The sequence below is a fragment of the Hesperophylax consimilis genome, chromosome 26, assembly GCF_061612785.1.
Source record: "Hesperophylax consimilis isolate HC1 chromosome 26, BYU_Hcon_1.0, whole genome shotgun sequence".
Taxonomy (NCBI): domain Eukaryota; kingdom Metazoa; phylum Arthropoda; class Insecta; order Trichoptera; family Limnephilidae; genus Hesperophylax; species Hesperophylax consimilis.
This window is the reverse complement of record NC_142861.1, coordinates 199,315-271,403: the sequence shown is the minus strand read 5'-3', so window position 1 is coordinate 271,403 and position 72,089 is coordinate 199,315. Positions and strand designations below refer to the sequence as shown.

Here is a 72,089-nt window from a genome sequence, read left to right as displayed (position 1 = left end):
TAATCACTGCCAACAAAAATGTTCACTTCTGAAAATAGCGGATAAAATTACATATCTTGGAATAATCATAGATAAAAACCTAAAATGGAAAGATCACATCGACCATACAATAAAAAGAGTTAGGAAGTTAATTCATATATTCTTACGGATACGAAACTTTTTATCAACGAAAAACCTATACTCAATATACTACGCATTAGTACAGTCTATTCTTCAGTATGCCATTATCAGTTGGGGAGCAGCTTACAAAACTAATCTGACCCCCATAGAAATTGTTAAAAAACTAATAATAAAAATTATACTAAAAAAACCTCCAGACTTCCCAACTGACAGCATATTCGAAGAATTCAAAGTTCCAACATTTAAAAACTTATTTATAAAAAATTCAATTATACAAATTATAAAAGAAAAAGATAAATACGCATTTATAACTGAAAATCGTACTAGACTTAAACATGTATTTGTGTGCCCCAAATTAAACACTTCTTTTGCACAACACCATTATACTCACCAAGGAAAATTCTTTTTCAATAACCTACCAATAGAAATCAGAAGCATTAGGAACAAAATTCAATTGTTGAACTCCATCAAAAAGTATTTTAGAGAATGTCACACTAAAAATCTTACTTGTTTTTCTTCTTACTGAATACATATATGTTTACATATTTTAGTTAACGGGTCTGATTGCCATGTGTCTATATTACCTACACATACATATATATTGAAATACATGATTATAGTAAATAGTAATTATAATTATATGAAATGTATTAACTGTATTAACTGCATTGTATTAACTGTACACGTGACTTTATTTGTACATAATATGTGAAATGTTAACTCTTCTTCCATCCACAAGCTAAGGCTTTTAATGGAAGACCAGTAAAATTATAATATAAAAAATGTAACTAACTAAAAAAAAAATAAAAAAAAAAAAAAAAAATATCTCTATATCAATATAATACATGGAAAATGGCAATTACGCAGTTTCTTAAATAAACATAAAATATAACATCCGAATATAGGCTAACAAATTATATAATTATTAAGTGCAGATGTGACATTGGCTGGTGTATTAAATGGAAAACAAAAGTAAAGTCCCTTACCGTCAACGGTCATATAATAGGTCTCGGCGTAGAGGTCGTGCAGGCCCAGCCACACATTGGCTGTGCTGCTACTCATCAAGGTCAGCTGAAACCTCATCTCGTCCTCCGAGGCCGGCACCGCGAGCGCCGCACCCTCGAGGGAGCACGCCATCACGGCATCTCTCCATCGCAGCAATTCCGTATGTTCCTTGTAAAACTTCTTCCAGGCTTTAGAGTAAGTGTAATCATTTCGGAAAACTGGGTTCGTCTCCTCCTTCGGTGGAACTAAAAAGTGGAGTGATTTTTAAATACCTACATCTATTTTAATGTCACTTTTGTTTCCGTGAATTAATGAAAATCTTGGATGTGGAAATTAACCAACTTTCTGACGATAAATGTTGGTTGCGATTACCCAATTGCGATTTGGCGAAGTTGTTAGCGCGGTTGACTCCAGTCCCTGGGAAGAAAGGTCAAACCAAAACCAGATCCGAAAGGATAAATACCCAGACAATCAAAGTAAAAACCACGTATTAAAAATTAAGCCCGTAAATATCTATTTACGGGCTCATTTTTTCCATGCACGTCCAAAAGCTCAAATCAGTTCTAATAATATTATGTGTACCATTAATTGTTTTAAATGTTCACAGCAATTGGAAGAAGATCGGGAAAAGAAGAGAATTCTGAGTATAATATTATGATCCCCGGTTATACCGATATTACGTGTACTATTAATTGTTTTAAATGTTCACAACAATTGGAAGAAGATCGGGAAAGCAGAAAGTACTTCATTACAATCCGAGGTTACACTGCTTCTACATTACATTCTACTGCTCTGCTTCAACGTTCTGTTAATAATTCATCATTTTCACGAGTTTATTGTGAGGCGTTTTTTTTTATAATCTATATAATACAATCTATCAAAACTTAGATACTGTTTTAATTTGTATCTCATTTGAAAGCATGGCATTTGAGTTCAGGGTCAAAAATAACCGCCATACAACACGACTAACGCCTGGCAAAGACGGTGTGGTTGAATTGTCCGAAGTCAGTCGTCATAGACAAAATAATAACTCTTCGTCTAGGAATACATAATTTTAGAAATCCTTCTTCACAATACTTTGTTGTTTTTGACGTATCGTGATAATACAACCAACTTTAGATTCCCGGATGATTTTGCCAGGTTCACTGATTACTAACGGCAGTTTAGTTACATCTAATTAATTCTCGTTTTACCATCATTGAGATTAATTTTGACTGCTTAGTGCCCACACTATTTTATAATAAGCTGTAAAATATATACTTTTGACTCTTACCTTGAACGGCGAAAGTTGTGACGCACACACAAATACACAAATATAATACGCTCCAAGACATGATGTTTGTTCTTCACGACAAACAATATATTTAATATTGTAATAAGATTGTCAGGAATGTTATGCGCATATAATAATGAAGCATCTCTCCAGTGGCGTCGAACCAAGAAACATTATGTAAATTATACATATTTATTTATTGATTTATTACACGCTCTAGGGTCTAAGGCCTTTACATTATATTTTACAAGTTGTTTGTATCACTATACTATTGTTAAAACTTAAATTTTTTTTTTAAGTACAATATAAACATAAATGAAAAAAGTTCCCAATAGTATTAATTCTGTTCTTATTTCAATAGATACTGTCCAGGAGGTAATTATAATCAATCTTTTGTATAGTAATATGCACTTTACCGCCGACCTATTTTGTGCGGACGTGAAGCAATGAAGCTGCAATATTTTAGGGAGTAATAAAGCTGCTCTTCAGATGGAAATGATCGATTTTAAAGAAAATGCAGTTTTAAAACACCAAAAACGGGAAGTTTCTTGTCAAGAGTTTTGGATAAAAAAAATTGTGGTAATAAATACTCAGAATTAAAAGAAATAGCCTTGAAACTTCTCACTGTTCCGGAACCCATTCGTTTCATTCGTTCATTGATATTGTATCTACACATATTTAAATAGTACACTTTATTATTTCAATTGCTATTGCAATTGTCGTAAACTGGCGGTGGTGGACGCGCAACGAGGAAAGCACACGAAATCACAACTCAATTCGATGGCGGGTGAAAAGTTATTCAACTTATCATTTAATTTAATGTAATAAGTACATATTAAAATATTATACAATTTCAATAAATAGGTAAACTGATTAGATATTAGAACCTTACGACTCCAGACTGGGCACAGGACCGTGTGAGGGCAGTTGAATCTGTGTAGGTGCTGAATAGGCGCTGAACTGCACTTTCGTTTGCTCGGTGTGCGAACTTTTGGCAATGATTTAAATATAACACAATTTTAGTTTAGTTTGTCGCACGCGCTTCAGTGGTATGATCCAATGTTTTGTTACACATTAATGCAGAATAAGTAAAACGGCTCAATTGAACGGTTACGCTTTTATTGTTAGGAGATATTTTATAAAAATAGCGCCATTAAAATTACCCAAGTATTAATTGTTACTATATACTCAGAGATATGAACGGAGTCTGATAGTTCGCCATCTGGACTTGGCCGTCTGTAACTACATCTACAAACTACCTAGAATCTTATTTATCTAGAGTTGTACGATCATGCATACGCTGGGAGCTGGGAGCAAGGAGCTGGGAGCCGTGTCGGGGAGTCTTGATGGGAGAGGCGTACCTGGTGCGAGCTCATTATTCTCATTGCGCATACGCTCTGAGCTTATGGCTCCCGTTTAAGTGAGCCGTTGTTCGATTGAGCTGTCGTTCAATTGAGTTGACTCTTTTGATCCGTACAAAAATATTGAGCTGGTACCATACGAGCTCTTCATAAAATGAGTCATGACAAATCACTGTTGTCCAGGGCTTTTTAGGTTCATGTAGAAAATGATATAATTGAGTCGTCATAGACAAAATAACAAATATATCCTGTAAATAATTGAGGCATCATGATGTTATCACAATAAAACATGAGTATTTGCTTGCAAGGTTAAAATTTATTTAACTCCGCCTTTTGAAGTGAAACTTCTTTACCCGCGTCATGCAATTTCGAGTACCGGAGTAAAACCAACTCATGACCGAAACGAAAATGCGGGACCGATTAAAGTTCATTTGATCTAGTCAAAGTTTTGAAGTAAAATATAAATGCTTCTTAGCTCATCTCGACAACTGGCGTTGGTGGTGTAATGGTCAGCGTAGTTGCTTTCCAAGCAGTTGATCCGAGTTCGATTCTCGGCCATCGCACATTATTTTTTTGTTTTTAACGCCTTTTTTTTTTTCAATGGTTGACCATAATATCAATCCACTAAGTAATATTTTAGGCCTGTAGCATACTTGAAAAGTTAAAGAATGATATAAAATTTTTTATGATGTTAACGATAAAAAAATAAAAAAAAACATAAAATTACCATAAAAAATGGGCCAACGGCACGCGGTGTTCCCAAGCGGTCACCCATCCAAGTACTGACCGCGCCCAATGTTGCTTAACTTCGGTGATCGGACGAGAACCGGTGTGTTCAACATGGTATGGTCGTTGGCAAACGCTAAACAATATTAATTTCTATTCTACCTGCCAATAAATATATGAAAATTAGTATAAAAAAGCCCTAATAATACTGAAAACATTAGCAAGGTGTGTGCGACGTTGATAAAAATAATCATTACATACGCGCTTGAAAAAGATCGTAATTACATCCATAACTTTGCAGGAATTTTTTTTTTCAATGGTTGACCATAATATCAATCCACTAAGTAATATTTTAGGCCTGTAGCATACTTGAAAAGTTAAAGAATTTTATGATATTATTAATGATAGTAACGATAAAAAAATAAAAAAAAACATGAAATTACCATAAAAAATGGGCCAACGGCACGCGGTGTTCCCAAGCGGTCACCCATCCAAGTACTGACCGCGCCCAATGTTGCTTAACTTCGGTGATCGGACGAGAACCGGTGTGTTCAACATGGTATGGTCGTTGGCAAACGCTAAACAATATTAATTTCTATTCTACCTGCCAATAAATATATGAAAATTAGTATAAAAAAGCCCTAATAATACTGAAAACATTAGCAAGGTGTGTGCGACGTTGATAAAAATAATCATTACATACGCGCTTGAAAAAGATCGTAATTACATCCATAACTTTGCAGGAATTTTTTTTTTCAATGGTTGACCATAATATCAATCCACTAAGTAATATTTTAGGCCTGTAGCATACTTGAAAAGTTAAAGAATTTTATGATATTATTAATGATAGTAACGATAAAAAAATAAAAAAAAACATGAAATTACCATAAAAAATGGGCCAACGGCACGCGGTGTTCCCAAGCGGTCACCCATCCAAGTACTGACCGCGCCCAATGTTGCTTAACTTCGGTGATCGGACGAGAACCGGTGTGTTCAACATGGTATGGTCGTTGGCAAACGCTAAACAATATTAATTTCTACTCTACCTGCCAATAAATATATGAAAATTAGTATAAAAAAGCCCTAATAATACTGAAAACATTAGCAAGGTGTATGCGACGTTGATAAAAATAATCATTACATACGCGCTTGAAAAAGATCGTAATTACATCCATAACTTTGCAGGAATTTTTTGAAGTGAAACTTCTTTACGCGCGTCATGCAATTTCGAGGACCGGAGTAAAACCGACTCATGACCGTGACGAAAAAACGGGATCATTTCGCTATAGGAGCCTAGCTAATATTATATACCTAGTTTAACTCACTCTCCTAACTCATCTTCGCTGTCTACAGGCAGAGCGCACGACTGTGGTCGTGAAGAACCGAGGTTCGATCCCCGCTTTAACTAATTTTTTTTTTCTTTTTTTATAACTTTTAATTTTTTTTATCACATGCTACTTATAAATATGTCAATAGACAGAAAAAAAGAGAGAATGAAATGAAAAGAGAGAGAGAGAAGAATACTAGAAGTTTCACTTCTGTCTTGCGTAGGCTTGACACACCCATTTTTTATTTTAATGATAAAAGTACAACATGTTGGTAATCGCTGCAAATATCGGCAAGCATGCTTATTTTAAGGCCCTAAGGTTATCTGTGGCCGATTATTTTTTCAATTCTGCTCATAACATTTTGAATTGTTGTTTATCGTTTCTTTACATGGTATCATTGTTTACATTTCAACTTTGAATCTCACTAGGTGGTGTTGAGGTTAATAATTCGATAAAATAATAAAACGAACACATAATAATATGTTGAAAGAACAATATTGTTATATTAATTTTATTACAAATAATGGTTAAGCTGAAGGAGCCAATTCATTATGGCCCGATATATCAGTCAGTCCGTATCCTCGCTATGCGACATACGAGTATCTTGGTAAGCCGCAGAGCAGTTCCCTCTTTTGACCCTGAGGCGCTTGCAGTAACAAATGTCAAATATTAAGTTAACGTACTCCAATCTCTGTCTGAGTTCTTAGATTAGCACCCTTGAGGTGATTTTCCCACGAAAACGGCGCTATACAAATAATCCAATCATTATTATGTCTCCTAATATTGATAAAATGACCATATCGATATGTTAACAAAGAATATCAGGAGACTTACATTTATTTTTAAATAACTTCGACAAATATTGGACAAAGAGAAATTAAAAACTGTCCATTTTGCCTTAGTCCAATCTCGACTTTCTTACAACATAGTATGCTGGGGATCATGTCTAAAGTCCAATTATATATTACTCAAAAATTGATCCTTAAAGTGATGTAAAAAAAATTTCTGTTATCCATCCAACCTACTTTATAAGGAATGTAATGTTATGTGTATAAAACAGCTATATATCACTCAAATACTTTTTCGATTTTTTATCAATATTAAATTTGCTGAAAGAACACAACAAATGCGGACAATTAGAATTAGCTCTACATTGTGGCGGTACATACTAAAACTTCTTTTGGTCAAATAGAATATTAAACATAAGGCACCAATTATGTTTAATATTCTTCCAAATCATATTAAGTCTACCAATTCCTTAGTTTAATTTAAAAATTTAATTAAGATTTTTGTATTGACAGTATTGTCTTAATATTTTTTCATCCTTGTCCTTTCTTAAATAATAAGATTTTATATAAGTTCCATTTGCTAAAAACTGAATCTCACCCTATCTGTCTTTATGATCTACTTTGCTTCTTCTTTTGAATAATGATTAGTTATGGTTCAAATAATGTTACAATATTCTATCAAATTACCTATTTGGTAACATATTTAACACTTATTTTTTCTTTAATTTTGAAATATTTTGTGTTTGTATGTAGAATTACTTTATGTTTGTGATAACTCTTATGTTTGCTTCACTCAAATGTAAATTGTTAACCTCGATACAGGCTTAGTCCTAGTGAGGTTGATTTTTATGTGAAAAAAAGTGTTTTATGTATAGTGAGATGCAATTCGACGGCCGGCATAGTCCAGTGGTAACGCATTGGACTGCCATTCCGAAGGTCGCGGGTTCGAACCCGGCGTGCGCAAATAAATTTTATTTGATTAATTTGTATTATTACACAATTAATTAATTAAAATAATATATAGTATATTTGCGGCACGTTCCAGAGTGGAAGATACTACCAGTATCGCCCTGGTGTAAGACCACCATTCAGAATTGAAACGTTGCTCCAAATGGCTTTAGCCGTGTTTAGTGACTAGATCTGAATAGCCAGGTACTTCCCCACCTTCCTCTTTCCCTTCCCCACTTACCTTCAGCCTCACAACATCCCCCAATTGGGGATGCCATAGTCTCACTGGCTCCAGACGGGAGCAGTTGGGACTCTTGTGAGGTATTCACTATAAAAAATAAAAAAAATTAAATAAATATTGTTTACCAACATATCTATTTTTACACCCATGTATTTGATGTTGTCTACATATTCAGGAGGCCCTGAGGAAAATAATTTCCCTGAAAGCCTATGTCATCTTCGGGGTTGCGGTGTGGAAGGTATTTTTAGGAAAGGGAGGAGAAGAAGTTCTGGGGGTGACGGATGTATGAAGCCATCCTTCGAGGGGATATTCTGAGAGTCCTCCCAATAAGGGAGAGGTCATAAGGCCTCCCTCAACTAGTCTCTCCCGACACGGCCTGCCATGCAGTTGGTGGGTAGACACATCTGTCACTAAGGAGAGGAAGTTCTGGGGGTGACGGATGTATGAAGCCATCCCTCGAGGGGATATAGAGTCCTCCCAATAAGGGAGAGGTCATAAGGTCTCCCTCAACTAGTCTCTCCCGACACGGCCTGCCATGCAGTTGGTGGGTAGACGCGTCTGTCGCCAAGGAGAGGAAGTTCTGGGGGTGACGGATGTATGAAGCCATCCCTCGAGGGGATATAGAGTCCTCCCAATAAGGGAGAGCTCATAAGGTCTCCCTCAACTAGTCTCTCCCGACACGGCCTGCCATGCAGTTGGTGGGTAGACGCGTCTGTCGCCAAGGAGAGGAAGTTCTGGGGGTGACGGATGTATGAAGCCATCCCTCGAGGGGATATAGAGTCCTCCCAATAAGGGAGAGCTCATAAGGTCTCCCTCAACTAGTCTCTCCCGACACGGCCTGCCATGCAGTTGGTGGGTAGACGCGTCTGTCGCCAAGGAGAGGAAGTTCTGGGGGTGACGGATGTATGAAGCCATCCCTCGAGGGGATATAGAGTCCTCCCAATAAGGGAGAGGTCATAAGGTCTCCCTCAACTAGTCTCTCCCGACACGGCCTACCATGCAGTTGGTGGGTAGACGCGTCTGTCGCCAAGGAGAGGAAGTTCTGGGGGTGACGGATGTATGAAGCCATCCCTCGAGGGGATATAGAGTCCTCCCAATAAGGGAGAGGTCATAAGGTCTCCCTCAACTAGTCTCTCCCGACACGGCCTGCCATGCAGTTGGTGGGTAGACACATCTAGTCACTAAGGAGAGGAAGTTCTGGGGGTGACGGATGTATGAAGCCATCCCTCGAGGGGATATAGAGTCCTCCCAATAAGGGAGAGGTCATAAGGTCTCCCTCAACTAGTCTCTCCCGACACGGCCTGCCATGCAGTTGGTGGGTAGACGCGTCTGTCGCCAAGGAGAGGAAGTTCTGGGGGTGACGGATGTATGAAGCCATCCCTCGAGGGGATATAGAGTCCTCCCAATAAGGGAGAGGTCATAAGATCTCCCTCAACTAGTCTCTCCCGACACGGCCTGCCATGCAGTTGGTGGGTAGACACATCTGTCACTAAGGAGAGGAAGTTCTGGGGGTGACGGGTGTATGAAGCCATCCCTCGAGGGGATATTCTGAGAGTACTCCCAATAAGGGAGAGGTCATATTGTCACGTCTGATGTCCCGTCTGATGTCCCGTCTGATGAGGATGGATCCTTGTCAATCACCAGGGCTATTATGGGGCTAAGGCAAGGAGACATAATGTATAAAAGCATTGAAGAACCTTGATCATGTTTGAAGGTGTTTGGAGAGTCCGCCAGCGGTGAGCAGGACAACAGGTCTCCACGAAATCCGTATGAGTTAGCTCCGGGTAGAGATTCGTGGGATGGAGTGCGCGAAGCCATCCTCAATTAATCAGCATCCATTGAACGTTTAAAGGTACAATGATGCTTCATATTTGCGTCACCTCTACAGCATGCTTGGTAATCCAGTATAGTCTCCAAGGAATTACCCTTCAAAACCACTCACAAATAAAACCATTTTTTAATCCAAATAACTGATTGTATATTTTAATCTCTTCAAACAACAACACTCGAACAAAGAACAGGCCGATCTCACACAGGAGTCAAAACGTTTGTTTTTATGTTTGGTTAGTCTACACGGAAAGGCTGTATCCTTCAAGATTTCCATCTCACCGTACAACCACACTCGAACTTTAAGAACCGGCTGATCTCGCGCAGGAGTCAAAACGTCTCTTTTGTGTTTTGTAAATTTACACTGAAAGTCTCCGAAGGATCGGTACATGGTATCCGCGTGATCTTTTTCATTATTTTGTAATCTCCATTTTTTCTCGCAAAACGCCACGCGCACCGCGGAATGGTCGTCTCTCGTATTGTTCCCGCTCTACCTACCCGCGTTATTTTTGCTCGCCCGTCCAACCGATCGCAAGGCAGCCAGCCGAAAAACTCTCAACAAAACAATAATCGGGCACTACCCTGGCAATCCAAACTTGCACAATTCTTTGACGTTACAACTTACATAAAAAGTATTTGCTTCAAAACTATCGCAACATTGTAATGTTAAAGTTACAAATGTTTCATGTTGATAAAAATAACTTTTAGTACTAAATTTCACTGTTTTCTTACGGAGCAAATTGATAGCTTTTTATCGCTGATGAATTTATTGATGTGCTTATTATACTTGTTACTAACGATATAATAAAAAATAAAACAAACACACAACATTATATATATTCTCTAAAAGTATTTTATATTATAAAATGAATGCCTCAGCACGGGTAAGCCACCCACAGGTGAGGCCAACATTACTGGATAACTATGAAATGTAAAATATTGTACCAAAATGAAAACACGCATTTTTTCAAATAGCCAGAAGTTTATTTATGCTTGTTTACACACAAGTTTTGTGGTTGAATATTAAACCAGAATTACGATGTAATAATATTTTCGACTTATTGAGAGAAAAACCTCAGACCATGTTGCTTTTGGTAGGGTCTTGTGTTTGAATAAAAAAAATTTAGGCTGATTGTATGATTGTAGGACTAAAATCTATGCCGTGCATATAACAAGACTCAATTCAGTGCCGTTTGATGTGCAATACAACAACACACGACCAGTGTATCGTACTAATTTACGCAGATTGTACGTGCACAAATTAACTTTTAACAACAGAAAAAAATTTTGTGTAGCGCGGCCGTGCACAATTTGAAGTCGGGAAAAACGCAGTAAAAGTGATGTAAATATTCCATTGTATGGATGATCAGCCTCAAATAGTTCAGGGCACGAAAACGAGTTGAAGTGTCAGCGCTGAAATGGAAAATAAGATTTAAATAAAAAGTACAACATCAAGCATTTTAGCAATTATATGTGAGGTTTAATAGTTGCGGGAAAAGTAGTAACAAAAGTCTAGGTTTTCGACGTTTTCTAGATTTGAATTTAGTTACACCTCTAAGATCGGTCTGCTGCATTGAAAAACCTTAGATTTGAACGCTCTAGAAGAAGGAGGGAAAATCTTTTAGAATCGCTGGCCACGATTAATACGAATATATTTTTGAAAATACCACTTCGGTTCAACTTAATTACTATAAAAGAAAACTATTTATGTCAGGGAGATGGAAATCTGCATAAGATATATTTCTAAAAAGTTCATGCGAGGATGCCACTCCTGTCGTGTTCATGATCATGCATCAAATACCTCAAATAAATCCGTACCTCCTCTGATGATCAAAAAAACTAGATAATAGACGTATCATGTATCACATTACATACAGAGTGGCGTATTGCACTCAGGGCTGGTACTGGGCAGGCGCAATTGGAGCAACCCGCTCCGCCAGGCGCCAAGGAACCATAGCGATAATAATACACAAAACCTAACACATCGCTCTTGAGGCTTTTAGGCGCCGTTTGGCTCAGAGCCGGTCCTGTACACTAATCTAGCGATAGTGATAAGCGCCCACAACATTTGTATAAAACGATACAAATGTGGTGGGTCCACAATAATGTGGATTTTTCAAATATTAAGGGCAATATTAGTCCTTACGTTAATATGTATTCCCAATGTTTAAGAATTTCCCGGAGAAGGTGGTTTCCCCGTCACGGACCAGTGAGAAGTAGAACGGATGGTCAGCTGTGAAGTGTAATTTCTCGAGTGATGAACCTGCACCAATGACACCTTCTAAAATAAATTTAAAATTAATGAATTAGTTGTCAACAAAGATTAGCAGCGAGTAGGCACTGGACAGTAAATCAGTAAGTACTTATTTAAAAGGAAACTTATGACACCATTTTACAAAAGGCATTTCGACTCCTATACCTGTACCTAGGGCTGCCACCTCTCCGGGTTTGACCCGGAGTCTACGGGTTTGCATGGTGCATGTCCGGGCTACGGGTTTATTTATTTATTTATTGTTTGTTTGTTAATATTACATAATACAATTAATGAACTTAAAATGTCCAACTAGGCGATTGCCCGTTTTAGGACATTCCAATATGATAATGTTTTTACATGTAAAATTATAGTAAATTATAGTGTTGACTATTCTGTTATAAAAAAAAAAATACATATGTATATTCATATTCTAGAATACTTTCAGTTATATCACGACATATTTTACTATTGTTTAGCTGACATAATAAACTAAAGAAATATTAATAGATAAAAACAAGAAAATGAATTTGAAAATGAAACTGAATTGAAGAAATTCTGTTGGTAAAGTAATACAAATGTATATTCATAATCTAGTATACTTTCAGTTATACCACGACATTATTTTTTTTTTTTTTTACTATTGTTTAGCTGATATAATAAACTAAAGAAATATTAAAAGATAAAACAAGGAAATGAAAAATAACAAAAAATAAAAAATTAAAGTAAAGAAGGAACTTTTCCTTTAAGGAAAAATATCACGAAGAATTGAACAATTTTCGAACTTTCTTTATGTAAAAATACAGTTCCTGTAATGCTAATATAATACCAATATAAGTTAAAATGTAAAGAAGAATGTAAAGAAAACAAAATTTACAATTTAATTACTGTTTTTTAGCATATTCTCGCATTCAGCTCTCCCCAAGACCAGAAGCCAATTGTTTACCTGCATACGCAGAATATTAGTACTCTTTGCCTTCCATGCATCAGGTATGAGATTGAGCAGTTAAGGGCCTAAGTATGAGAATTGTCTCTGTGCTAAAGATGAGGAAGTGGTGGGCGGAACTGTTGGGTTTTTTTTTGCATGTCTTGTATTATGACAGTGGTTTACGGAAGCTAAGTAGTGCCTCTGTTTTTGAGTATGTAATATGATTTTCCTCATATATAATTGTCTTACATCAAGAACACGAAACTCTGCGAACAATGAATCGCTGGGGTACCTGAAAGGTTTTTTCAGTATGACTCTTATAAGCGATTTCTGGGATTTAGCTAAGGGATCGAGTATGGTTTTAGCACAACCTCCCCAACCTAAGGAAGCATAGTCTAGTATGGAATTGCACATTGCAAAGTAAATTCGTTTCAAATCATTTAGACATAGAATATTTCTTATTGCTATAAACAGATGTGTAAGTTTCCTGACCTTTGTGGAAGTAAAGGCTATGTGTTTGTCCCATCTCAGAAATTTATCAATGATAATTCCTAGGTATCTTATATTGTCCACACATTCTAAGGTATTGCATTTACATGTAATAGTGTCGTAACAATGGTGTATTCTAATGTTAATAATTTCTTGTGGTTGACCCGCTTGAGTTGAACTGAAGCAGATGAATTTCGTTTTATCCGAGTTTAGAGTGAGGAGATTACTATCTAGCCACTGTTTAACTTTGTTTATGCCAAATTCAGCTTTAATGCAAGACTCATTCCAGGTTTTGCCTTCGAATAAAAGTACTGTATCGTCAGCAAATGTAATAATGTGGTCTGCAAATGAAGTATTACATAAGTCATTTATATAAACATTAAACAATATGGGACCTAGTGTACTTCCTTGCGGTACGCCATATTTAATATTGGCTGGATCACTTAGAGTACCGTTAATATCCACTCTTTGGCTCCTGTTTTCTAGGTAACTAACAAACCACTTGAAAATTTGACCCTGTATCCCAATTTGCTGTAGTTTATTCAGCAGAATTTTGTGCGAGATAGTGTCGAACGCTTTAGCTAGATCTAAAAAAAGTGCAATGCATTTATTACCTTTATCTAGATTATTAGAGATGATTTTTGTCAAATTAGCGATGGCGTTTTCAGTGCTTAAACCTTTGCGAAAGCCAAATTGTCTACTAGAAAGGATGTTGTTATTTTCGAGATAAAGGATGAGACGGTTCTTTACAATTTTCTCCATAATTTTAGAGACAGAGTTGAGCAAGGAAACAGGCCGGTAATTATGTATCAGTGATTTGTCCCCACTTTTATGCAGTAAAATGACGATTGACTGCTTTAAATGGTTAGGGAATTTCCCTGATTTAAAGCTTAGATTCGCAATGAACGCAATCGGTATGGCTATGTATACTTTAATGATTTTTAGAAGATTTGATGAAATCTTATCGGGACCACATGCTTTTGATGACTTAAGGTCGTCAATTATCTTCATGACTTCGTTAGTTGAAGTTGTGATTGAGTCTATTTTGTGACCGATCCTAGGGATAGTTAAATTGGCGAGAGCGGTTTCTGATTTCTTACACTTATCGAGAATTTTTTTCGCAAGTGTGTCACCCACAGATGAAAAGTAACTGTTTGCAAAGTTTGCCATATCTTTGGGGACTTCAGAGTTTGATGTGTTAATGTATAGCGATTTTATTTCAGAAGATTTATTGATTTTGGATTTGGTTATGTTGCGAAAGGTATCCCAAAAACGTTTTGGATTGCAGTTGTTTTCGTAAATGAGTTTTTTATAATAATTTTCTTTCGCCGATGTAATTAATTTCTTACACAAATTCCTATATTTTTTATAATAACATTGTAATATCAAATTCTCAGGATATGTTTTTGCCTTTTCATGAAGATGATTTCTTCTGTGAATCGATTTAACTAGCCCCAGGGTGATCCATGGTGTGAATTTAATTTGTTTATTAGATACGGTTATATTACTTGTGTGTTTTGATATATACTCGTGTAGTTTGATAATAAATTCTTTCATTGCTAAGTCAGTATCTGATTTATCTAGAACATTTAGCCAGTTTTCTGCGCTCAAGTCCTCAATTAACTTGTTGAAATTAGTTTTAGCAACGTATTTAATTTTCGAAGAAGTGGGAGGCTTGTTTTTAAGACAAAGAGATGTTGTATAGTGGTCTGAAATAGTTGAGTGTATAAAAAAAGTGTCAATAAAGTTAATATTTTTTACATTGATGTGATCAAGACAGGATTTACTCGAGCCCTGTTCACGAGTAAAGCTGTTAATAGTCTGTGTGAAACCATTTTCCGTGAGTAGACATAGATAATCGATTGATTGACGGTGGTAGTCAGGGATAGTGTTAATGTTTAAATCTCCCATTATAATTTGCTGTTCAAATTTTTTCGCATTGTTTAAAATTGCTTGCAATGAAGAAAGGAAGGGGTCAATATTGATGAAGGAAAGAGATCTGTAAATGGCAAATATGCATATGTTATTATTCAATACTATTTTCATACAGTTTGATTGTGCTAAAGTAATTTCCTCTACATGAGCTTTAATTCCGTCCTTGATGTAGATAACAATTCCACTGGATTTGTTGAGGTTGGTTGTGGTGTGATATTCAGAGTAATTGTGGATTGATTTTACGGTGTAGTATTTATTTAACCAGCATTCGGTTAATATTATAACATCGAAAGATGAATTAAATTGATCCAGAAAAATTGTAAAGTCATCGAGATTTGATATGCTTCTAATATTCTGGTGTATGATTTTTAGACTATATGAGTCCCAGTTATAGTTGTTTAAATTCTCCAGATCTCGAATTATATTCATATTAATGCTAATTACAGAATCATTGTAACTATCCGAAGGTAACTGAAACATAATTATGATTAAATTTACTATGATGTGTGGTGGTGAACCCGTAGTTCTTTTGCGAAAAGTCTGCAAACAAAAAGTTAAAAACGAAAGTGTAAATTACTGTGTTGTTAATCAGTGTTTTATTAATATATTGTATAGTAGATTGTGAGTTCTGATAATTCGAATATGATGCGTATTTTACTTCGAGATGAAAGTTGATTCCACTAATTATATTAGATATAAAAGATGTTATAAAAGATGATGGTGTTGGTATGTTTCGTATAGAGCAATCTAAGCAGTTGATGATTATGTAGATATCTGTCATGAAGGCTGCAAATACAAATAAAAATATAAAAACAATAAAATCAATAAAATGGCCAAATGTAAAGTATTTGCTGATTCTGTAGAGGAGTTGATGCGAAAAAAAATGCCAAAAAACAATAATTAAATACCATAACATGCGAAAATTGCAAAGAAGAACCAATACTAGGACATATTTATGTAAATTAAGATTTTTTCCAGATTTACATAGATTTGTTGGGAACATAATCTTACAAAGATTCTCGCTGCTTGTGATACGTACATATGAGTTTGATTGAAGCACAGAGAGAGAGAATAGAGAGAGTGCATTATTATGAGATAATGAGAGAACATTATATAACATGAATGATAATGTTGATACATAGTATTCCAACTTAAAATATATTTTAACCGTAAAGTGCATACTATAGTGTATAATGCTTCTGATTGTAATTGTTAGGTGTGATAAAGGACAATAATTAAATTTAGTAACATGTGAAAAATGCAAAAGTATGATTAAAAATGTGCGAATAAAATATGTAAATAAAACAGTAGTAAAGGTTTTTGAGAAATACAAAAACATTATTTTGACAGAGCTCGAGCTCAGAGCCCTTGAGGTGTTTTTGCACAAAAACGGCGCTATACAAGTCATCCAAGTATTATTATTATTTGTAGTTAATGTTAATTCTGTAAATACAAGTGAATATAATAAAAGTTAGCCAAAATAAAAAGATTATTGAAGAAAATAAGAGCATCATATAGTGAGCAGCGGCGTAGCTACCTAGGGGCTACGCGGGGCAGTGCCCCGGGGCCCTCAAGCTCAGGGGGCCCTCGAATCCTTACCTAGAAATCTCGATCGAACTGAACTTTTGGAAATTTCTCCCATTTTCAAAATAAATTTGACATGTTGCAACTTGCAACCCCACTTTAATCATGACAACTCAGTTGAAAGAAATTCAAAAGTTATGCCTAGGGAATTCCCCTAAATTCTTTCTGTAGGTTGGCAGTGTTGTAATTTAAAAAAAAAGAAACCCAGTGGTGCATTTAAACGCAAACAACGCCAAGAAAGAGAAGATAGTAAACAAAAATTGCCCAAAATTGACAAGTTTCTTAGTCAGCCTTCTGCAAGTACATCTGGCCAAAATATTTCTATTGATAGTGACTCAAATAATGTGGTAACTGCAGTGTTGGTCGAGAAGCCTACTGAAGAAGATTCGACAATTATTGCAGTTGGAAATACCTCCGCCGCCGATCATGTGAACGTGGATGATGTTTGCATAACACACATAAGAGCGGAGGGTTTGGAGGAACCACAGACCTCAAATCTTCTTATGACTTGGGAAACTTCACGAACAAAATATTAAGTGATAACGAAAAACGTCAAATTATTGATATGGGGCCTTTACAGCCTTCAGGACCTTTTCCAACAGACATCAACCAGAAAAATAGGTGTTTTTCAAAATCGTACTACTTTTCGTGTTCTAAATATGGGCCAGTTAATCGTTTTTGGTTGTGTTATTCCAAAATACTAGACGCTGCCTATTGTCAACCCTGCTGGTTATTTGCTTCACAAAGGAATAATGTTTGGTGTACGGGAATTCGAGATTGAAAGCATTTATCAGAAAGAATTAAACAACACAGTTGTTCGAGTGGCCATTCGGAAGCATGTGCTGTGTATGAATTTTGGAAAAAAAACGATACTAATACTATCAACAAGGAACTTGAAAATTAAATGAAAAAATCATTTTATTTAAACGAAGTCATTGATACTTTTGCGAAAACTAAAGCTAGGAAAAAATTGTAAATAAAATTGTTATTTACTTAGTTGGTAGGCCCGACCTTCATATAATAAACCCTTGAATCTTCTCTATTTCGTTTTATTAGCCAAACCTACACCTAGTATTAATTGTAATTTATGTTGTTACTGTTTAATATTTTTATTACCTGCCCTGCAGTCTGCAGTGCACAAAAAAGAGCTAAGTAGCTTAGCATTTTTAAAGTGTTTGTATATTTCATATTTTTATTTGATAAAACCTAATCAGTTTAGATAGCAGTGGGGCCCCATTTTTTAATTTGCCCCAGGGCCCTTGGTTACCTTGCTACGCCACTGATAGTGAGTAAATAAGATATTACTACTCTGATTCCTACGAGAACATGCAGGAAGAATAATATTTACACAGTAAACAGATATTTTAAAGAATACTAAAACAGCGTGGTTTTTGTTGCTTAGAGGAAGAGTATGGTTAGAATTTTTAATTGTAAGATTCGCAATTTTTATAATAATTTTGATGTTACTAGGGAAAGCTACTAATGAAAGTAAGAATTAATTATTTTGATAAATATTAGGTATTATGCTTAGGGTGTGTGAAAAGTATATAGCGGTAATATTCAAATAAAAACTTGTAGTGAAAGTATTATTTATGGAGATATATAATTTTTTTTTAGAGAGAGCTAAAGAAACGTGAGTTACAGTCAAAGGAGGTAAATTATAATAAAAATAGTGAATACTGATATAAACAATTTTCACATTGATATTGTTGCTACATGAAAGAACTCCTAAAAAGAGTAAGAATGCATTATTTTCAATTAAAACATTATTATTTTTAAAGACAAAGAAAAAACTCATGAGAAAACTTGCGATGAATATGATATTATCCGGATTATTTTTGTTTAGCAGTGCAGTAAATGTTGAGGTACTTTTTATCATCTGTCACAGTTGTTGGCGTTTTTCTCGATCAAGATCAGTGATGTTTTTAATCGTAATAATTTTGGATGTATCCGTATGTCTTAGCAGAATGCGCCCCGATGATGACCAAGAGTATTTGTAGTTATTTTCTCTGGCGAATTTTTTAGTTTGGGAGAGTAAGAATTTTCCTTTTTGCGTTAGATGATCTGACACGTAAATCCGTTTTGCTTCTTGAGATAGCCCTAGATCTGCTGTATTGAGTTTGCTTGAACTGGAGGTAGAGGATTTTTTATAGTCTTTGATATTGAGTAGGAAGTCATCTCGAGATTTAATACTATTGAACGACACTATTACAGATCTGGGATTTTTTTCGGACAGTTTTGGTCCTAGTCTGTACATTTTATTGATTTCAGATTGTAAAGGTATCGTGGTATCTCCGTAATTTATGATTTTTGATATTTTTTTAAGAGTTTCCATAATATTTCATTGTTTGCTTCAGGGATGCCTCTGATGTCGATATTGCACATCTGTGTAATGTACTCCAGCCGGTCAATTTTGTCGTCCTGATGAGAAGTAGTATTTTCTAATACAGCGTTTTGTTTTTTTAATTCTAGCATATCAGTAATGACCCTTTCTTGCGAGGATTCGATTGTGCGATAATCGAATCATATTTTTGTTCCACAAAATCCATTATTTTTTTTTTAAATTGTTTAATTCTAAAATAAACTTATCTGACGTAAGTATACCGCTTGCGCCATCTGCGGTTGATGAAGGAAATTTCTCTGCGTCTGTTGACTGTTGAGTTAGATGTTCGGTAGGTTTGCCGGTAGATGGTTCTTGATCGATTTTTTCATCACAATAATTCATATTCCTGGTCTTTTTTTAGTAAAAGCCTTAGAGCATTTTTTACATTTCCACTGAGAATTACGAGCACCACGTATGTTTTCACCAATCTCTGCACAAACAAGATGATAGCCATTATCACAGACAACACAAGATATGAATTTGGCTGGACTGTCAATATTTTTGTCGCAAACGATGCATAGTGTATTCATGTTGAAATAAATTTATAAAAAGTGATTTCGCTGTGAATAAAATTGATTGAATGATGTTTAATATTGATAGTTTCAACACAGTTTAGGCACTTTTGTATTTTTTAACAGCTGGCTCGTTTTAGTACAGAATGACAGATTTAATTTTATTATTTGTTTTTTTTTTGACAGTTAACATGCAATTTCTTTGTGAAGACAAAAAAACATGAAAAAATAGCACTTCACAAGATATAAATGCACTGATTTGAAGCGCGGTCTTTGATTTCTAATAGTTTAGATCTTTGAGTTTAGTACACTTCAGTTTTATGTTGATTTTTATTAAATTATTGCAGACGTAAGAATATGTCAACACTAGACTCAGTAGGTGAACTGACTGGTGAGGTGACTTAGTTTAACATCGATATCTCCGGGTCAGACCGGGCAGTGGCAGCGAAGCGACAGACGACCATCACGGCGTGGAGCGCGAGACTGTCTGACTGTGTGCATCCCTGCACTCCCTGTCAACATGGCTAAGATAGAGATATTTAGATCACGAAAACTCGTTAAATTTAATTGCTGAATCAAAACAGAGAAATATTCTCAGGGTACTCGAGGAACTGTAGTGTAAACACATTCATATATAATCCCTGAATCGCATTTTGGAGGAAGACCCAAGAGAAAATTGACCACTGTAGAAATGTATTATAAATTTGTACAGTACCCTTGAGGTGATTTTGCACAAAAACGGCACTATACAAGTCATCCAAATATTATCATTATTGTAACGGACGTTGTTGGCCACATTATTTATTTTCATCAAAATATGTTACATTTATAAAATGTGCCTACTCCACGCCACTGGCGAAATCCGCACTCCCCACCACTGGTCATTTTGTTCCCGTTTTCGGCCAAGGCGGCCTGAAAACTTTGACTCCGAAAGGCATCGATACCGCATCGCGCGCCTACCTCTGCCGAGCGGAACGATGATCAAATTTTACTATGTACAATTTACTAAGAAATATCAATTTATTAAATGTTGCAAATGTCTATATTTTACTTATAGATCTCCTCGGCGGTAGTTAAATAAACACTATTTGCTATGTGCTACCACTGAAGAGATATTAAAAATGCTGTTTTTAAGATATTTGTATAACCATTTTTGTACAATTGTTTTTACCTTTTTTGCCTGTACAAAAATCCAGGAACCTCGTAGCATAGTGAATCTTTTCTCTTTCTGAGCGCTATGTTACGGGAAATCTGAGAAAAATACTAACATAACCATATTTACAAATTTGATCGCTTCAAGATCATTTTTATACTTTTATTTACAAACTTTTCTTATTTTCTGTTGTATCTTGGCAAACTAAAGATCTAGTTGTCAAGATACACATTCTTATAACTGCTATGTAATTATACTATGTAATTATTATTCAGGCGAGCCTGCAAAATCTTTACAAACTCGCAAATTTAAGCGTCTACCTTCGGCTATACCACCGAGGCATATAAACACATTACTGGCGCGGATAGAATCCCCACCACTTTTTGACTCACAGCCCAATGTCGGCTGCGAGTCAAGCTAATTGCATATAGGCAGCAACATAAAAAAATAAAAATCATTTCATCTTTACCACCAAAACCAAGCGTTTTATTATCAACAAGTGACTCCTGCCCATTAACTGCCTCATCTCGCCAAGTCTTCTGCTCCAAACCTTTTGGCGTTACCTCATCAAGACCAGCCGGCCCTACTCAGGAAAACCGCCAACGCCAGAAGCGAGCAGAGACGAAAGCACACCCAGTGCCCAACATTCACCAAACACCGGGTGCGGGAGGGAGATTGTTCATAATTTGTACCACTATCATCATCATCGGCCGTAAAGGAGCATTTTCATCGGTTGAAGACACGGTTTGGAACCGGCGCCCAAATCTACAGTCTTGTGCGGACTCCCGTCCAGTATAATTATTTATAATTAAAATGAAAAGATACTACCCACTTACAGGGTCGGATAAGGAAATAAAATCGGAGAAAGCGCTTAAAAGATATGGAAAAACTACAGATAATTTTGGATGAACGTTAAGAAGAAAATAGCGCATTAGAAAACTGACGAATAGAACATTTAAACGCGCGGGATGTTGAACATTACCAATGAGTACATAAATTTCGCAAAAGGGTATAAAGGAAAATATTGGAGCTATGTTTCTCAAGTGAAATTTAAATAGAAAACGAGATTTTGGAAGAAAGAACGCATACAGACTGACAGATTGACAAGCATTGAAATATAGACAAGAATAATAGTACGATGAAATTGATTTGAGAGAGATACAACATAATAAATTTTAGGGAAGATTTCCACACATCATATGAGAATGGAAACGTAATTAGGAAACTGAGTCACTGGAGGAAAATAGGAAAAACACGAACAAACATGATTGGATTAATGGATCCAGTGCAAACATAAAGCTACCTGCTAAGATTGAATTATGAAACACAATCCCAAAAATTACAGAAAGTTATGAGAAAATTCTGAAAAACTACAAACATAAATAAGTATTTCTATTTAAGAAGTACAGCGGAAAGACATTGAAAAACAGGTTCAGTTTTCAGAAAATCTCGATGGTAAAATCAAGTTGGAAATATTATTTAGCTTTGCAAACTCTGTGAAAAAAGAATTAGAGAGTGCTGATCTGGGTCTGAAATCTAAGGAAGAATGAGGTGTTTACTTATTCTATGTCTGTTATCTATATAAGGGACAATAAACTCTGTGAAAAAAGAATTAGAGAGTGCTGATCTGGGCCTGAAATCTAAGGAAGAATGAGGTGTTTACATATTCTATGTCTGTTATCTATATAAGGGACAATAAACTCTGTGAAAAAAAAATTAGAGAGTGCTGATCTGGGCCTGAAATCTAAGGAAGAATGGGGTGTTTACATATTCTATGTCTGTTATCTATATAAGGGACAATAAACTCTGTGAAAAAAGAATTAGAGAGTGCTGATCTGGGCCTGAAATCTAAAGAAGAATGAGGTGTTTACTTATTCTATGTCTGTTATCTATATAAGGGACAATAAACTCTGTGAAAAAAGAATTAGAGAGTGCTGATCTGAGCCTGAAATCTAAGGAAGAATGAGGTGTTTACTTATTCTATGTCTGTTATCTATATAAGGGACAATAAACTCTGTGAAAACAGAATTAGAGAGTGCTAATCTGGGCCTGAAATCTAAGGAAGAATGAGGTGTTTACTTATTCTATGTCTGTTATCTATATAAGGGACAATACATGATTATTAGAAAATAGCAACGGAGATATTCGGGTGGATTAAGAACAATATTATGCAATTAACTTATGCCCTATTGGTATTGAAGGTAGTAGAGAGCATCATTCGAGACAGTATTTTGGAAAACGGGAGGAGAGTTAAGTTGCGGAGGTATACGAGTTAACTCCATAACGATAATTAAAAAAATTAAATTCAGTTTTGATTATACATTTATATCCACTGTTCAAAACTCAAACATACATTTTCAATTCAGTGTAGTAAAAGTGCTTAATTTAATTTTAAATGTTTTATTAGCCAGTTTTTTCGGAAATTGTGTGGAGAAGTGAAGTGCAGATAAACACGTGATACGTCGCTATAGGTTATTAGTGCAATGATCCTCCGAGGACTTTCTGGTGAAGTTTCTACATATTAAATTCAGTGTTCTAATTCTTAAATCACTTCAAATCAGTTCAAAGATGAAATTAACTTCAGTGTTTGTGAAAGTGTTGAATTATTTAAATTTTATATAAATGTTTTTTTGAAAGTTTAAAGTAAAAAGTGATTGTGATTAGTGGTAATGTAATTATCGTTCATTCACTAGCGTTCGCCCCTACCAGTCACACTCTCTCTTTGCCACCGTTTCCCGCGTAAAACGCGTATTGTTTTTTGTAAAATAATTCTCAATATAATATAAAATGGAAATCATCGTGTAACTATTCGAGTTTTTAATCAACATCTCCCCATATCTACTGAACACGGATTTACGGATTGGAGAGCACCCTAAATCCTGTGATTTAGGTCACTAATTTAGGTCCCTGTGGACCTAACAATCAACATGATGGTAAACAACAGAGGTTCCACATATATAACATAACAAGCCTTTCTACACTGAAAATCAATGATATAAGAATCATTTGATTCTCATGAAAATCACTCATATAAGAATAATTAACATTTAACATCAATCAAAGACAACAATTAACTTACTCTGTCCAAATTAGCATCTGAAATTTATAAAAAAACACGAGGGAATATAACACACAATGAACAAGAGACCCTTGCGTTGGTATTACCGGTGACAGCGGCAGCTTCAGTTCCCTCCTCGTTCACCTCGATGAAGGCCTTCTGGATGACCTTGGAGACCTCCAGAGACTCATTGTTGGCCAGGAGACCTCCGAGTTCTGCACGGTCGTCGAAGATGCGGCTTATTCCCAGCTGGTGGCAATTAATAAATTGTTTTAATGAATGGTGGGGATGAAAATGCTAGTTAATGTTTAATGCTAAGTTAATACAATTCAATTGAGGTCTCAATGAAAAGTTTATGTTAGTACGATTCTCGTGAATTAGTAGGTGGTAATGAAATGGTTAAGTTAGTACAATTCTCATGAACGAGGTGGTAGGAATGTGAAGATTATGCTAGTACAATTCTCATGAACGAGATGGTAGGAATTAAAGATAAAGTTATTACAATTCTCATGAAAGAGATGGTAGGAATTAAAGATAAAGTTATTACAATTCTCATGAACGAGATGGTAGGAATTAAAGATAAAGTTAGTACAATTCTGATGAATGTCATATACCTTAGAAAATGGTAGTGAAAGCTCACATGGTGATAGGCACCACCAAATCGATAAAACATAAATAGCATATCTTCCAAAGCAAAAAATTTTCACCTTTGGACATACAATAGAATCCCAACTGTTTCTTAACAATAACAGGAGCTAGTGGGACTATGACATCCCCAAATGGGGTATGTCGTGAAGCAGAAGGGAGTTGGGAGGGGAAGAAAAATGAGGAAGAGAATGGTGAAAAAGTAGAGGAAATATCTGACTACTCAGATGTGTTTACCAATCATGGCAAACACATTTAAAGCAAGGTTTGGATTCGGAATTAAATTGAACCACGAACATGAGAATCTAACAGATTATGAAGCCATCATTGACTAGAATAATCAAGGACTAGAAGGTATCAACAAATCATGGCTGAGTGGACGGCTAGAGGTATGCCGAGACTGTTGCTTGAGAATTGGCCAATCGCAGGATATCCAAGCCAGTGGAAGAGGTCAAATCCCACCTCGGGATGAGGTTGAGTGGTATGGAAAGTGAACTGAACAAAAAGTAAATCTCACCTTGGGCAGGACGTTATTGAGTTTAATGGTGCTCTCGATGCGGAACTTGGGCAGGGCCACAACGACCTCTACTTCGTGAAGGTCTTGAACCAGTGACTTCAGGTTGGTGCTCGTCTCCAGTTTCTCCTCCAGCGCAGTCAGACCATCGACCGCGTTGGGCAGGATGATGACCATGGACATCTCTTCCTCCCGGTAAGGCAGTTTCAATATCTGTGGATTAATATTACATTAAACCAAAGAATAAAAAAATGGCACAAGAAATGCCTTGTTAGCGTGTTTCGTGATCCAAATATAAGCCCGATTTCGGCTTATATTTCCGTTCAAAACTGTGTTTCACCGTGATTACGAAATTCAAATGAGATGGCCCCATAAATTTTCAGGAAAGTAATAAATTAATAATAAATAAATTTAACATCTTATCTAAGATTAAGAGATTACAATAATGCAATGGTTAGAAATATTATCTAAACGGTGTTAGAAAGACAAAACATCACGATTTATATTGAAGTTAACCACAGAAGAATATAATTGTACTCTTCTATGAAACCTCCAGGTTCTGAAAAAAATATGAGATTAGTGCTTTTAGCTCGAATGTTCAGACCAAAACAGGGATATGAGCCAATTTTTTAAACTTTTTTATATTTGAGTACAAAGATTTCATGTTTAAAAATGATTTGTTCTTTAATAAAATTTGAAAGCGTATTTCATCACCTTTCAAAAACAAAATTTAGTTTTTGGATACGTTCAGAATTATTCTATTTATTTAGATTTCGTTGCAGAATTGACAGAATTTGCAAGAGGCCTGAAGACTTAAATGATGTTTCAGGATCCAAGAAGAAGTGCAGAAGTTGAAGAAGCCCGTGGTCACCGACAAAGCAGGAGAAGCAGAAGAGAATAAACGATGATTTGGACTGAGATTATGTATTAGAGACGTCCGGAACGTCGACGTCTGTAGTTCTCCACGCAGCGTAGGACTTTAGTTTTATATTTCTATGTTCTGTCCTTAGATAGCTAGACCGAGAACATTAGTGTGAGGGTTTTGATCCTCGCCAATAATGAAACGACTGAAAAAGAAGAAATGATATTTCAGGCCCAAGGAGGAGTGGCTGTAGTTACAAAATACTATCGACTGAGAAGCCAACGATCCAAATATGTTCTTGGCATCGAATCCCTGTTTCTCTTCATAGAAAAGTCGCAAATGACTGAGAAGCTCAACGATCCAAATATGTTCTTGGCATCGAATCCCTGTTTCTCTTCATAGAAAAGTCGCAAATGAGGCTTGCAAAATTTTACTGAGAATGCCAGAAAACCATAGACATTCAAATTAATAGACCAGCCAATCAGGACAAGGGAAACAAACTAAGTTGCGCAGAGCGTAGGAGGCGGCGGGACCATATTAATTTCTGTGATTTATTAATAAATGAATCAGACAGGCAGTATCACTATTCAGTCATATTTTACATCTACATTATTTTTTGTATTTTTATTAAGCCTGATTTGTCTACAAAATATATGTAATTATACTGCTACCCGGCTCAGAACAGATATTGTCTAGTGAGTCGGGTAGCGCACATGATTTTGTTAATAACCTTAAATAAAAATTAATAAAAAAAAATTCTCAAAAACAAAGTCTGCTTAAGAATTACTGCTAATTTTTACAATGGTGCGCAAATTGCTGGCTATAAGTAAAAACTTAAATACAAATCCCAAATCGGGAAAACAAAATTTTAGGCTTGTTTACAAGAATGATCTGATCCGCATGAACGAAGACAAATCCCACAATGGACTGTGCTGCCTTACTTTAGCCAATTTTACTGATGATTTCAATATACAGTCTTCGGCGGTCAATTTACGACTTATATCTAAGATGAAACACACATTAAACAACAGTGCAAATAAACCATCTTGATGGCAAGTAGATATGATCAGATACCTTAAGACTACTCAATATAGAAATAAACTCACTGACAGTCTACTAATAGGACTATTAACAGGACACTGCCACCTCAGGAGACGTGTGCGGCTGTTAGAAGGCAATAAAAGCTGAGTTAAAGATGAAAAGTCTGATGAAACACACATTAAATAACAGCTCAAGTATAAGGAGCACGGACGCTATAAGATATGGAATATTACCTTTGCGTCCAATTCAGAGTTTTCTTCGTAAAAGAAGCGGGCAGTCTTGTGCATCATGTTAACGGGTTTCTTGATGGTGTCGGTGAGGTAAAAGTCTCTCTCCATGGTATCGCACTTATCGAACTTCTCTTTCCAGCTGCCCTGCAACACAAACAAATGTACCAATTGAATTATTTTTAAATCTAGAACAAAAGCACATATCGTCAGTTTAGGCTGGCCGCATACATACGTTTTCCGTATTCGATTTACGAATTCGTTTTCCGTATTCGGAATTCCGTGAGACTAGCGCAAACGTTCGTTTTTCTTCATTCGGAATGTATAAACGTCAGAACCAGTGTTGCCAACAAGGGCGATATATCGTAGCGAGAAGAATCGGCGCCGAAAAAATCTAAAAGGCGACTGGTCGCCAATTAAGCTACTTCAAAAACATCAATTTTAAACATGTCCCGAAATTCTCTAGCCACCCCCCCCATGATTTTTTTTTATTTTCAGGGGACAAATTTTATTTTTTTGAAATACTCTAGTCACCCCCCCCCCCCACGAAATTTTTATTTTCACGTAAAAACATCAATTTTAAACATGTCCCACCTAACAGCAAATTCGGCTACTTTACGCTACCTTATGTATGAGAAACGGCGATATTAGGTCAAGATCCGTTGGCAACACTGAATTACGAATGGAAATTTCCGTACGTTTGCGTCGGCACAAACAAACTGTATGCAAGAGCTGCGTTCCACATGACGTTATTAGGTTTTTTACATTCGTTTTCTCCGAACGCGCCGGCTCGCATTCGGAACGTGCGTAAGGAATTTGTTCCGTTCGGAACTAAAACGAACGTGTGCGGCAGTTAATGTATTTTCTACTGATTCCGTGCATTCGGATGTCCGAATACGGAAAACGAATTCGGAAATCGAATACGAAAAACGTATGTATGCGGCCAGCCTTAGTGTCAGAAGTCATTAAGTGACAGTTTAATCACAGCTGAGTTAGAAGTCACATTCTAACTCTTTTTACCATGTTTTATTTTATATGATATTATAGAAACGACAAGTACATGAGTTACAGTTACAAATATTTCATCTAATAAAATAATCACAATTCCCGGTTAGTGGAGAATTATTCTCGAGTCTAACTGGGTATTTAGTCAATTAACTAATTTATTTATTATTATTAATTATATATTTTTTTAATGTTCTCCCATAACTAGCAATTGCTATTGCAATTTTTTTTTAACTTACGATTTTATGTCCGAGTTAAATCTTCCCCATAGGAAAAACTAAACCCTTCCACACACTTTTCCACAAATGATCATCTAGTCAATCGACACTGTGCAAGTGCATTATATAAGAAAAATAAATACGAAACAATACAAGAACAACAAGTCAACTCACCAGAGATCAAATGGGAAAATAATTCATCGACTCCAGATATTTTCATATCAGAGGGTTCGGCTCGGTAGAACTCCTAACAGGGCCTATAAATCCTACTGATCCCTCAACATAAATATTTAAAAAATCTTTCGTTATCCTACATGTATTTAAAATGACTGATTTTTGCATTTTTATGTATAAATTTTTTGATAGATCTAATACGCCAAATTTTTTAATGAGAGAGCTAGGTATAATGCCAGTAGCCGAAATAACGAATGGCAATATTTTTATAGTCTGAGAATGCCAAATTCTTTTTATATCATTTCCAAAATCTATGTATTTTCTTATTTTTTCACTAACAGATTTTTGAATATTACAGGAATTTGGAATAGCGACATCAATGATTTAAGTTTTTTTTTAAATTTTGTCATGTAAAACTATATCGGGTCTATTATGACTAATCGTTCGATCTGTTAGTATAGTTTTATCATAATATATTTTATAAAATTCGTTTTCTAAAAATGAATTTGGTTCGTATTCATAATATGGTATACGGCAGTCAATTAAGTTATGTTTAGTTACCAAATTTTGGTGAATTATTTTTAAAACTTGATTGTGCCTAAATTTATAGTCGGACGGTGATAATATAGAACATCCCGATATAATATGTTCTATAGTTTCCGGAATTGAGATAATTGTTAGATAAGTGTTTTGCGTGTAAAATTTTATTTGACCAGGAATCTAATAATTCCTGGTTGGGATTTATAAAATATTATACAAAAATAATATATTATTTAATATTTTTATTATTTTATTTATTTTTTATATTATTTTATTTTTTTTTAGTTAAGGTTTTCAGTATATTTATTTAATCGTGTTTTGAATTCTTTGAATCTAGCATTCAAAGATATTATATTTTCTGGCAATTATTGAAGAAATTTGTTCCTAAGGTTTTGTAGTTTTGTTGACCCAAAGTTTTTTTACAAATCAGAATTTACAACATGTATTTTTGCTGTGTTTTTGAATGGTACGGTTTTGTTAAGAATTATACTCTTTGGAAACTTGTAAGGTGAATAGAGTATTTAATTTTAAGATGTGTAATAAATCACTACTATAAAATCATGAATAGAGTATTTAAATTTAAAATGTGTAATAAATCACTACTATAAAATCATGAATAGAGTATTTAATTTTAAAATGTGTAATAAATCACTACTATAAAATCATGAATAGAGTATTTAATTTTAAAATGTGTAATAAATCACTACTGTAAAATCCTGAATAGAGTATTTAATTTTAAGATGGGTAATAAATCACTACTATAAAATCACTACAAAAATAAATCACTTTAATACTGTACAAAAAAATGTTTGACACACTGATATATGTCTTGTACTTAAAGAGTCGCTCTAGAATTTGTTGAGAAAATAATTGTCACTCTAATATTTCAAATCGTAATTCAAACAAGAATTTATTATTTATAATATTAAAAATAAAATAAATTTGTTTGAATACCACTTTAATATAGTGTTCTTTTAGTTATTTTGTTTTATTTTATTTATTATAATTATGTATACCCACGAAGTGTTTGCTACAAGTGAAAAATTTATTATTTATTACCGTAAGTTCGAAAAATTTAAACTTTCGAGGACGCTGTCGTTTGTGTCTTTACGCACTGTGCATTTTTACTCGAAGTTATTCGAGCATTGAAAATGTATTTTGTCATTTTTTAAATTAGTGGTTTACGGCTACAGAAAATAAGTTCAAAGCTTTTGACTCTACAATCTAGATCTAGAACACAAGGGACGCGGTGAATTCAAAGCACGGACCGCGCCTGCTGTAGGTAGATATCACGTTAGTTTACGAACCTTGAAGTAGATGGCGTTGATGACCACGAGACGGGTGCTATCGTCCAAATCATCAGGGCTGATGATGTCCTTGATCATCTTGTTGGTCTTATCCTCCACCTAAACAAAAACAGATACGTTTTACAAGTAACCAATGAAACAAATTGGCTTTTTTTAATTACCCGACACCTACAAGAATATCTGGATGCGCTGAACGCTGTAGGCTGTAAGGGTCTCAATAATTGTAATATATGAAAATATAAAGTGCTATCATGTTGACAAACTAACATTACATTAGCTACAAGTATATTTATTTATTCATTTCATTTGCGGGCTTTTACATGGTTCGTAGTATAATTTTAATTTGACAGATACGAAACATAAAAAATAAGAACAAAATTACATTTGATAAAAGCTATGCAACAAGTCATACAAACACAAGAAACAAAAACAGAAAATTACAGCTATTTGTAGGTTTACATGATGTGTTTAGGAGTATTGTTGAAATAAATGTTTTAAACGATCCACAAAACTTGCTAAGTTGGTATTGAATATGTCAACATCACCCAAGTAATGATTTCCCATGGTGTGAAGTCGTTGTATCGGAGAGTGGGCAATGTAGTTACGCTTATGTGTGCTGCTGTAGAATATTGTATTTTGTCGTGTTGTTGCTGTGGGTGTATGTATGTTTATAAGTTGCAGGAGATCTCAACAGTCGAATTTAAATTGAATAAGAACGTTAAATCGTTTATTTTACGTCTATCTTTTAATGTATGTATTTTTAGAGTATTTAATAAGAAATTGTATTTTAAGTGTTCGACAGGGATATTTAATTTAAAATTTATAAAACGTAGAATTTTTTTTTGTATTTGCTCAATGTTGTTAATGTGAATTTTGTAAGATGGAGACCAAACTACTGAGTTATATTCAATTAGACTTCTTACTAGAGATTAGTTTAATGGTTTGTAAAGAATTAAAGTTTTTAGTTGTTCTTAATACGAAGCCTAGTGTTTTCATACCTTTGTTCACTATTTGATGGATATGAATGGTGAAACTTAGTTTTTCGTCCAAAATAATTCCAAGATCTCTCATTACCGTGACTCTTTCTAAAGCTATGTTATCGATGGAATATTCGAATAAAACAGGATTTTTGTTTCTGAAGAAAGTCAAGGTTTTGCACTTTACTACATTTAAAAATAAATTATTTTGAACGCACCAATCTCTAAACTTACTAATATTTGACTGTAGTATATGGCAATGATTATCAGTTATTTTCTTGTATAGTTTGATGTCATCTGCAAAGAGATCTCAAAACCTCGACATCGTTGAAGCAATTGGTTATATCATTGATGAAAATGAGGAACAAAACCAGGCCAAGGTGACTACCTTGCGGTAGACCACTGGTAGACCGGAAAGCTTTCGATATCCAAGATTTTATTTTAACGAACAGTTTACGATTTGACAAATTGCTACTAAACCATTTTAGCATGTTATTCCTTATTCCTAGAGCAAATAGTTTTTGGATTAGTAGTTTATGGGATACTTTGTCGAATGTCTTCGAAAAGTCTGTATATATACAGTCGACTTGTTTATTTTCTGCAAATGATTGAATAATGAAGTTTTGAAATACCGTTAAGTTAGTTGCGGTGGATCTTCCTTTGATAAAACCATGCTGTTTTTGATTAATTAATTTTATTAATTTGGGATAGATTTCATCAAGGACCAATGATTCAAAAAGCTTTGGCAGTATTGACTGTATACAAATGAGGTGATAATATAATTAGCTATGTCAGTATCGTCTCCTTTTTTGTAGATCGATGTAATGAAGCTAGATTTCCAGCGGTCTGGAAAATGTCCAAGTGACAAGAGACGGTTAAATAGTAATGTGAGTGGTTTAGATAATGTATTAGCTAATTCTCTCACCCAGTGGTTAATCAAGTAAGCGGCGCTAAATGGCAGGTGGAAGTTGACATTCTGCACATCGGAGTTGAAGATCTCAATGGCGTCCTTCTTGAAGGCGGGGGCCAGCTCGTACATCTCACCCTCCTTGACGAACAGCTTGTTGGCCATGTTCAGGGTGACGCCCTTCATGGAGGCCAACTTGGCGATGGCGGGCTTGAAGGCGGCGCGAGTCTGGAGCGAACAAATTATCAAGTAGTTACAGATCGGCCAAGAAAAGACAAGCCACAACATGTGCTACAGACGTAAATCAAAACTCGATTAGATTCTTATTCGGAGAGAAGACAGGAACTAAAGGAAAAAAAGAGAAGTGGAGATGAGCTCATTAAATAATAATAATAATAAAGCCTAGAACTGACTAACTAACCATCACGCCATTTCCCCGCTGTGGTAGGCAGAGAGGACGGACCTCTAAACAACTAGGTCTTGGCACAAACTCCTTGCCTCATTCACATAAATACAAAAAATCTTCTATTATTCTGACCCTTGACATGGCCCGACTCAAGGATCTGGTTCACTTGATCTTGGGCGTCTTCAACTTCTGCTACCATTCACATTCGTTTCGTTCATTCGCTCTACATGCCCAAACCATCAAAGCTTACCTTTCTTAAACCTACTCACTACGCTTACATCAGCCCAGCATTCTTTGCGGATCGAGGATATAGGTCTGAGGAGGCCGAGTAATCAATTAGTTCAGATCGGTGTCAATGCAAGACATGAATGAGCAATGATTGAATGTACTTAATAATATTTGAAAACTGCTTATGTGGGTTTATTTAAATTACTTCACTCTACTATGCCATCGATATTGATTTGTCATCACAGATACTCACAAAGTCAGAGCTCGGTAGGTACAGGGCGGTGTTCAGCTCCTCGAGGGTGTCTCCATCGGAGCCGAGGGACAACATGGCCAGCACGATCTCCACCGACAGCGGGCACATTATGAGGTTTTTGCCGACATGTTCCTCAAGCTGGGATGTCACCTGCGATACAAAACAACCATAATTTGCCCGCAATATCACTATACATACGAGTTTACAGCTAAAAAAAAGCCCCGAAAAAGGGCTTTAATAAAAAAAATAAAATCGCTAGACAAACGAAGTCTAGAAACGTTCGATTTCAAGCACTAAAAAAAATTAAATTAATCATCCTGTAGTACCTACACTACGTAGAACAAATATATGATTTGATATACTTACGGCCAAAGTTTTATACTAACGGGTTATTAAGGTATACTTGTTGCACTTTCTCCTCCTTAAGCCAAGGTTTGAGACATTGCAGTATCCATCGCTTGGGCAGATGTCATACATCCATCAGTATCACGAGATATTCCCCAGTTGGCATTCCGGAATAGTTCATTAACATGAGATATCTCATAGTTGGCATCCCGGAACAGTTTATTACCATGAGATATCTCATAGTTGGTATTCCGGAACAGTTCTGCACCATGAAATATCTCATAGATGGCATTCAGATCATACTTGGCATTCCAGAACAGGTCACTGCCATGAGATGGCTCGTCTTTAGATAACATTACAACAGACAGGAAAATATGCGAAATGTATTTTAATAATTTTTCGCACAAAATTTGTTACATGATTATTACACTATTAATTATATATATAATATAATATTAAATTATATATATTTTATAAACTATTTATATATATATATTATTATTATTCGGCACGTACCCGACAAACTTTAACCAGCTTATTCCTTAGGACATTTGGAGTAAAAACTGTTATGGGCACTTTGCTGTCCGGTAACACATATTTTTAATAAAAAAATTACTATTCATATTTTCACCACATGTCACCACTTTTTAATCCTGTATCAAAGTTTGAAAACCCATATGGCAATATTTTATTCGAGTTTCGTTGAATAATGTACGTACCTACATCGGCGCGCTTTTACAATCACAACGAAATGGCACGGCACCATTCGTCTCATTTTTAACTATTATTATTTAGTGCGTATGAAAGAGCGAAGACGCTTTTTGACATACTTGCTAATAACAGCTGTTGAACACGAGAAACAATGCCAATGACAGTGACGGTCGGATTTTTTTTATTTATTTTTGTTTTTAATTGAAAAAAAATGTTACCGGTCAGCAAAGTGCTCATAATATTTTTTAATCCAAATGTGCTAAGGAATAACTGGTTAAAGTTTGTAAGAACTTGAAAATTAGCCAATAAACTTTGAAATTTGATGAATTATTCGAGTTCCGATGTGAAGCAACGGGCCCTTGGATATTTTTAATGGCATAATTTATAATTATTTTACAAGCAATAATTATTCGCCTGAAACACTCATCCACATTGAAAAATCTCCTGATAAAAGATACATGACGCCAACGGGACTCGAACCCGTGTCCCTTCGATTTCCGGTCGATAGCTCTGACCACTGAGCTATGGCGGCTTATCTCTTACCCGCGAAATGATTCAATATATACTAGTGTTTCATTCAACAATTACTGCTTGTTACATTTTTTCACCTGAAAACAACCAACTTTATTTTATATGAGAAAGGCATTGTAAGTGCTAACTCTCTCATTAGATGGCGTCGAGACAAATTGTCTACATTTTTAGGTGAAATACTAGAACTTGTCAAATATTAATTATTATTTTTTTTTTGGTAAACTAATGTTTGTCTCGACGCCATCTAATGAGAGAGTTAGCACTTACAATGCCTTTCTCATATAAAATAAAGTTGGTTGTTTTGTCTGAGGATTGATCCCTCCACCCCGAGGGTGGAGCCCACCGACCTCACCACTGCCGGTCGGGTAGGATCAACATTTGTTTCGTATATTAACTGCTGTAATGTCATCCGATTTCAGAGAAATGCGTATATGTTTTTGTGTGTGTAGGTGATTGCCACCAAAAGTTGATGGAATGCACCGACAGAGATTCTATATTCCTAGTTTCAGCTGGATCAGATATCAGGAAATGGGTTAATTTCCGCTTAGAAGGTTTCCATTCATTCATTCAAATATAAAAATCTATAAATATTAATTTTTTGTATAGGATGGGGCAAAAGTTCCCGATGTAAACCCGGTGTTCTTTTGCTGTAATTTTTTAATAATTTATTTAATTATAATGGAAACAATTGGTATAAGCATATTATTACATTTTTCCTTTTTATTTCCGCCCCTTACATAAACAATACCTTATATAAATCCTGGGAGAAGTGGTTGATGCTTTGAGATAACTCATGTTCTAAGTCAGGCAGTATGTTAGCGTTGTTGGTTGCAAGGTTCACAAAGAAGACAAGGAAAAATACTGAAAAAATATCAATTAAATTATATTATAAAAATCACAGCATCCAGACTAAAAGGAGGAATATCTTTTTTAAACGCTTTACAAAGAACAAAAATATAATATTACAAAAGGGATACGGAGAAGATTTTCAGATTTGCTGATATTTGCAACCGAATTTTTGGCTTTTCGTGTGCAATTATTTTACCGTTCTGGAATAACGCCATGCATGAGGCATGGAACAGGTGGTTCTTTTTTTCCTCACCTCCTTTCCTCGTCTCCCCTATCACTTGCAGGTTTGTTGGACGACTCTGCAGACTTGCCCGTCCTTCTTACTGAACTCCTGGATATTCGTGCACACCTCTTGTATGGCCTCCTTTTATTCTTTCTTCTGTTAAAATCACAGCATTCAGAATTGGAATCAGGCATTTATTCAGCTTCAAAATTTTATTGGCTCTTTAAACAAGCTAACACCAGAGTTTTTAAATTTATATGTGAAAAACTCCAAAAGAGGTTGGTTTGGGGAGACCATTTGACCTCTCCAACTGGTCTCTCTCTTAACTCATCACCTTGCGCCGCAGTGGGAGGAATAGGCATGCTATGGTGTCTTCAAAATGGGAATTGGGGACATTTATTTCAATATTGCTAAGACCTAATTAGGTATCAAGATGGCCGTGGATAATTTTATGCAAACATATTAGGTCAGTCAATCGCCTTCTTATTTTAAGTGTATTAATCTTAAAGTATTCACGACGTGCGTCGTATGATCTAAGATGGTCATGTTGTCCAGATTTGAAAGATAATAGTCTAAGCATTTTTTTGAACCGATTCTATAATGTTTTCATACTTCCAATAATGTGGATTCCAAATAGTGCTTCCATATTCAAGTTTACTTCTAATTAAGGCATAGTAAAGGGTTAGAATTGATTGAGGATCTTTGAAAGGTTTAGTTATTCTGTGAATAAATCCCATCATTTTATGTGATCTGGACTTAATGTTTAAATCAAATATGAATTTAGAATTAAGAGTAATTCTTAGATCTCTTATAGAAGACACTTTCTTAAGAATAATCTTATTAATGACATAGGAAAAATTCTTTATAAACTTATTTCGAGTGCAGTTAAAAATGAAACATTTTTCAACATTTAAGTGCATATCATTGACAGTACACCAGTTATTTAGTGTATCGAGATCCTTTTGAAGCACTAGATGATCGGTAACAGACTTATATAAAGCGTTTTCATTTTGATGGTTCTTTAAGAGATGGCCTGAACCCCCGATCCTAGAGATTGTAATCAATAAATCAGTTTAAAGTGTTAAATTATGTAATATAATTTATATCTTTTTTAACAATACACAGTATCTACCTAAAACAAATAAATAAGGGTTCACATTGAAATGTCTACGAAACGATTAAGAACTCTTACGTATACCACGGTACCTACCTAAAAGAAGAAATAAGGGTTCGTATTGAAATGTCCAGGAACCGATGACGAACTCTTACGTACACCACGGTACCTACCTAAAATAAGAAATAAGGGTTCGCCTTGAAATGTCCAGGAACCGATAAAGAAGTCTTCTGTATACACGTGGTACACAGTACCTACCTATAACAAGAAATAAGGGTTCGCATTGAAATGTCTAGGAACCGATGAAGAAGTCTTCTGTATACACGTGGTACACAGTACCTACATAAAACAAGAAATAAGGGTTCGCATTGAAATGTCCAGGAACCGATGAAGAAGTTTTACGTATACCACGGTACCTAACTAAAACAAGAAATAAGGGTTCATATTAAAATGTCCAGGAACCGATGAAGAACTCTTACGTATACCACGGTACTTACCTAAAACAAGAAATAAGGGTTCGCATTGAAATGTCCAGGAACCGATGAAGAAGTCTTACGTATACCACGGTACCTACCTAAAACAAGAAATAAGGGTTCACATTGAAATGTCCAGGAACTGATGAAGAACTCTTACGTATACCACGGTACCTACCTAAAACAAGAAATAAGGGTTCGCATTGAAATGTCTAGGAACCGATGTAGAAGTCTTCTGTATACACGTAGTACACAGTACCTACCTAAAACAAGAAATAAGGGTTCATATTAAAATGTCCAGGAACCGATGAAGAACTCTTACGTATACCACGGTACTTACCTAAAACAAGAAATAAGGGTTCGCATTGAAATGTCCAGGAACCGATGAAGAAGTCTTACGTATACCACGGTACCTACCTAAAACAAGAAATAAGGGTTCACATTGAAATGTCCAGGAACTGATGAAGAACTCTTACGTATACCACGGTACCTACCTAAAACAAGAAATAAGGGTTCGCATTGAAATGTCTAGGAACCGATGTAGAAGTCTTCTGTATACACGTAGTACACAGTACCTACCTAAAACAAGAAATAAGGGTTCGCATTGAAATGTCCAGGAACCGATGAAGAACTCTTACGTATACTACGGTATCTACCTAAAACAAGAAATAATGGTTCCCATTGAAATCTCTAGGAACCGATAAAGAAGTCTTCTGTATACACGTGGTACACAGTACTTGCTTAAAATCAAATTGATTTATTGGAACGATTAAATGTATGTCTTTCTTTTTGTAAACATACAACCTGGACACTAAACCAAACATGTTAACTTTTCAAATGGGTTATAGTAATGTAGGTAAGTGCAACCAAAAAATACCCTGGACAAACAGGATATAATAATATAACTAAAATGTTATTTCATAATCTTCCCTTTAGTTACAAATAGAGAAAGTGATGATATCCTCACTGGGATCTCCCGTGCTGAGGATTTCAATTACATTGATATTTAATTTAAATGAAGTAATTATAAATAAATTAAGTAGAGTTAATAAATATATTACTTGGTGTTTTTTAATATAGTTGACTGGTTTCGTTTCAGTCTGTAGTTGGTGTCAGAATATTATCTATTTCTGATCTCCCTATGTTTTGTATCCAGCCTTTTATTTGAGATTTAAATGTTATAATATTGTTGTGAGTTTTGAATGAGAGTGGGATTTTGGTGTAGAGTTTAGTACCACAGTAAAGGAAGCTTTTTTGCCCAAATGTATTTGTAGTTTTTGGATAAGTTATTGAACCTGAGATCTAGTATTTATAATATTTTACGTACAATAGTTTTTATTTCTTGTTGCACAAGCAACGATTCCCTCGTATAGTGACGGCAGTAGGAGTTTTTCAAATATTGTTAGGTTAATCGTAACATAGTATTTTTTTTACACTAACCGCATAGAGGATTTCTTAAAAATTGTATGTTATTTGTCTAGAAATCATACTAACTTTTGTCTCTATACCTTCCAACGTTTAACTCATATACTCCTTAGTTTATTTGTTATTTTTTAGGATATTAATGACTGTATGATACTTGATATGTATATTATACTTTGATTTACTATTATTTAAATTCGATATTAATTACGGCGTTGGTATTTTGCCATCACTTATTAGTTTATACATCAGACATTATTTTTCTTCTTTTTATAAACATTTGTTTTGTAATACATAATCAGTATATTATATGTATTTATTTTCTGTTTATCTGACGAGTAAATTATTTTACTGTTTTCAGTCTTACTGGTTTTGCAACAAACATGAATAATTAAATGCATATATGAATGTACAATGTACATACTTACTTTATACTTGAAACTTTGCTTTATTTACAATATTACTTTATTAGCATTTGATTTTTATCTTTTTTGTATTTAGTTATGCTATTATTCATGTATTATGTTACACGTACATACATAAACTGTCAATTTACCCTGTAAAAGCCCGATAGGGCGTTAATGAATAATAAATAAATAAAATAATTCATTTTCAAAATCTTACAAAAATGTAATGCGAAATTAGAGAAATTGGAAATAACGCGAGTTCATGAATTGCAGCTATTTGTTAAAACGGTCTAATTCTAAACCTGTATAAGTATTGGTAGTTAGTAACAGAAACCTTATCTAAAGTATAAAAATTAAACAATAACATAAAAGCTACTATTACAATGGTGTTTTTAACTCAAACAATTAATTATCGGTAACATCATCCTTGAGTTGAGACCGCAGTGACCTTGCATAGAACCTTTTATGATTTTCCCTACAATAATTAAACAATCCGTGATAAAATTATCAATGAATACAGGAAAAAAAATTAATAACAATAATTTGTCATTGTTATCCCTTTGGCTCCGGTGCGTAATCGGGAAACACTCCAAACGCGCGCCCAACATACGTGCACGGTTGACATTTACTTGAGAACGGGTCGCTTCTACGACTTGTTCTTGAGTTTAGCAGCTTGTTCTCTCCTCTCCTCAAAAAATCATAACATAGGCTCTGAAATTATTTCTCTCAGGTCCTCGACGGGAGTGAATGTAAAATAGTGGAACAAACTCCCTAACAAAGAAATCTACTGCCAACCAGAATTCTAAAAACTAACGAACGCCACCGAAATTGTGTTTTCGACAACATAAAGAGTCTTCCATCTGCTTGCAAAGCAGTATGAAAAACAGTGAATTTATTTGGCAGATGTGAAACGTCTAAATTGATTTTTAATGAAGGAAGTTATTAAATTAAAGACCGATCGGTGGCTGAAATGACATCGCGTTTGGTTCCTATCCTGGAGTAGTGTGTTCAATTCCTCGGCTGGTCCTTCATCAAAACACAAGCAACATTTTCCGCTTACTGTGGTGGTAGTAGGAGATTATCAAATAATAATAATAATATCTTTATTTAGGAAAGTTTACACATTACAACTATCCATACATATTATGGTGTACATTGATTTGTAACTTTTTATATTTAAGGTTATAAAATTAACAGAAAAATACAAACATAATATTGTGGAGGTAAAAAGAAAATAAAAGTACAGTTGAATGAAAGAAACTGTGTGAATTGTCATCCTTCGGTCCGAGAGTGACAAAATGGTTCTTGGATCTAGGCAGGACAGATTCCGAAATGATACTAAAAATGTAATTTGAAATCACGAACGCCTCTATGTATCTTTATGTATCATTTTTATGTATCTTGGTTTTAACATACTTATTTTAGCTAGTCTTAAATCCTGTATTCGTCTAGGATAACTTGAAACCTGTAAATTTGACTGTCCTGAAACGGGAATCCTTCCTAGTTGGACAGTCAAAATCATAAAATGTAATCAATATTATAAAAAAAATAAAAAATAAAAATAAACTAATATTATGTAAACTTATAAAGAAATAATGAATCTGAAATGGAGAGTTGAATATTTAGGTTAAATTTATTTATTTATTTATTATTACTTTATTTTAATGATTGAATCCTAATTGTTAATTTAAAGATTATAATTAAAAGTACTTTTTTTGCCTTAGTTCAGGTTTCTCAAATACCGCCTCACTAGGCTGTGTTGAGGCAGAATTTTTCGTGTTAGTTCCTAATACCTTTGAACATACCTATACTTGTATTAAGATGTATTCGCTCAATAATGTGGTGACTTCAATAACTGCGAATTTGGGTGAATGCACCGGTGAAGGCCCTATTCTTATTTTTGATATTGTTAGGATATTTGTAACCCGGGAATGTTAATCTTTCTTTTAAAAAAATGTATGGTAAAAAAGTGAAATTAAAGTAAACCAGTTTTATTATTTTTTTATTTTTGATAAAAAAAACAATTCTTTTATTTTAAAATTAAACAGTAACTTTGTAAACATCACTTATGGGTCCACCCATAAGTGATGTTTACAAAGTTACTGTTTAATTTTAAATTATAATGTCACATCACAAAGTAACTGCTTCATATGAAGAAAATTCTTTTATTATTATTAAAACATTCACAAATAAATATACTAAAAATTATACATTTATTATCATTCAGATCCTTAGATTATTTAGGGAGAAGAATATAAAATATGAAAATATATCCACAGAATATATTAAAAGGCAAAAAATCGTAATTTTTACATAAATTTTAATAAATTACGAAAAGGGTTTTAGGAATTATCAGTCAAATGCTGCAGTGATTATGTTAGCCTAATAGAAAAAGAGGTACACCAGAATGTAAAAAAAATATGGAATTTTTCTAAAACTCAACAAAAAGAAATGATTGGGGATTTCCCAATAACATGTACTGAAAAGAAAAATGTGCCGACAGTATCTAAAGTATAGTTAATCTCTTTGGTGATTCATTTAAAAGTGTTTACGACACAAATATTCCTTTCAATACTGTTCCAGATATTTTAGAGTTCAGCACACATTTCTTAGGTACTTAAATTTTTAAAATAAAAATTCCAATTGAATGTATTAATTACGTGATCTTGGTGAATCAACTGCATCTAATAACACTGTCTGACAGGAGAATTGTGTCAGACCTGGATGTATTACAAAGAGTCATTATCAACTTAATTGACAGTCCTGCCATCGTTGCCATTATTATTTTCCATGTGCCGACTAGTAAGTGACTAGTAAGAGAAAATGTAACATTCTCCTGCAATACATAAACAACCAACTAACTTAAAGGATGCATAATATGTTGTTGTTGTTGCTTATATGTTGTGTTGTTGTAATTTTTTTTTTACTTTATGTTACTCTCTCAATTTTAAATTTTACTCTCTCAATTTCAAAATCATTCAATTTTACTCTCTCAATTTCAAAATCACAATTTTACAAGTGTGTATTTTTTTACCTTCTTTAAAATGGATTAGGTACATCTATTTACTGTCAATATCTCCTGTATAATACATATTCTCTTATTGTACTGCATCATGTATCACTTCTATGTAAAAGCCTTTTTAGGCGTATATATATATAGGGCACTATTTATGTATTTATTGACTCCATTTATAGAATTACGCGTAATCTACACCAACACTTTACTGAATCCAACAGATTTTAGTAGCGTTGATAATGTAGTTTTAGTGATTTGTTTTATATGTAGTATGGTTCTTGTTTCTATATTATTTGATGTTACTGTTACATGTTTTAAAAATACTTTTTTTAATATTTAGTTCATCAGTTTACTGTTATATCATGCTTTAGAAATTGTATAATTTTCTATAGCTCACTAGGTATATTACGTCCAAGTAAAAGCCCGGCTGGGCTTAAAAACATATAAAATACCGCACAGAGTTTTGGCGACCGGGCGGAAATAGTTAAGGGATCACAAGGCTGGCTAAATGAAGCGTCGTTCCGTGCAACAGCGTCATCCCGTCTTGCCACGCAACGCAAGGGTCGCTTTTACCCCTAAGCACGCCAAATGATATTTAACATCAAAAACGGAGATCTGTTTAATCTCAGTGTGACGGTTTCTCAGGTTTTTTCAAATACCTGATATTGACAATGTAATTATTATATACCTCCCTACTTCTTCAATCAGAGTACGTTGTGAGGCTGAAGGTCTCACACTAGGGCGATACTGATAGTATCTTCCTCACTGAAACGAGACGCAAATATACGTAATATTATTTTAAATGAGTAAATCGTGAAATAACACAATTTAATCAAATAAATTTACTTGCGTACGCTAGGATTTGAACCCGCGACCTCCAGCTTACTAGTCGAGAGCCTTACCCCTTGACCACGGAGCCGTCAATGGGTTGCCAAGAGTTTTTGGAAATTCTTTGATAAAAAAATGAAAATGTACGAAATCTTTCGCCGTACGTAATGTACATAACAAATGTGTGCGTTAAATAAAGTCCTGCTTATCAGCCTTCACAGTTTGTGCATTAAAATTTTATGTTTATTAAAATTTCAGTGGTAAATTTAATTTATGTTTTGAGTCATGTAGCAATAATTTACAGCTATTTTTAAACGTTATTTTAATGAGTCGTGATACATTATAAATGTGTACCAACCATAAAATATAATAATAATTAATATTATGCAAACCGGTTTTAACTTCCATATTCTTAATTCTCTTACTTCGTTCTACACGCCAAAGCCAAAACCATAAATAGTCCCTTCTTTACTCCTATCCATTATGTTTACATCGATTTAACATTATTTCCACTTCTCAGGCTAATTTGTTCGGTTTTGTGAACGCTCATATCATGGTCGAACGAACCTAACCTAACTATAACAGTAATGTTATAGTAAGAAATATGTATGATCTAAACGGTGTTAGAAAGAGAAAACACCACGCTTTATACTCAAATGTAGGTAGTTGAAACCATATAAGAATTAAAATATAAATCTTGATGAAACCAAAGGTTTCGACCGCATTTTAAGAAAAAAATTAAGTTTTTAATAATAATTTTAATATGAAATGAAGAAAAAAGAGGACCATGGGCCAGTAAAGAATTCAATTTGGCATTTTTTGTGAGTAAATAAAGTAAAAAAGCACAATCTTGCCCTAGATACAGTGTTTTTTTTCCATTATTTCTGGCTTTCACCCTTCGAGGGTGTTCTTGGCCATCATTTAAAATTATTGAGAAATGATAGATACAGTGTTAACGTAATGAAAAATACAATAAAAAATAAAAAAGTTGTAAACCAATCTTTTTTTTGTGTAATTTTTTAATTTCGAATAATAACACATTTGTGTTCTAACGTAAATCAACCATTATAATTTAAACTTGGTTTAATCATTTTTATTAATTCGTAAAAAAATTAAATATTAAAAACAGCGATATGTTTTTAAAAAAATAATTATCATTGTCCCCAAATAATTGTCAAAGTTGTACCTAAAATAAAAAAAATTGAATTCTTAAATTGCCAATCTATAGTAACAAAGTCGCCATCCACGTCAGGTCTGTTTGTGAGTTTCGTTTCTTTGATGGGGTTTTCACTATCATTTAGAGAATTTCATCCGAAATTTTCATATATATATTAAACATGCATATTCTATTTTATAGAAAGTAGAGAAAAATATGCCAGAAGGCGATGATATAAATATGTGTACCTTTTTTTCAATATTTTTAACTTGATTAACTTTAGTTTAGAAGGATTCAAATTAATTGAATTAATATAATGTTAATTTTTAAAAAAGAAGCAAGCAAATTGTGATTTGAAATTTCATATAAATGAAATGAAAATACTTGGTTTTAGGTCACTTTATTGATAAATTTTATTGTCTTTATTTAAGGCAAAGAGGATATTTTAAGGCACTCGTGCATTTTTATAATTAGTTGTAATGATTGTGCAGCCTTCTATATTGAAAAACATCACGTAATATAGAAACTAGAACAAAAGAACACGTAAGATGCTTAACTAGTTCAGGTTTTTCAGAGTTCGCGGAACATTTAGTTACTGAAGACCATACTTTTGACAGTGATACAGGTATCAAAGTCCTACATAAAAATGGAATAGGTTTAAGACTAAACAATTTAGAAGCTTTGGAAATAAAAAAAATTAGTAAATTCAAAAATTAAAATTATTAATAACCAATTAAATTTAACTGTCAGCCCAATTCTGAGTATGTTCCCCATTACTTCACTCATCCCAAGTTCCCCTCCCCCAGCTCTCTCCCACAACTTACACACTGTCCCACTCTAGTATACTGCCTCTTTCTTTTTTAATAATTTATGTATTATATATGTGTACTTCTGTTTTTAGTGGCATAATTTTTTATAACTGTCCTGATGATGGTGCGGAGGTACTGAAACTGGTAGACAATAAAATTTGTCAATAAGGTGACCTACAACCAAGAATGTTAATTTCATTTATTTAATATAATGGTATTTATATTGTAAATGCATTCTTTTCAAAGAGGGTTGAGTGTGCTACATGTTGTAAGATATCATTGAAACTCTTATAATATGAAGTTGGAAGTTATAAAGTAGTCCTACCAGTTATCATGTTGCTGAAGGATGGTGTTTTGGTTGGCTGCTGGAACAAGACTGAAAAGGTATTATTTCCATGCCATGCTAATCCTGCTAAGCTAATCTCGGCGGGCAGTAGGAATATCAAAGTTTGGACCGGACGTATTCACTATGGAAATTATTTGGTTTTGTGTAACGAATATGACTGGGTAAGTGTCAGCAAAAAGCAATAGTAACAACAACACATATAACAAATAACACATTGTTAGGTTAGGTTATATAAGGTTGGATTTTATCTACTAACATTAAAGTTACAGAGGACTGTTCCCTGTTGGTGATTGGCAGCGTGGCGCCGTGGATTTGATTTTATAAATATCTACAGTTTTATTTTCAGAGTCTGATACACAGTAGACACATAAGCAAACGAAAAACTCAACGTGAATATAGCAATCATAATAAACACTTGAGCCAACATTAAATTAAAAATTAATTAAATTAAAATTAAAATTAAACCCTCTGATATGAAAATATCTGGAGACGGTGAATTTTTTTCCCATTTGATATCTGGTGAGTCGACGTGTTGTTGTTCTTGTATTGTTTTGTATTTATTTTACTTATGTAATGCACTTACATAGTGTTGATTGACTAGCTGATCATTTGTGGAAAAGTGAGTGGAAGGGTTTAGTTTTTCCTATGTTATATTTTCCTATATTTTTCCTAACAAATCTAAAATTCAAAAATACATGATTTTTATCTTCAGTAGGTGAATGAATTTATGCCGCCGTTTTTACAATAGTTAGTCCAGCATAGTTGCTTTCCGATCGCTCCTCGCATTCACGGCCATGGCAATTATTAAAAAACATGTATCTTTACTTCTATTGTTAAAAACACTCCGTTAAATATTACGTCTCGCGCCTTCCCCGGGACTAGCTGGTGATATATAAAACTAAAATAAGACCCTATGTACCAATGGGGGGAGGGGGGGGAGACAAGAGACTTCGATTCTTCGGAGACAAGTGAAAAAAAAATGAAAGGGGAGGGAAAAGGGCGAAGAGAGGAATAAAAGGGAGGAGGGGGGAAAAAAGAGAGAGAAAGTTTGACATAGTTGAAAATACTTTCACTACACTTCCCCCACTTCGCCTCCTTGTCTCCTTTCCTGCTAATCCCAGCCAAACGACATGTTAACATTTTTCGTTGCATTTTGGTCATCGCGAAGAATTATCGTGTCAATTATGAATATCCGCACATATTGAACTCGGCTGTGATTTTTGAAGTGAAACTTCTTTACCCGCGTCATGCAATTTCGAGTACCGGAGTAAAACCAACTCATGACCGAAACGAAAATGCGGGACCGATTAAAGTTCATTTGATCTAGTCAAAGTTTTGAAGTAAAATATAAATGCTTCTTAGCTCATCTCGACAACTGGCGTTGGTGGTGTAATGGTCAGCGTAGTTGCTTTCCAAGCAGTTGATCCGAGTTCGATTCTCGGCCATCGCACATAATTTTTTTGTTTTTAACGCCTTTTTTTTTTTCAATGGTTGACCATAATATCAATCCACTAAGTAATATTTTAGGCCTGTAGCATACTTGAAAAGTTAAAGAATGATATAAAATTTTTTATGATGTTAACGATAAAAAAATAAAAAAAAAAAGTGGGTGTGTCAAGCCTACGCAAGACAGAAGTGAAACTTCTAGTATTCTTCTCTCTTATTATTAGGGCTTTTTTATACTAATTTTCATATATTTATTGGCAGGTAGAGTAGAAATTAATATTGTTTAGCGTTTGCCAACGACCATACCATGTTGAACACACCGGTTCTCGTCCGATCACCGAAGTTAAGCAACATTGGGCGCGGTCAGTACTTGGATGGGTGACCGCTTGGGAACACCGCGTGCCGTTGGCCCATTTTTTATGGTAATTTCATGTTTTTTTTATTTTTTTATCGTTACTATCATTAATAATATCATAAAATTCTTTAACTTTTCAAGTATGCTACAGGCCTAAAATATTACTTAGTGGATTGATATTATGGTCAACCATTGAAAAAAAAAATTCCTGCAAAGTTATGGATGTAATTACGATCTTTTTCAAGCGCGTATGTAATGATTATTTTTATCAACGTCGCACACACCTTGCTAATGTTTTCAGTATTATTAGGGCTTTTTTATACTAATTTTCATATATTTATTGGCAGGTAGAGTAGAAATTAATATTGTTTAGCGTTTGCCAACGACCATACCATGTTGAACACACCGGTTCTCGTCCGATCACCGAAGTTAAGCAACATTGGGCGCGGTCAGTACTTGGATGGGTGACCGCTTGGGAACACCGCGTGCCGTTGGCCCATTTTTTATGGTAATTTCATGTTTTTTTTTATTTTTTTATCGTTACTATCATTAATAATATCATAAAATTCTTTAACTTTTCAAGTATGCTACAGGCCTAAAATATTACTTAGTGGATTGATATTATGGTCAACCATTGAAAAAAAAAATTCCTGCAAAGTTATGGATGTAATTACGATCTTTTTCAAGCGCGTATGTAATGATTATTTTTATCAACGTCGCACACACCTTGCTAATGTTTTCAGTATTATTAGGGCTTTTTTATACTAATTTTCATATATTTATTGGCAGGTAGAATAGAAATTAATATTGTTTAGCGTTTGCCAACGACCATACCATGTTGAACACACCGGTTCTCGTCCGATCACCGAAGTTAAGCAACATTGGGCGCGGTCAGTACTTGGATGGGTGACCGCTTGGGAACACCGCGTGCCGTTGGCCCATTTTTTATGGTAATTTTATGTTTTTTTTTATTTTTTTATCGTTAACATCATAAAAAATTTTATATCATTCTTTAACTTTTCAAGTATGCTACAGGCCTAAAATATTACTTAGTGGATTGATATTATGGTCAACCATTGAAAAAAAAAAGGCGTTAAAAACAAAAAAATTATGTGCGATGGCCGAGAATCGAACTCGGATCAACTGCTTGGAAAGCAACTACGCTGACCATTACACCACCAACGCCAGTTGTCGAGATGAGCTAAGAAGCATTTATATTTTACTTCAAAACTTTGACTAGATCAAATGAACTTTAATCGGTCCCGCATTTTCGTTTCGGTCATGAGTTGGTTTTACTCCGGTACTCGAAATTGCATGACGCGGGTAAAGAAGTTTCACTTCAAAAACATAAAATTACCATAAAAAATGGGCCAACGGCACGCGGTGTTCCCAAGCGGTCACCCATCCAAGTACTGACCGCGCCCAATGTTGCTTAACTTCGGTGATCGGACGAGAACCGGTGTGTTCAACATGGTATGGTCGTTGGCAAACGCTAAACAATATTAATTTCTATTCTACCTGCCAATAAATATATGAAAATTAGTATAAAAAAGCCCTAATAATACTGAAAACATTAGCAAGGTGTGTGCGACGTTGATAAAAATAATCATTACATACGCGCTTGAAAAAGATCGTAATTACATCCATAACTTTGCAGGAATTTTTTTTTTCAATGGTTGACCATAATATCAATCCACTAAGTAATATTTTAGGCCTGTAGCATACTTGAAAAGTTAAAGAATTTTATGATATTATTAATGATAGTAACGATAAAAAAATAAAAAAAAACATGAAATTACCATAAAAAATGGGCCAACGGCACGCGGTGTTCCCAAGCGGTCACCCATCCAAGTACTGACCGCGCCCAATGTTGCTTAACTTCGGTGATCGGACGAGAACCGGTGTGTTCAACATGGTATGGTCGTTGGCAAACGCTAAACAATATTAATTTCTACTCTACCTGCCAATAAATATATGAAAATTAGTATAAAAAAGCCCTAATAATACTGAAAACATTAGCAAGGTGTGTGCGACGTTGATAAAAATAATCATTACATACGCGCTTGAAAAAGATCGTAATTACATCCATAACTTTGCAGGAATTTTTTTTTTCAATGGTTGACCATAATATCAATCCACTAAGTAATATTTTAGGCCTGTAGCATACTTGAAAAGTTAAAGAATTTTATGATATTATTAATGATAGTAACGATAAAAAAATAAAAAAAAACATGAAATTACCATAAAAAATGGGCCAACGGCACGCGGTGTTCCCAAGCGGTCACCCATCCAAGTACTGACCGCGCCCAATGTTGCTTAACTTCGGTGATCGGACGAGAACCGGTGTGTTCAACATGGTATGGTCGTTGGCAAACGCTAAACAATATTAATTTCTACTCTACCTGCCAATAAATATATGAAAATTAGTATAAAAAAGCCCTAATAATAAGAGAGAAGAATACTAGAAGTTTCACTTCTGTCTTGCGTAGGCTTGACACACCCACTTTTTTTTTGGAATATCGCATCGTCAAGTAAAATATTTAACCCGCCTCAGTGAACATCGCTGTGTTATATTATTTGATCAAAGTGTCAAATGGAATTGCCTTAATTATATTTGAACTGATTTGTGTAAAAGGAACCAGCGGCTACGGAAGACCAGACCGAAGGGTACGTCTTTTGGCCTTAACCAATCTTTCCTCTCCTGTAAACATATATACGGCAACTTCAATTCGTTTTGTTACTTTGTTAAGATCTTTACAGCACTCCCCATCTCCGCACAATTGCGAGCGAAAGATTCGCGCACCACCATTCAATGGTCTCATTTCGAGCCGAATTATGTTGTAAATTCGTTCCAAATTGCAATCTATAATCAATATTTGTACCAAAGTCAATTTGAATTATAAATAAGTTAAAATTGGGCCACCAAATAGCTAAATTAAAACGGATTACATTTAATGCTTCGTTGTAAATTAAAGGCTGACATTAATTTAATCGTCTAAGTAGGTACCGGATTAACCGCAAGTAATCGTATCGTCTAAGTAGGTACCACTTGTATTTAATGCCCAATTTTAATTGACCTTCAAAAAGCCTTCGATACAGTAAGCCATGACATACTTCTCAAGAAACTCGAGAAAATTGGTGTAGTTGGTCCTGCTCTTAATCTATTCAAATCATATCTTAGCAACAGAAAGCAATTCGTTAGCATCAATAATCAAAATAGCAACCACCTACCAATAAACTACGGAGTTCCGCAAGGATCCATACTAGGACCACTTCTGTTCCAAATTTATATAAATGATATCTCCCAATTAGATTTAAACGGTGATATTTTTTTATATGCAGATGATACTGCAATTTTCTACTGGGGTAAAGATTTAAACATCTTACTAGAAAATGCACAGAGTGACTTAGACAAAATTAACAGTTGGCTCCAATCAAATATATTAACAATGAATGTTAAAAAAACAGGATACATGATTTTAAGCTCAACTCGTAAAATAATTCCTCCTCATGTACCCTTAAAAATTGAAAATAACAACCTGCAAATCCTGATACAGGAGAAATATCTTGGACTGTGCATTGATAAACACCCAACTTTTAAACAGCATATTCAAGATATTAAAGATAAAATCACCCCCTTAATTAGCGTATTCAGCCGGATATCATATCTGTTACCAAATAAAATTAAAAAAGGTTTATATTATAGCCTCGTACACTCACATTTAAACTACTTGGTTGAAATCTGGGGAAATACATGTGAAACATATATAAACGAACTACAGGTAACACAAAACAAAGTAATCAAAAAACTATTTCACTTCAAATCTAGAACATCAACAAAAAAATTATATATGGAAACAAAACTATTAAAATTAAGAAAATTATATGAATATAATATATGTCTTCTTATTTACAAAATAAATAATAAACTCATACATACAAATACAGAACTCATTAAAACGTCCCAAGTACACACACACTTTACACGGCAACACGATAAAATACATTTAAACACCATACATACTCATTATGGCAAGCAATCCATTGGTTACGAGGGAAGCAACATATACAATTGCCTCCCAGACGAAATTAAAAATGAAAAAAGTATAGGTACATTTAAAAAAAAATTGCTCAGTTTTATGCTCAATCAACAAAACAATGAAAGTGAATAATATCAGTGTGTAATATATTTATGTGTAATATATATGTTATTTCTAGTTAAATAAGTGAAAAATGTAATTTTCTTTTATCTAGAATAAAAAAAAATAAAAAATAAATTTTAATTATACGAGTACCTATTGTGTCGCTGGCGTTGGTTGGCTAAGTAGGTTGGCCCGATGCATTTACAACCGTTATTATAATACAGGGTTTTCCAATGAGAGGTGTTATTTTGAATAGCCTGTTATTTCGGTAGATGTTCCCTTTGAAGCTGTTATTGTTTGACATTTGACAAGTACAAACTACGCCATTGATAAAAATGGAACGATACACGCTTCAACAACGCATTGAAATTATTAAAATTCACTTGAGTGAATCAAATGCAAATCATTTTGAGTGGTAAGGCCCATTTCCACCTCGGTTGCTTCGTCAACAAGCAAAATTGTCGCATCTGGGGCTCGGAAAACCCAAGAGTTATTGTTGAAAAGCCTCTCTATCCTTAACGTGTGACTGTTTGGTGCGGTTTATGATCCGGCGGAGTCGTTGGACCTTATTTTTACGAAAATGAGGCTGGAGCAACAGTTACGGTGAATGGATTGCATAGCAAGAGAAGGCCGAAATTGGATGGTATTGATCTGGAAAACATTTACTTTCAACAAGATGGCGCTACGTGCCACACAAGCTACGAAACCATTGATCTTTTACGATTGAATATCAAAATAACACCTCTTATTGGAAAACCCTGTAGTTAATAATAATTCAGTTGCTATTGTGTTCAATTTAGAAACATTTCTCAGGAGAATCATTTACTTAAATCAATTACGCAAGCGTTAGTTAAATTATAATTAATTATGGGTTAATTATTTATTGCTAACATTATGACAACTAAAGAGAAAAAGTTGAAATGACTGACGTCTCAACGAGATGCATTAGATGCACGTCTAAGTTATTCGAACTATGAAATAATTTTTTCGACCAGAGTACGAGTATTCTAGAGGAATTTTTTTCGTTAGTTGAAACTCTAGACTTTACTAGAAATCATTATGAGGACATAAATATATTAAATTTGGAAATCGATTCAAACTTTGAACCTGATTTTCAAAGATGGTTCAAGTTCGGCGATATGTACGGAAGTATCAAAAGGAAAATGTCCTTACATCGTGAAAAGACTTTACGGGTGGCTAGTAAACCGAAAAATGTATGATTTGAGATTTTCACGGCTAAAAGTATTAAAGTAATTTGTTTTTGGGGTTTTATGCCGTGTTGCACTACCTCCTTCTTTAGCCAACGTTTCAGACAGCATTGCAGTGTAATAACACATCAATGCAATGCTGACTAAAAAAAAAAGTGGGTGTGTCAAGCCTACGCAAGACAGAAGTGAAACTTCTAGTATTCTTCTCTCTTATTATTAGGGCTTTTTTATACTAATTTTCATATATTTATTGGCAGGTAGAGTAGAAATTAATATTGTTTAGCGTTTGCCAACGACCATACCATGTTGAACACACCGGTTCTCGTCCGATCACCGAAGTTAAGCAACATTGGGCGCGGTCAGTACTTGGATGGGTGACCGCTTGGGAACACCGCGTGCCGTTGGCCCATTTTTTATGGTAATTTCATGTTTTTTTTTATTTTTTTATCGTTACTATCATTAATAATATCATAAAATTCTTTAACTTTTCAAGTATGCTACAGGCCTAAAATATTACTTAGTGGATTGATATTATGGTCAACCATTGAAAAAAAAAATTCCTGCAAAGTTATGGATGTAATTACGATCTTTTTCAAGCGCGTATGTAATGATTATTTTTATCAACGTCGCACACACCTTGCTAATGTTTTCAGTATTATTAGGGCTTTTTTATACTAATTTTCATATATTTATTGGCAGGTAGAGTAGAAATTAATATTGTTTAGCGTTTGCCAACGACCATACCATGTTGAACACACCGGTTCTCGTCCGATCACCGAAGTTAAGCAACATTGGGCGCGGTCAGTACTTGGATGGGTGACCGCTTGGGAACACCGCGTGCCGTTGGCCCATTTTTTATGGTAATTTCATGTTTTTTTTTATTTTTTTATCGTTACTATCATTAATAATATCATAAAATTCTTTAACTTTTCAAGTATGCTACAGGCCTAAAATATTACTTAGTGGATTGATATTATGGTCAACCATTGAAAAAAAAAATTCCTGCAAAGTTATGGATGTAATTACGATCTTTTTCAAGCGCGTATGTAATGATTATTTTTATCAACGTCGCACACACCTTGCTAATGTTTTCAGTATTATTAGGGCTTTTTTATACTAATTTTCATATATTTATTGGCAGGTAGAATAGAAATTAATATTGTTTAGCGTTTGCCAACGACCATACCATGTTGAACACACCGGTTCTCGTCCGATCACCGAAGTTAAGCAACATTGGGCGCGGTCAGTACTTGGATGGGTGACCGCTTGGGAACACCGCGTGCCGTTGGCCCATTTTTTATGGTAATTTTATGTTTTTGAAGTGAAACTTCTTTACCCGCGTCATGCAATTTCGAGTACCGGAGTAAAACCAACTCATGACCGAAACGAAAATGCGGGACCGATTAAAGTTCATTTGATCTAGTCAAAGTTTTGAAGTAAAATATAAATGCTTCTTAGCTCATCTCGACAACTGGCGTTGGTGGTGTAATGGTCAGCGTAGTTGCTTTCCAAGCAGTTGATCCGAGTTCGATTCTCGGCCATCGCACATAATTTTTTTGTTTTTAACGCCTTTTTTTTTTCAATGGTTGACCATAATATCAATCCACTAAGTAATATTTTAGGCCTGTAGCATACTTGAAAAGTTAAAGAATGATATAAAATTTTTTATGATGTTAACGATAAAAAAATAAAAAAAAACATAAAATTACCATAAAAAATGGGCCAACGGCACGCGGTGTTCCCAAGCGGTCACCCATCCAAGTACTGACCGCGCCCAATGTTGCTTAACTTCGGTGATCGGACGAGAACCGGTGTGTTCAACATGGTATGGTCGTTGGCAAACGCTAAACAATATTAATTTCTATTCTACCTGCCAATAAATATATGAAAATTAGTATAAAAAAGCCCTAATAATACTGAAAACATTAGCAAGGTGTGTGCGACGTTGATAAAAATAATCATTACATACGCGCTTGAAAAAGATCGTAATTACATCCATAACTTTGCAGGAATTTTTTTTTTCAATGGTTGACCATAATATCAATCCACTAAGTAATATTTTAGGCCTGTAGCATACTTGAAAAGTTAAAGAATTTTATGATATTATTAATGATAGTAACGATAAAAAAATAAAAAAAAACATGAAATTACCATAAAAAATGGGCCAACGGCACGCGGTGTTCCCAAGCGGTCACCCATCCAAGTACTGACCGCGCCCAATGTTGCTTAACTTCGGTGATCGGACGAGAACCGGTGTGTTCAACATGGTATGGTCGTTGGCAAACGCTAAACAATATTAATTTCTACTCTACCTGCCAATAAATATATGAAAATTAGTATAAAAAAGCCCTAATAATACTGAAAACATTAGCAAGGTGTGTGCGACGTTGATAAAAATAATCATTACATACGCGCTTGAAAAAGATCGTAATTACATCCATAACTTTGCAGGAATTTTTTTTTTCAATGGTTGACCATAATATCAATCCACTAAGTAATATTTTAGGCCTGTAGCATACTTGAAAAGTTAAAGAATTTTATGATATTATTAATGATAGTAACGATAAAAAAATAAAAAAAAACATGAAATTACCATAAAAAATGGGCCAACGGCACGCGGTGTTCCCAAGCGGTCACCCATCCAAGTACTGACCGCGCCCAATGTTGCTTAACTTCGGTGATCGGACGAGAACCGGTGTGTTCAACATGGTATGGTCGTTGGCAAACGCTAAACAATATTAATTTCTACTCTACCTGCCAATAAATATATGAAAATTAGTATAAAAAAGCCCTAATAATAAGAGAGAAGAATACTAGAAGTTTCACTTCTGTCTTGCGTAGGCTTGACACACCCACTTTTTTTTTTTATTTTTTTATCGTTAACATCATAAAAAATTTTATATCATTCTTTAACTTTTCAAGTATGCTACAGGCCTAAAATATTACTTAGTGGATTGATATTATGGTCAACCATTGAAAAAAAAAAAGGCGTTAAAAACAAAAAAATTATGTGCGATGGCCGAGAATCGAACTCGGATCAACTGCTTGGAAAGCAACTACGCTGACCATTACACCACCAACGCCAGTTGTCGAGATGAGCTAAGAAGCATTTATATTTTACTTCAAAACTTTGACTAGATCAAATGAACTTTAATCGGTCCCGCATTTTCGTTTCGGTCATGAGTTGGTTTTACTCCGGTACTCGAAATTGCATGACGCGGGTAAAGAAGTTTCACTTCAAAAGAGGTAGCGCAACACGGCATAATACCCCAAAAACAAATCACCGAAAAAATGTAGTGTCAAACTCCCACCGATTGAATTGGCATATTTCGTTGGGGAAATAAAAAATTGACCCTTATTTTATTCAAGTTTCATTAACACCGTACACAATCGTTTTCATTATGTGTCGTTACACACTTTCGAATTCAGAAAAGTTATATTATTTGTTGGGGAAAATCAAAAACAGTGTTAAATCAACATTTGCCTTGATCATTATATCGCCGGAAAATTATTTTTAACTCATTGATCAATAAATATAACGACAAAAGAGTAATATCTTTTCCATACATCGTTGCCAATATAAATAATCTGGAATCCTTCATTGATCATTTCGCATCGGCTGTGGCAGCCGTTAACAATATAAATTTAGATAATTTGTGTGACTTTATTTTCTTACACATTGCATTCAAAAAACTTAATATGGACTCCGTGAAAGGTGATAATGAATTTCCTTCGTTTGAAAACTTGCTGAAATTTGTGCGGGAACAAGACAGAATCTTGAAAAAAATCAGTTCTTGAAGGAAATCGGTGGAAAATAAAGGCGAAACGTTAAAACGACCACAAAGATCGACCCAAGCTATATAAGCGCTGGTAGTGATGTAAATCGCCAGCCTTTTAAATGTTTACTTTGCAATAATCCATCGCATGGAAATTGGTTTGAATGTTCATTGATTAAATTTAAAAAATTTAATCAATTTTATCAAAAGCAAGGGATTCTGTTTCAGATGCCTTAGTAGCCCAGTCAATGAAGGGAAAAAAAGACCCAATGTCGGAACTAATTCCCCGGAAGCTGAATTTTTCACAGATGTTAGAAGACCTTTAGACATGTATTTTTACAAAAGTCCCCGATTTTCCCCCTTGTGCTTCCTTCCCCACCCCCCCTTGAATATATTTTTCAAAGCCTTTCGGAATACGCTAATATCTCCTTAATGGTTTTATAAAATCAGATTTTTTATTTTTTGTTTAGTTTCTTATTAGTTATTCTAAAAAATTGTATTCTTTCATTTTTGCAAGAAAAGCTATACAATCTCTACAATTTATTAGTAAAGGAAAAATATCAGTTTTTAAAATAGTATTTCAGAATATATTTGCACATAACTTTTTTCTGAGCCTGTTAACGAAAACAAATAAATCAATAAAACTTGTAGACAATATTTCTAGCTATAAAATAATGTATATAATGATGGGTTTTAATTTATAATAAGGCACGTAGGCTGTCAATAAGGAGCACGGCGCGCGGCTGCTCGAACGCGCAGCGGTTCGCGGCGCAGCGAGAAATTACAAAAACCTTAGGAAAGTAATTATTAATTCATGTGTTTGCTTTTTTTATAACAAATTCATCTAACGTTGAAGAATTTTATTGTTATTTACCAGTTTTAGTTCGGAGGGGAGGGGGGGAACATAAATATTTTCCCCTGCCCAATGAAGCGCTTTCATTATCAGCCAACCGCCGTGCCCCGGTCTGGCTAAACAGTCATATTATGGTGTATGATTGTTTGTGACTTATTATTTAAATAAAGGTATGTGGGAAATTTATGGGAATCAGTTTACGCGTCCTCAACAGTAACCCAGATGCTCCAGGGACATGAATATTCTCGGGCAAACAGAGCCTACACTTTAACAGCAGCGTCTCTTGTCCACGTAATCAGAGAAGAATACCGAGAAATTGATGTGAAATTAAGACAAATAGAAAATATGTATCAAGATTTTACGTGTTACGTGGAATAAAGATATGAGGAGGGTAATAATGATGACAATCTAAAAGAGACGATTTCATATACTGAAGCAAGTGAAGACAGGATTAAGGAATCATCGAGTAGGACTGCCAAGTTGTGGCTTTACTACTATTGTTGATATGCTTCCATTTTTCCACCCGGGAGGACTGCATTTTTCCACCCGGAGGTTCAAAGTATGTTGCAACTCGAATCAAGAATAACTAAAGAAAAATATAAACTATTCACTGAAAATGGGTACTTTACATTAAGAAGAAGCGACAGGTATTGGTCCGGTACGTGGACGGACATGATCATCGAGCAGTGTCTCATGCGACCAATGAAGTCAGTAGGAGGTTTGACACTTGGGCGCGGAATCACTGACAACGCTTTGTCAAAGTGGAAACTTGGAACCACTTACTGCGTGAAAGTGCAAGAGAGCATTGAAGAATTCATCGGTATAGAATTTCATTTTACTGAACAGCATATTGAGCTGCGCGAATCGCAGAAGAAAAGGGATTAGCTAGATATAGGAAAATATATATCATGGCTAAGACAGCACAGCCTGTTCACCAAGCTCTTGGGGGAGCTGGTGTCTTTATCTTCAGGGTTTATTTCGGATAATAGTGTCAATTGTGATAACGCTTATGAGGTGGGCCTGGCAGCTATGCAAAAAATGGAAGGATGTAATTTTGGAGATATACGACTGAAAAGGAAAGACATGGTGACTACCCAGCAAGATTCAAATCCGCAACTGTTAGGACAAGACAAGCTGCAGTAAACCCCCAGTAGCTATTTAACAGAATACTGTGCATTAGTGATAGTCCTAGCAAGCTTTAGACCTACTTAGGAAATGAATTGGCTTCAAGACCCCTTCTATTTTTGATGAAGTCTCCCTTCGTAAAGGAACAAAATTATGTATGGCGAAAGTATTTATCGAAAGTATTCATGACGAAGTTGATTTGGAAAATGCTGCAATAGTCATCGATGGGGGATACCTCCTACACTCTGTTGTTTGGCAAACTTAAACTACTTACGGAGACATCATTAAATCATACTCACGTTTCATCCATACTAAATTTGGCAAACATTCTATTGTCGTTTTCGATGGATACCCTGAAGAACCAACTGTAAAATATGAAGAACAAAGACGAAGGTCGGCTAACAACTCATCGTGCGATATTGAATTAAACTGCACTACACGTTGTTTGACTAAGTATGAAGCTTTCTAATCTAATAATAAAAACAACAAAAATAATGATAGAAGCACTGTGTCATGAATTTAGTGAATCTGGTTTGTAAACAGTCACGGCCGCAGGTGATGCCGATATTGACATTGTACTAACCGGCATCGAACAACTCAACATCTTCTCAAAAGTGATTGTTGTTGGCACGGATAGTGATCATTTGGTATTCCAAAATTTCAGCCCGTTTGGTCCCATAGAGCCTGTGAAAACTGCTTCCAAAGTTCGAACCCAAGTCTGAAATAAGCGGCCATACAAATCATTATTTTTCTAAGAATCAAACTTTATTGAGATTTTGTGACTGAATTCGATTTGTACCACGATTCTTATCGCTATTCCAGAATTTCTGCCCGTTTTGTCCCATAGAGCCCGTGAAAACTGCTCCCAAAGTTCGAAACCAAGTCCGAAATAAGCGTCCATAAAAATCATGATTTTTCAAAAAATCAAACTTTATGGAGATTTTGTGACTGATTTCGATTTGGAGCATGATTCTTATCACTGTTCCAAAATTTCAGCCCATTTGGTACCGAATAAACTGTTTCCCAAGTTTGAACCCAAGTCCTAAATTACCGTCCATAAAAATCATAATTTTTCTAAGAATAAAACTTAATGGTGATTTTGTGACTGAATTGGATTTGTACCACGATTCTTATGACAATTCAAAACTTTCAGCCCGTTTGGTCCCATAGAGCCTGAGAAAACTGCTTCCAAAGTTCGAACTCAAGTCTGAAATGTGCATCCAAAAAAATTATGATTTTTTTAAGAATCAAACTTTTTGGAAATTTTGGGACTGAATTCGATTTGTACCACGATTCTTATCGCTATTCCAAAATTTTCGGCCGTTTGGTCCCATAGAGCATGTGTAAACTGCTTTCAAATTTCGAACCCAATTCTGAAATGAACGTCCATAAAAATCATGTTCTTATTAAGAATCAAAATTTATGGAGATTTTGTGAGTGATTTCGATTTGGAGCATGATTCTTATGAAAACTGCTTCCCAAGTTCGATCCCAAGTTTGAAATGAACGTCCATAAAAGTCATGATTTATCTAAGAATCAAAATTTATGGAGATTTTGTGACTGAATTCGATTTGGACCACAATTCTTATTGCTATTCCAAAACTTCAGCCCGTTTGGTCCCATAGAGCCTGTGAAAACTGCTTCCAAAATTCGAACCCAAGTCTGAAATAAGCGTCCATAAAAATCATGATTTTTTTTAGAATCAAACTTTATGGAGATTTTGTGACTGATTTCGATTTCGAGTATGATTTTTATCAGTGTTCCAAAATTTCAGCCAATTTGGTACCATAGAGCCCGAAAAAACTGCTTCCCAAGTTCGAACCCAAGTCTGAAATTAGCGTCCATAAAAATCATTATTTTTCTAAGAATCAAACTTTATGGAGATTTTGTGACTGAATTCGATTCGTACCACGATTCTTATCGCTATTCCAAAATTTCAGCCCGTTTGGTCCCATATAGCCTGGAAAAACTGCTCCCAAAGAAGGAACCCAAGTCTGAAATAAGCGTCCATAAATATCATGATTTTTCTTAAAATCCGACGATATGGAGATTTTGTGAAGTAATTCGATTTATACCACGATTCTTAACACTTTCCAAAATTTCAGCTTTTTTGGTACAATAGAGCCTGAGAAAACTGCTTCAAAGTTCGAACCCAAGTCTGAATGAGCGTCATAAATAATCATGATTTTTTAATAAATCAAACTTTATCGAAATTTTGTGACTGCATTCAATTCGTAGCACGATTCTTATCACTTTTACAAAATTTTAGCCCGTTTGGTCCCATAGAGCCTGTGAAAACTGCTTCCAAAGTTCGAACCCAAGTCCGAAATTAGCGTCCATAAAAATCATTATTTTTCTAAGAATCAAACTTAATGGAAATTTTGGGACTGAATTCGATTTGTACCACGATTCTTATCTCTATTCAAAAATTTCAGCCCGTTTGGTCCCATATAGCCTGGAAAAACTGCTCCCAAATTTCGAACCCACGTCTGAATTAAGCGTCCATAAAAATCAAGATTTTTTTTTAGAATCAAACTTTATGGAGATTTTGTGACTGATTTCGATTTCGAACATGATTTTTATCACTGTTCCAAAATTTCAGCCCATTTGGTTCCATAGAGCCCGAAAAAACTGCTTCCCAAGTTTGAACCCAAGTCTGAAATGAGCATCCAAAAAATCATGATTTTTTTAAGAATCAAACATTATGGAAATTTTGGGACTGAATTCGATTTGTACCACAATTCTTATCGCTTTTCAAAAATTTCAGCCCGTTTGGTTCCATATAGCCTGGAAAAACTGCTTACAAAGTTCGAACCCAAGTCTGAAAAAAGCGTCAATAAAAATCATGATTTTTTTTATAGAATTGCTTCTCAAGATTGAACTTTATGGAGATTTTGTGACTGATTTCGATTTCGAGCCTGATTCTTATCACTGTTCAGAAATTTCAGCCCATTTGGTACCAAAGAGCCCGAATAAACTGCTTCCCAAGTTCGAACCCAAGTCCGAAATTAGCGTCAATAAAAATCATTGTTTTCTAAGAATCAAACTTAATGAAAATTTTGTGACTGAATTCGATTTGTACCACGATTCTTATCACTTTTCAAAAATTTCAGCCCGTTTGGTCCCATAGAGCCTGTGAAAACTGCTTCCCAAGTTCGATCCCAAGTTTGAAATGAACGTCCATAAAAGTCATGATTTATCTAAGAATCAAAATTTATGGAGATTTTGTGACTGAATTCGATTTGTACCAAGATTCGTAACAATTTTCAAAATTTCAGCCCATTTGGTACCATAGAGCCTGATAAAACTGGTTCAAAGGTTCGAACCCAAGTCTGAAATGAGCGGCCAAAAAAATCATGATTTTTTTAATAATCAAATTTTATGGAAATTTTGTGATTGAATTCAATATGTACCACGATTCTTATCACTTTTCAAAAATTTCAGCCCGTTTGGTATACCATATAGCCCGAAAAAACTGCTTCCCAAGTTCGAAGCCAAGTCTGAAATTAGTGTCCATAAAAATCATGATTCTTCTTAAAATCCAACTTTATGGAGATTTTGTAATGGAATTCGATTTATACCACGATTCTTAACACTTTCCAAAATTTCAGCCTATTTGGTACCATAGAGCCAGAGAAAACTGCTTCAAAAGTTCGAACCCAAGTCTGAAATGAGCGTCCAAAAAAAATCATGATTTTTTTATGAATCAAACTTTATGGAAATTTTTTGAATGCATTCAATTCGTACCACGATTCTTATCACTTTTCCAAAATTTCAGCCCGTTTGGTCCCATAGAGCCTGTGAAAACTGCTTCCAAAGTTCGAACCCAAGTCCGAAATTAGCGTCCATAAAAATCATTATTTTTCTAAGAATCAAACTTAATGGAAATTTCGGGACTGAATTCGATTTGTACCACGATTCTTATCTCTATTCAAAAATTTCAGCCCGTTTGGTCCCATATAGCTTGGAAAAACTGCTCCCAAAGTTCGAAACCAAGTCTGAAATAAGCGTCCATAAAAATCACGATTTTTTTTTAGAATCAAACTTTATGGAGATTTTGTGACTGATTTCGATTTCAAACATGATTTTTATCACTGTTCCAAAATTTCAGCACATTTGGTTCCATAGAGCCCGAAAAAACTGCTTCCAAAGTTCGAACCCAAGTCTGAAATTAGCGTCCATAAAAATCATTATTTTTCTAAGAATCAAAATTTATGGAGATTTTGTGACTGAATTCGATTTGTACCAAGATTCGTAAAACTGTCCCAAAATTTCAGCCCATTTGGTACCATAGAGCCTGATAAAACTGCTTCAAAAGTTCGAACCCAAGTCTGAAATGAGCATCCAAAAAAATCTTGATTTTTTTTAAGAATCAAACTTTATGAAAATTTTGTGACTGAATTCAATTTTTGTACCATGATTCTTATCACTATTCAAAAATTTTAGCCCGTTTGGTCCCATATAGCCTGAAAAAACAGCTTCCAAAGTTCGAACCCATGTTTGAAATTATCGTCCATAAAAATCATTATTTTTCTAAGAATCAAATTTTATGGGGATTTTGTGACTGATTTCGATTTGGAGCATTAGTCTTATCACTGTTCCAAAATTTCAGCCCATTTGGTACCATAGAGCCCGAAAAAACTGTTTCCCAAGTTCGAACCCAAGTCTGAAATGTGCATCCAAAAAAATTATGATTTTTTTAAGAATAAAACTTTTTGGAAATTTTGGGACTATATTCGATTTGTACAACGATTCTTATCGCTATTCCAAAATTTTCGGCCGTTTGGTCCCATAGAGCCCGTGAAAACTGCTTCCAAAGTTCGAACCCAATTCTGGAAATGAACGTCCATAAAAATCATGATTTTTTTAAGAATAAAAATTTATGGAGATTTCGTGAGTGATTTCGATTTGGAGCATGATTCTTATGACTGTTCCGAAAATTTAGTCCATTTGGTACTATAGAGCCTGAGAAAACTGCTCCAAAAGTTCGAACCAAAGTCTGAAAAGAGCGTCCAATAAATTCGTGATTTTTCTAAGAATCAAATTTTATGGAGAATTTGTGACTGATTTGGATTCGGAGCATGATTTTTATCACTGTTCCGAAATTTCAGCCAATTTGGTACAATAGAACCCGAAAAAACTGCTTCCCAAGTTCGATCCCAAGTTTGAAATGAACGTCCATAAAAGTCATGATTTATCTAAGAATCAAAATTTATGGAGATTTTGTGACTGAATTCGATTTTTTCCAAGATTCGTAACACTGTTCCAAAATTTCAGCCCGCTTGGTCCCATAAGGCCTGAGAAAACTGCTTCCAAAGTTCGAACCCATGTCTGAAATAAGCGTGCATAAATATCGTGATTTTTTTTAAAATCAAACTTAATGGAGATTTTGTGACTGATTTCGATTTGGAGCATGATTCTTATCACTGTTCCAAAATTTCAGCCCGTTTGGTACCGAATAAACTGCTTCCCAAGTTTCAACCCAAGTCCTATCAAACTTAATGGAGATTTTTTGACTAATTTGGATTTGGAGCATGATTCATATCACTGTTCCGAAATTTCAGCCAATTTTGTACCATTGAACCCGAAAAAACTGCTTCAAAAGTTCGAACCCAACTCTGGAATGAGCGTCCAAAAAAATCATGATTTTTTTAAGAATCAAACTTTTTGGAAATTTTAAGACTCAATTCAATATGTACCACGATTCTTATCACTTTTCAAAAATTTCAGCCCATTTGGTACCATAGAGCCTGAGAAAACTGCTTCAAAAGTAAGACCCAAGTCTGAAATGAGCGTCCATAAAAATCATGATTTATCTAAGAATCAAAATTTATGGAGATTTTCTGACTGAATTCGATTTGTACCACGATTCTTATAGCTATTCCTAAATTTCAGCCCATTTGGTACCATAGAGCTTGAGAAAACCTCTTCAAAAGTTCGAACCCAAGTCTGAAATGAGCGTTCAAAAAAATCATGATTTTTTTAAGAATCAAACTTTTTGGAAATTTTTAGACTCAAATCAATATGTACCACGATTCTTATCACTTTTCAAAAATTTCAGCCCATTTGGTACTATGGAGCCTGAGAAAACTGCTCCAAAAGTTGGACCCAAGTCTGAAATGAGCGTCCATAAAAATCATGATTTATCTAAGAATCAAAATTTATGGATATTTGGTGACTTATGTCGATTTGGAGCATGATTCTTAACACTGTTCCAAAATTTCAGCCAATTTTGTAACATAGAACCCGAAAAAACTGCTTCCAAAGTTCGAACCCAAGTTTGAAATGAACGTCCATAAAAATCATGTTTTTTTTAAGAATAACATTTAATGGAAATTTTGTGACTGAATTCAATTTGTACCACGATTCTTATCAATATTCCAAAATTTCAGCCCGCTTGGTCCCATATGACCTGATAAAACAGCTTCCGAAGTTCGAACCCAATCTGAAATCAGCGTCCATAAAAACCACGATTTTTCTAAAAATCCAACTTTATGGAAATTTTGTGACTGAATTCGATTTGAACCAAGATTCGTAACACTGCTCCAAAATTTCAGCCCGTTTTGTACCATAGAACCGAAAAAACTGCTTCCCAATTTCGAACCCAAGTTTAAAATAAACGTCCAAAAAAATCATGTTTTTTTTAAGAATCAAACTTTATGGAAATTTTGTGACTGAATTCAATTTGTACCACGATTCTTATCACTATTCAAAAACTTCAGCCCGCTTGGTCCCATATAGCCTGAAAAAACAGCTTCCGAAGTTCGAACCCAAGTCTGAAATCAGCGTCCATAAAAATCATGATTTTTCTTAAAATCCAACTTTATGGAGATTTTGTGAAGGAATTCGATATATACCATGATTCTTAACACTTTTCCAAAATTTCAGCCTATTTGGTACCATAGAGCCTGAGAAAACTGCTTGTAAAATTCGAACCAAAGTCTGAAATGACAGTCCAAAAAAATCATGATTTTTTTTTTAATCAAACTTAAGGGAAATGTTTTGACTGAATTCAATTCGTACCACGATTCTTATCACTATTCAAAAATTTCAGCCCGTTTGGTCCCATATAGCCTGAAAAAAACTGCTTCCAAAGTTCGAATTCGATTTGTACCAAGATTCCTAACACTGTTCCAAAATTTCAGCCCATTTGGTACCATAGAGCCCGAAAAAACTGCTTCCCTTGTTCGAACCCAAGTTTGAAATGAACGTCCATAAAAATCATGATTTATCTAAGAATCAAAATTTATGGAGATTTTCTGACTGAATTCGATTTGTACCACGATTCTTATAGCTATTCCAAAATTTCAGCCCATTTGGTACCATAGAGCCTGAGAAAACCTCTTCAAAAGTTCGAACCCAAGTCTGAAATGAGCGTCCATAAAAATCATGATTTATCTAAGAATCAAAATTAATGGAGATTTTGTGACTAATGTCGATTTGGAGCATGATTCTTAACACTGTTCCAAAATTTCAGCCAATTTTGTAACATAGAACCCGAACAAACTGCTTCCAAAGTTCGAACCCAAGTTTGAAATGAACGTCCATAGAAATCATGTTTTTTTTAAGAATCAAACTTTATGGAAATTTTGTGACTGAATTCAATTTGTACAACGATTCTTATCAATATTCAAAAATTTCAGCCCGTTTGGTCCCATAAAGCCTGAAAAAACTGCTTCCAAAGTTCGAACCCAAGTCTGAAATGAACGTCCATAAAAATCATGATTTGTTCTAAGAATCAAACTTAATGGAAATTTTGTGACTGATTTCGATTTGGAGCATGATTCTTATCACTGTTCCGAAATTTCAGCCAATTTAGTACAATAGAACCCGAAAAAACTGCTTCCCAAGTTCGATCCCAAGCTTGAAATGAATCTCCATAAAAGTCATGATTTATCTAAGAATCAAATTAATGGAGATTTTGTGACTGAATTCGATTTTTTCCAAGATTCGTAACACTGTTCCAAAATTTCAGCCCGCTTGGTCCCATAAGGCCTGAGAACACTGCTTCCAAAGTTCGAACCCATGTCTGAAATAAGCGTGCATAAATATCGTGATTTTTTTTAAAATCAAACTTATTGGAAATTTTGTGACTGAATTCAATTTGTACCACGATTCTTATCAATATTCAAAAATTTCAGCCCGCTTGGTCCCATATGGCCTGAAAAAACAGCTTCCGAAGTTCGAACCCAATCTGAAATCAGCGTCCATAAAAGCCATGATTTTTCTAAAAATCCAACTTTATGGAGATTTTGTGACTGAATTCGATTTGAACCAAGATTCGTAACACTGCTCCAAAATTTCAGCCCTTTTTGTTTCATAGAGCCCGAAAAAACTGCTTCCCAATTTCGAACCCAAGTTTGAAATAAACGTCCAAAAAAATCATGTTTTTTTTAAGAATCAATCTTTATGGAAATTTTGTGACTGAATTCAATTTGTACCACGATTCTTATCACTATTCAAAAATTTCAGCCCGCTTGGTCCCATATAGCCTGAAAAAACAGCTTCCGAAGTTCGAACCCAAGTCTGAAATCAGCGTCCATAAAAATCATGATTTTTCTAAAAATCCAACTTTATGGAGATTTTGTGAAGGAATTCGATTTATACCACGATTCTTAACTCTTTTCCAAAATTTCAGCCTATTTGGTACCATAGAGCCTGAGAAAACTGCTTCTAAAGTTCGAACCAAAGTCTGAAATGACAGTCCAAAAAAATCATGATTTTTATTTTAATCAAACTTTGTTGGGAAATGTTTTGACTGAATTCGATTCGTACCACGATTCTTATCACTTTTCAAAAATTTCAGCCCTGTAACGGACGTAGTTGACCACATTATTTAATTTCATAAAAATTGTTTTACTTTTATAAAATGTGCCTACCCCACGCCACTGGCAAAATCACCACTCCCCGCCACTGGTCATTTTGTCCAATTTTCGGCCCAAGCGGCTTGAAAACTTTGACTCCGAATGGCTTCGATACCGCATCGCCGGCTTACCTGCCGCGTGGATCGATGTCCAGCATTTTTTCTATGTAAAATTTACTAGGAAAAATCAATTTTTAAATGTTGCAAATGTATGTATTTTACTTGTTCATCCCCTCGGCGGTAGTCAAATAAACACTTTTTTCGATATACTACCGCTGAGGAGATATTAAAAAAGCTGTTTTTCACACATATGTATAACCATTTTTTGAACAATATTTTTACCTTTTTTGCGTGTACAAAAATCCAGGAACCTCGTAGCATAGTGAATCTTATCTCTTTCTGAGCGCTATGTTACGGGGGACATCGGAAAAATACTAACTTAACATGTTTTACAAATTCGATCGCTTTGAGATCATTTTTACACATTTATTTACAAACATTTCTTATTTTTTATCGTATCTTGACAAACAAAAAATCTAGTTGTCAAGATACACATTCCTACAACTACTATACATTTAAACTATGTAATTGTCATTCATGTAAGCGTTCAAAATCTTTTCTAACTCGCAAATTTAAGCGACTACTATCACCAGTGCTACCGACAAAATGAATATGCAACATTTTGTCGGAGCCTATAAACTCATTGTTGGCGCGGGTACAACCCCCCACCACTTTTAGGCTCCTAGCCCAATGTCGGGCGTGAGTCAGGCTAATTAAATATAAGCAGCCACATAATTAAAAATAAATCAGTTCATCTTTACCACCGAAACCAAGCGTTTTATTTATCTACAAGTGACTCCTGCCCAACATCTGCCTCACCTCGCCGAGTCTTCTGCTCCAAGATCTTCTGGTGTTACCTCTTCGAGACCAGCCGGCCCTCCTTTGGAAAACCGCCAACACCAGAAGCGAGCAGAGACGATAGCACACCCAGTGCCCACCATTCACCAAGCCTGGGTGCGGGAGGCAGATTTCATCATCAATATCAACTACAATCATCATCATCGGCCGTAAAGGAGCATCTCATCGGTTGAAGACACGGTTTGAACCCGGCGCCTAAATCTACAGTCTTGTGCGGACTCCCGTCCAGTACAAGTGGTCCTTCGAGCCGGATTCTCACACGCCTTCAACCAGGATGTCTCCAACTTTACGGTCGAGCCGGATCCAAGACGATGGATCCTCAACACCATCTGCAGATGCCCTGGATGCTGGGTCTCAGGCCACGGCTGCGGTTCACGTCACGCCTGACATAACTCCCATGCCCACGCCCAGCACTACTCCTGACATGGCACCACCTGCACATCATGACTCACCGCCCTCCACATCTCAAGAGGATGCGATGGAGTCATTGCGACAACAGCTTCGCAGTCAAACCGAGCACATTGAGAGACTTAAAGCAGCTCTTCAATCAGCTCCAACAGCAGCAGCCCCTGCCCCTCCTGGACCTTCGAAGCTCCTGGAGAGGTCACCACCATCATGGACGCAGCCCGGCCAATCGAGCCCGGTGCCTCTGGTGGACCAGAGGTACGAGGAACCAGCAGCAGCAGTGCCTGCCCGATCTGGACCCGTACTCCTGGAAGGGTATCCTGCCCAAGGAGGACCCTGGCGCTTCCAAGGGTACAGCCCTGGATGGTTGCAGCCCGGCCAACCGAGCCCGGTGCCTCTGGTGGACCAGAGGTACTCAGCAGCGGCGCAGCCAAGGCCAGCCGGTCCCCCGCCCTCGCCACCCTGGCCCAATGCAGGGTGGCCAAACATGATGCAGCCTGGACCCTCTGGCCCCGTACCGCCCGCCCCTCTGATAGAACAGAGGCAAGCCGTACCTGAAGTGCCAGCTGGACCTGTACCTCTGGTGGACCAGAGGTACGCATCACATGCGCAGCAAGAGCCAGCAGGCCCTGCGCAACCAGCACCCTGGACCATTCAGGGATGCCCAGTACTGGTGCAGCCTGGACCTCATGGCCCTGTGCTGCCCGTACCTCTGCCCCACCCGGGGTACCCAGCGCCGACGCCAGGATCACCTGCCGGACTGCTGGAGCAGTAGGACGTGCCATGGACACAGCCTGGACCACCTGGACCATCTGGACCATCTGGACCATCTGGACCATCTGGACATGTGCCGCCCGTACCACTGCGCGAACAGGAGTATGGCGTGCCGGCACGGCCAGATGGCCCGCCCACAGCCAGTACCAGCTCCATGCCGAGATTCCCGCCCCAACCTACGGCGGATGAGACGGCCCAACATACCAAAGCCTGGGTTCAGCATGATGGCAGTCCCATGGCTCAGCTGGCCTCCGCCCTGACAGAAGCCATCAGAGCTTCAAGGGCTCAGGACAGCCCCCGTCCCACAATCGAGGACGATCCACGAATGGCAACCCTTATTGCCAGACAATCTATGGCCAAGGACCTGCCTCCATTCTCTCGAGATCCACTGGAGTGGCCCACCTGGAGGGCACAGTTTAACCAGTTTACCTCCACATGTCGGATGACCTCCAGCAAAAACTTGATCCGCCTACAGCGGGCCCTCAAGGGGAAAGCCCGAGAAGCCGTCGGCCCCCTTCTGATGGACCCTGCTCAGGTTCCGGAGATCCTGGCAGTCCTGGAGCAGAGATTTGGAGGGACTAGCTCACTCGCTGCTCTGATGCTGGACAAGGTGAAGAAGCTGCCCCACCTCACAATTGAGGCCTCTCTGGAGGACATCGCAGACTTCTCTGGCACAGTTCAGAACCTGGTGGCATCACTCCGCTCCCTCAACAATGATGGCTACCTGACGAATCCAGCGCTGCTCAGTGACATCGCGGGGAAGATGCCGCCCACCTTGCGGTTGGCGTGGCTGATGGAAGTGCGGCACTACGAGGCCTCCGCTACCATCTGCCAGTTTGCCGCCTTCCTGAAAACCGTCGCGAACGCCATCCCAAAGTCCGGTTTGGTTGACCCCGCGAGGTCCCGCCCACGCCGTGAACATACGCTCGCCACAACGGAACAGTTTTCGCGCAAAAACGGTGCTAAAAAACGTGATACCTGTGAAAGTTTCATAAATGTGTCTGCCGCGTCAGAAAAGTTTTCGCGAAAAAACAATTCGAACAAAAGTGACACTTGTGACAACAGTTTAAACACGTTTGCCGCGTCAGAACGGTTTTTATCGCGGGAAAACAATGTTTACAACAACAATTCTAGTGAAAAACAACAGTTCGCGAAAAATAATCGAAAGCCCCAAAATTTGTCTGGTAATAATCGAATGCCCCAAATTTTGTCTGGTAACAATCGAGAAAATAATCGAAGCGGGGAAAAAGTGCAAAACAGTTACGGTGAAGTTCGCGAGTTCGATAACCGCGCCGGGTGTGTCGAGTGTGGTGAAAATGGCCACCAACTTAGCGAATGTCGCACTTTCGCCGCGAAAGACTTAAAATATCGTTTTGAAACAGTGAACGACGCCGGTTTGTGCCGATTGTGCCTCAATGGCAAACATTATACAAAACAGTGCAAAGTTAGTGAATGGTGCGGCGTGGGGGAGTGCAGATCCCCCCACCACCGACTTCTTCACAATCGTGATAATGACATTACTGTGGCAGATGTTCACAATATGTGACGCCACACTGAAAGTGCCGTGTTAAAAGTGGTGGGAGTCATATTGTCGGGCCCGAAGCGGCAGATTAAAACCTTTGCGCTTCTGGACGAGGGCTCAACAGTCACCCTTATTGACGCCACCACAGCACAAAAACTCGGCACAACCGGACCTACCCGTGAGCTACGACTAAACGGAGCAAAAAAAATGTGCTCAACAGACATGACGTCCCGCCGCGTGCCAATCACTCTACGCGGCGCCGGAATGGCTGATGAGTTTATTATCAAAGCCAATACCATCAAGCAGCTCAGCCTTCCTGTACAGAGGTACCACGGTCGCTACATCACCCCCACACTTCTCATCGGGCAAGACAATGCTCACCTTATTGTCTCGAGGGAAGTGCGCGACGTTCGTGATTCTACGCAAATATTATCACGAACGGCGTTGGGGTGGACCACCCATGGCGGAGGGACCTCTGAACGTGTGAATGAAGCTACCACATTGGCCATACGAGCCACAATGTCACCCAGGCGCACTGCGGGAGGCATCATACAGTGCACCATGGACCATCTGGCCCCGTACCGCGAGCACCTCTGATACAGGCGGCCGTACGAGGAGTACCAGCTGGATCTGTGCCAGCACCTTTGCAGAGAAGACCACCCAGGCACCATGCCCGGTGGCATTCTACCATGCCCCATGGACCATCTGGACCCGTGACGCGAGCACCTCTGATACAGGCGGCCGTACGAGGAGTACCAGCTGGATCTGTGCCAGCACCTTTGCAGAGAAGACCACCCAGGCACCATGCCCGGTGGCATTCTATCATGCCCCATGGACCATCTGGCCCCGTACCGCGAGCACCTCTGATACAGGCGGCCGTACGAGGAGTACCAGCTGGATCTGTGCCAGCACCTTTGCAGAGAAGACCACCCAGGCACCATGCCCGGTGGCATTCTACCATGCCCCATGGACCATCTGGACCCGTACCGCGAGCACCTCTGATACAGGCGGCCGTACGAGGAGTACCAGCTGGATCTGTGCCAGCATCTTTGCAGAGAAGACCACCCAGGCACCATGCCCGGTGGCATTCTACCACGCCCCATGGACCATCTGGCCCCGTACCGCGAGCACCTCTTATACAGGCGGCCGTACGAGGAGTACCAGCTGGATCTGTGCCTGCAAATGGTACGAGAAAATCAGTCGGCCCCGCGAAAGGGTCTCCCAGGCACATTGAGGTAAGGCGCCAAAACGTTGGCCT

General features: G+C 36.0%; 2 protein-coding genes and 15 non-coding genes across 17 annotated transcripts in view; 6 read left to right on the top strand and 11 right to left on the bottom strand.

Annotated features, from left to right (window-relative positions):
- LOC149410920 (secretory phospholipase A2 receptor-like) overlaps window positions 1-2,533 on the bottom strand; it is a 9,809-nt gene extending 7,276 nt beyond the window's left edge. Inside the window, exons 1-2 of the mRNA XM_089647456.1 lie at window positions 2,399-2,533; window positions 1,107-1,370 (exon numbers count right to left, since the gene is read on the bottom strand). Of these exons, the coding sequence (XP_089503582.1) occupies window positions 1,107-1,370; window positions 2,399-2,459 (325 nt within the window). The 5' untranslated portion in view covers window positions 2,460-2,533. The remainder of the gene's footprint in view (window positions 1-1,106; window positions 1,371-2,398) is intronic.
- Window positions 2,534-4,497: 1,964 nt separating this feature from the next.
- LOC149410919 (5S ribosomal RNA) lies at window positions 4,498-4,616 on the bottom strand. Its single transcript, XR_016304929.1, has one exon. It is a non-coding gene; the product is annotated as a 5S ribosomal RNA (ribosomal RNA).
- Window positions 4,617-4,939: 323 nt separating this feature from the next.
- Window positions 4,940-5,058, bottom strand: LOC149410918 (5S ribosomal RNA). The gene has a single exon (XR_016304927.1). It is a non-coding gene; the product is annotated as a 5S ribosomal RNA (ribosomal RNA).
- Window positions 5,059-5,381: 323 nt separating this feature from the next.
- LOC149410917 (5S ribosomal RNA) lies at window positions 5,382-5,500 on the bottom strand. Its single transcript, XR_016304926.1, has one exon. It is a non-coding gene; the product is annotated as a 5S ribosomal RNA (ribosomal RNA).
- An 18,455-nt stretch (window positions 5,501-23,955) lies between these two features.
- On the bottom strand, window positions 23,956-35,666 carry LOC149410916 (serine protease inhibitor 3/4-like; the record flags this gene model as incomplete). The annotated part of the gene is made up of 7 exons (XM_089647598.1): window positions 23,956-24,159; window positions 25,073-25,282; window positions 27,206-27,346; window positions 30,444-30,542; window positions 32,346-32,555; window positions 33,215-33,364; window positions 35,550-35,666. Coding segments are annotated over 7 exons (1,131 nt in total), but the record flags the coding sequence as incomplete, so codon positions are not given.
- An 11,516-nt stretch (window positions 35,667-47,182) lies between these two features.
- LOC149410915 (5S ribosomal RNA) lies at window positions 47,183-47,301 on the top strand. Its single transcript, XR_016304925.1, has one exon. It is a non-coding gene; the product is annotated as a 5S ribosomal RNA (ribosomal RNA).
- A 322-nt stretch (window positions 47,302-47,623) lies between these two features.
- On the top strand, window positions 47,624-47,742 carry LOC149410914 (5S ribosomal RNA). Its single transcript, XR_016304924.1, has one exon. It is a non-coding gene; the product is annotated as a 5S ribosomal RNA (ribosomal RNA).
- Window positions 47,743-48,065: 323 nt separating this feature from the next.
- Window positions 48,066-48,184, top strand: LOC149410913 (5S ribosomal RNA). The gene has a single exon (XR_016304923.1). It is a non-coding gene; the product is annotated as a 5S ribosomal RNA (ribosomal RNA).
- A 429-nt stretch (window positions 48,185-48,613) lies between these two features.
- Window positions 48,614-48,732, bottom strand: LOC149410912 (5S ribosomal RNA). The gene has a single exon (XR_016304922.1). It is a non-coding gene; the product is annotated as a 5S ribosomal RNA (ribosomal RNA).
- A 323-nt stretch (window positions 48,733-49,055) lies between these two features.
- On the bottom strand, window positions 49,056-49,174 carry LOC149410911 (5S ribosomal RNA). The gene has a single exon (XR_016304921.1). It is a non-coding gene; the product is annotated as a 5S ribosomal RNA (ribosomal RNA).
- A 323-nt stretch (window positions 49,175-49,497) lies between these two features.
- On the bottom strand, window positions 49,498-49,616 carry LOC149410910 (5S ribosomal RNA). The gene has a single exon (XR_016304920.1). It is a non-coding gene; the product is annotated as a 5S ribosomal RNA (ribosomal RNA).
- A 3,267-nt stretch (window positions 49,617-52,883) lies between these two features.
- Window positions 52,884-53,002, top strand: LOC149410909 (5S ribosomal RNA). Its single transcript, XR_016304919.1, has one exon. It is a non-coding gene; the product is annotated as a 5S ribosomal RNA (ribosomal RNA).
- Window positions 53,003-53,325: 323 nt separating this feature from the next.
- Window positions 53,326-53,444, top strand: LOC149410908 (5S ribosomal RNA). The gene has a single exon (XR_016304917.1). It is a non-coding gene; the product is annotated as a 5S ribosomal RNA (ribosomal RNA).
- A 323-nt stretch (window positions 53,445-53,767) lies between these two features.
- On the top strand, window positions 53,768-53,886 carry LOC149410907 (5S ribosomal RNA). The gene has a single exon (XR_016304961.1). It is a non-coding gene; the product is annotated as a 5S ribosomal RNA (ribosomal RNA).
- A 429-nt stretch (window positions 53,887-54,315) lies between these two features.
- LOC149410906 (5S ribosomal RNA) lies at window positions 54,316-54,434 on the bottom strand. Its single transcript, XR_016304950.1, has one exon. It is a non-coding gene; the product is annotated as a 5S ribosomal RNA (ribosomal RNA).
- Window positions 54,435-54,757: 323 nt separating this feature from the next.
- LOC149410905 (5S ribosomal RNA) lies at window positions 54,758-54,876 on the bottom strand. Its single transcript, XR_016304939.1, has one exon. It is a non-coding gene; the product is annotated as a 5S ribosomal RNA (ribosomal RNA).
- Window positions 54,877-55,199: 323 nt separating this feature from the next.
- LOC149410904 (5S ribosomal RNA) lies at window positions 55,200-55,318 on the bottom strand. Its single transcript, XR_016304928.1, has one exon. It is a non-coding gene; the product is annotated as a 5S ribosomal RNA (ribosomal RNA).
- Window positions 55,319-72,089: the final 16,771 nt, after the last annotated feature.